Genomic DNA, 72,089 nt, shown 5'->3' with positions numbered 1-72,089 from the left:
GAATGCAAGTTAATTTTGGTGAAAAATATTGAGAAACACAAAGTTGAATCAGGCTGTTGTTGGCCTTGTGATAGTTCTGTGCATTGCCATATGGAGGACCTGAGCTCACAGCTCAATTCCCTGGTCAGCTTGGTCAAGTCGTCCATTCTTAAGGCCAGCCAGTACTGGGATTGTTGCAGAGGCAGTGTTCACAGTTTATAAGGAAAAGGAAACCCAGTCATTATGCAATAGATTTAAGGTTATGATTGCAGGTTTCCAGAATGAGCTCTGGTACACAGGGATGTACCATATATAGTGCATAGTGGTTCCAGACACCACCAACTAAGAAAAGAGGTGCGCCATGCACCACCAACTTTCCCTGAGCCCAACCCAAAACCCAACCCAAGACATCCTTGAGTCTTCCTCAGGCTTGATGACAAACTGGTATCGTACTCAATGCCATCCTCCTAGACCAAGATATTGAGAGAAGTCATTAATGTAAATTGCAGAAAATAAGTCATCTTGCATCTAATTGTAACCAACATTCTATTGGTTAGTAAAATATAGGGGTACTGTTGAGAGCAGTAAGACCACTAGCGCCTTATACTCCACTGACAGTGGTGAAACAAAAGTCATTCAAGGCCCTAAGATTTGTGGTATGTCTTCTGGTATTTCCCAGTACAAAAAAACAAAAAAAAAAACAAAACAAAACACACATGTGTGACCAAACAAAGTTGGTGGTGTTCCAAAATAAATCAGTTGACTGTGGTACTTGATGCAAATGAACAATTTAGTTGATGGTACATTTTTGTCTAGTGCAATCCATACAGAAATCAGAAAATCCAAACATTTAATAACACAGACTCAGAAATCTGTTTTGCAATGGACTCCTTTCCTGAAAACTCCCTCACAGTGTGCTGTTTAGAAATTCCCCCAGCCCAATGACTTTCTCTGTATTAATACCTGCTCTACATGGTGCAGATCTCCACCTTCTGGCAGATGAAACTGGAAAATTCTTCTGAACAATTATAGCTGAGCTCCTGCTCGTTCTCTTTAAGCAGCCACACTGTAGTACATTTTCCAGCCTGGCAGTCCTTCCTTTGATTTCAGACAGAAAATCCACTTCTTAGAATAAACTGGGTAATCTAAATTAAAAAAAAAACTAAAAACCTGGTTGTTCCTACAGGCCTACCCACATGCACCTCCCTCCCCATGAAGAAGACCCTACAACAGGAGGTTGTAGGGTCGCTGACATGCACCTCTCTCCCCATGAAGAAGACCCTACAACAGGCTATCGATCGGATATCCACTTGCATCTGACTCCCACCCCCCTCTATTGACTTCTGTTACTCCCTTAACCTCAATGGCCACCTTCTTGTAGCTCATGCCTCACCCCTCTCTCTTACTCCTCTGTATGCTTTTCCTCTGTATTTCTCCCACACCGTCCTTTGTATTTTTCTCTCACCCTCTTATACCTCTGTTATGCTTTCTTCCTCCCCGACCCACCCTTTTTGAATCCTTGATATATGCAACTCCCCACCTCTTATGTTTTACCCTTTCTCATGGCAACACATTAAGAATTACTGTAGGAACGTATTTCGGTAATACATTGTATAGTTTCATGTTCTTGCTTTGCTCGTATCATGATCCCCTGTATAATAATTTTTCTCTTTAAGATATAATTGCTAATATAGCTGTCTAAGAAACCCCTTTTGATACTCCCTGTTCTTATATACATATATATCTCTTGTATTTTTTGCATATATCTCTTGATTTACATATATATTTTTTGCATATATTTTTTGCATATATCTCTTAATTTACATATATATCTCTTGTATATTGTTTTCACATCTTGCTATTGTTCTTTGTAAGGGCTAGCCCACAAGTTATCAGTTGTATATAAACCGATACGATGTGCAAACGGCTATCGGTATATAAGAAACTCCAAATAAATAAATAAAAATAAATAAATAATCTTCAGTGCAGACAAAGGAATGTGTAAGTATCTTCCATTCACCACTAAACATCCCTGGTCCTCTTACTTTCAGGATCTTCCTGAACCCTAAGAAGACTTCTAAAACCTGGAGATATGGGAACGCCACCTTTGAGTCTCAGCCTATCCTTTTTAGGATAGGACATGGAAGGGAAGAACAGGAACCAAACTGGGCTCATGAGTTTTACGGAAACAGAGTCTTTGTGAGATACCTTCCATAGGGGAGTTTCTGATAACCATTACCCTTTCTTCACTACATCATACTTCAATGTCTGTGAAGACACCGATGCAATTAGCAACAGCCATTTTTGGAACTCCCTTACATAAGCCATTGAATCTTACTTCAGAGTGCACCAGAAAGGGTGGAAGCCTCACAAAGTATGTGTTAAAACATGTTTAATGTGCTTGTTAGCTTTTAGGAATATACAAACGTTCCCTAATACAATGTGGTCCCTAACATTGACTGTGGTAAAAATAACATGATCATATTAAATTGTAACGTCAATGTATGTGAATTATACAAATATTATGGTAATTATCTCATTAGAAATGATCATCATATTTATGAAGGAGCATTAATTTACCTCAGATGTGCTTCTGAAGTAAATGCAACAAACACCTCCTGTGCTATTTGTTATATATGCTATGTTAATTTATATTTTCTGAACCATCTTCTTTGTCCTAAAGTACTGTACAGCCTAACACATTTTAAAAAGAAAATAATAATACAATAAACATACATCAATACATCATTTTCTAAAACATCAATAAAATAAATTAATATAAAACAGAATGTTGCAGTCTGGTCCTCGAGGCTCGTGAGCTGGCCCTTACCTCGAGGGTCTTTTCCAGCGGGGAATGAAGCGGAGTCAGAACCTGGGCATCCCCGCGGAGGAGACGCCATTGCTAGCCTGCCTTTAGGCGCGCGTGCGTGGCCGCCCCGCGCTTTTCTAGGCAGTTTCCCGCCTGAGGGTGGCTCCGCCCCTGGTCTGACGTCAGATGCTGCGGCCTACTTAGGGTCACCGCGGACACCTGTTCAGCACCTTGCAACAGGGTTCCCTCGGTTACCCGTTGCCCTGTGCCCCGGAGTCTGCCAGTGCTCTGGCTACTCCGTTCCTGCCTGCCTGCCTGCCGTACTGGTACTTGCCTTGCTCTCTTGTACAGGTTCCTGCCTGCCTACAGCCCAAGCTGGGTTCCTGCCTGTCTACAGCCCAAGCCGGGTTCTTGCCTGCCTCGTCCAAGCCTGGTACTCGCCTGCTTCCACTCCATTGGCTGTCATTCCTATCCTAGGTTCAGCTCTGAGCCTCGCCTAAGTTCCAGCGGTTGGGCCCCTACGGGCTCCGACTTCCAGGGTGAATCTCCTAAGTCCCAACGGCTGGACTCCCAAGGGCTCCTCCCGGGGGAGAACCAGCTTCCAGGGTGAAACCCTCTCCACCTGTCCGCCAGAGGTCTGCCTCCCAGCCTGTTCAGTCGAGACCAGTGAAGTCCTTCCCAAGTCTCCTGTAGGTCAGCCCAAGGGTCCACTAGTCCATTGATCACAACACAGAATGCATAAAAAATGCATCAATGTTTTTCCAAGGTTTTTTTTTTACCTTATGATATTGATAAAATGTTTGGTCCAACACACAAATAGGAGGAATGCTGCTCTCCAATTATTATCCACAAAGAAAGAAAGAGAGCAGAAAGAATCATACAGTCCAAAGATTCCTTGCTTTTATTTTTTCATAAGCGGCTACTCCAAAAGCTCAATGCGATATACCTTAGTTTTCAACCAAGGGGGACCTGGTTGAAAACTTATGAAAAACTTCTGAAAAAACTTATGAAAAATAAAAGCAAGGAATTCAATTTCCTATTTTGCAACACTATGAATCTTTGGACTGTATGATTCTTTCTGCTCTCTTTCTTTGTGTATAATTGATAAAATGTTTCCCACAAATTTGGGTAGAGTTGAGCCATTGAATAAGAGTCTGAGTATTTCAGAAATTTTAGAAGAGTGTCACTGTATTATTCATGACAGAGCTACTTCATTAGTGACATTTAATTCTGAAGCTGATAAAGGTATGACATTTAGACTTTTCTATAGATTAAAAAATAACTTGTTTCTTAGGACATAAAATTGCCATATTTCCTGATGCTGTAAGATAGAGCCAGCAAAAATGTAGACTATTTCTTTTGAAGAAGCAGCGTGTGCTTGCCCTGGGGGCAGCGTTTCTTTTGAAGTTTCCCTGTAATTGTTTTATTAAGCTCCAAGGGAATAAATATGTTGTTTTTTTTTGTGATCCTGTGCAGCTAGAAAATTTTTTTGCAGAGTAAGGAAAATCAGCTTATTGTATTCTGACTTGTACCATCAGAAGGTCTATAATCTCTAGATTGCCGCTAAATTTCTGTTTACTTTTATATTCTTCTCCTCTTGATGTGATCTGTATTACAACTTTGGTTCTTTTGTATATTAGACCTTAGATTGTATTCTTTCTTCAAACAAAGTTATTTCTTTGGTGTACATTTATAAGCCTATAAAATGCATCAATATATCAAAATAAAACAGCTTAAACCAAACCTGCTCTTGCTAGTAGTTAATTTCCAGCAAACCAACTGGGTTAGCATGATTAGAGGAAACTACACAGGGTGAAGATATCCTGGGCGTCCTTTCGGACAGAAATCCCCGTAGCACAGACGGCCTCCCACACACCTTCCTACCCCCTCATGCAGCGAGTTTCCTGGTAGAGTTTGTTGCCTCCATCCTCAGCACTGACCACTTCCCAGGCAGATCACTCGTACCCATTGATGCAAACTCCACTTCCCTCCACGATCCCTCGCAGGACCAACAAGGCAGCAGAAAGTGAAAAGCAGCCTACCTGCATCCTGCTGCAGTGGTTCCCCACCCTGTCCTGGAGGACCCCCCCCCCCCCCCCCCAACCAGTCAGGTTTTCAGAACCTCTGTCCCACTGCTTTGCTGCTCTATTTCCAAAAGGTGGTATTGCCACCTCGCACAGTAAACCCACAAACATGACTTTGACAGGTTAGCAATAGGGGAAAATGTTAACCAAAGTAAATGACTGACAGAGAGCCATTGCTGCTAAAAGGATCACAGTCACTTTAGTGAGGCCAGTTTAGTGCAGCCGCATTCTCCATATCAGTTAAAAAATGTCCAATGTATTAAGCATGTTAACATGCCTATTTATATCAGCAAGTGATTGTAAAGCCGATTAGTACATGAACTCTGTGCTGCATATGATATTTAGGACTGGATCTGCAAAGCATGGTCCTCTTAGACTCAAAAGGGGTGAAACCTCTTCGCACCTCTGGCCCCTTAGCATATTACATTGCAGAAAACTCCCAATCTCATTGCTCAGGTTTGCTGGAGCGTGGCTCAGGAAGATTCACATGCAACTCACTGGTCTGTTGCAGGAGAGGCAGGGAAAATTACTGGCTTATCACATTTAGTTACATTTCAACAAAAATAACTGCTGTGGGTTTTGTTAGAGTCAATTGTAATCATCTAATACAATCATGTAAACATCTGAAATGAGTCATTTTAATTATCTCTGCCTTTTCCCAGCAAGAATTCAGAAAAATACAATTAAAGCAGATTAATATTTATGTAAAGCAGTTAGATAGCAACAACATTCTTAACATCCAAAATAATTGGAGTCATCTCAAAGTGACTAATGACTATTCATAGTCTTCTCTGCCATTGGTGGTAGTGTTAAACAAGCCAGTCAGTTTTCTTAGTGACAAAACAAAATGTTTGTAAATAATTTACTCTGCGGTTTAAGAGAAAAGAATAATTAAGGTTGCTAATTTTGTTTCATCGTTCTGTTTAATTTATGGAGAGAAAAGTTCCTTCGACTTTGTCACACTCATTGTTAATGAATCTATGCTAATTGGGGCACTGCTATTCTGAGTCAGGATTCCTCTATACATAAAATATGAATTAATCGCAAGTAGATCCTACTTCTATAGCGTGTCTCCACCACCACATATAGCACTGAGATTCACAAGTTAGTTGTGCATGGTGGGTTTGATTCACCAGTTTGGGGGATTTAGGAAAATTTACCAGAGAGGCATCCTATGATCAACCAGATCCAGCAGATGAGTGGGCTCTGCCTCATGACTTTATACCTGACTCTTTTGTATTCGGGTCCTGCCTGTGAGAAGTTGGTGAAATTGCCCATGACTGTACAGCCAAGACTTGTGGCTTCCAAAGAAAGTAGACAGCAAGCAATTCTGAAAGCTAGAAATAAGCTCGTTACACAGATGAAACAGACATGGTTATGAACTGCTACCAACTTGATGCAGGAAAGTGCACGCTACATCTCATTACCACCATCTTTCCACCTTCCAAACTGAGTGCACCTGATATATCTTACAAGCCTGATCCTGAAAGAAACCCAGAGTGGCATGGCTTTGACCACTGGGCAGCTGAGAGTTATTTGGAAGATGTGAAAGGTATTCAGGCTGGTCTGCATGCTAATACTGCTAGGATGAGCTGAAAACCGCTTAGGCAGTGCTATCTTTCTGGAATAAAAATTGCCACTAATCGCAAGCAGGATGCATGTTTTTTTTTATTTGTGGGACCACAGGGCAAATCAAGTGTTGCTTCGGAGGTGAACCCTTGGGCTGAGATGGGGTTGACGCAACCCGTAGGAGAGGTCCTACAGGTCCCCACCATCAGGAGGTGGAGTGGGCTGAAAGGCAGAGGCCGCTGGAGCTTCACTTATACCAGCCCTCGTTCCCCACAGGTTGAGCCTTTGGGTGCCGGGGCCGGCAGGACTTAGGTGGGCCTCTGTGTATAGTTGCAGGAGAAGTGGGTTCAGCCCAGAGACAGCAGGTGAGGAATGGTACAGTTCTACTTTGGACTGGATAATGTCCTGGAAACTCGGGCGCCAATGGAACGAAGGCAGACAGAGGGCGCACGAGCAAAGGTAGGCTGAAGCCTGATGAATCCATGTCCAAGACGTAGACAGAAGAGGTGTCCAATGATAGGCTTGAGTCAGAGCTGGCGGCAATCTAGAGGCAATGGCAAGCAAGGCTGAGATCTGATCACGGAGATAGTCAATAGCATAGTCAAGTAAAGCTGAGGTCTGATCACGGAGGTAGTCAATAGAGTAGTCAAGCAAAGCTGAGGTCTGATCACAGAGATAGTCAATAGCGTAGTCAGATGAAGCAAAGGTCAGGGTCTGGAGATAGGCTGGAACATAGTCGGGCAAAGCAGCGGTCTGGGAGTGGAGATAGGCTGTAGCGTAGTTGGGCGAAGCAAAGGTCTGGGTCTGGAGATAGGCTAGAACGGAGTCAGGCGAAGCAGAGGTCTGGGACTGGAGATAGGCTGGACCTGGGACTGGAGATAGGCTGGAGCATAGTCAGGCAAAGCAAAGTCGAAGTCCGTGTAGTCAATCTGAAGCATAAGCAGAACAGGAACAAGGAAACAGGAACCAGGAACAACAAGGAACAGGAACGCAGGGAAGAGACGAATCTCTTAGCAGCAACAAGTACTTGACCAGCGAGGAGACCTGTTGCAAAGGCAACGCTATGGAGCGGTGCTTGAGCTTAAATACTATGAATAGTTTGACGTCCTCATCTGGTGCTGCGGCTAGGTTCCCACCGCAGTCCCTACATAAGTATCAGTGATGCGTGTGCGCCTAGGGAGGGGCACGGCGTGAGTGGTGGCATCTCTCCATGGGCCTGACAAGTAATGGCATCAGGACCGGGAACACCAGAGATTGTAGCAAAGCTGGAGGCACTGGGGGAGGCCCGAGGATCAAGCTGGCGGCCCACTGCCGCCAGCGAGGAGGAACCCAAGGCTGGAGACCTTGTGGAAAGGTGAGAGGGCCGTGCTGCGGGTCTGCTGCAGATGGCACGCATAACATAAAGCAAGTAGAGGAAAAAGATGCCAGCACTCAGTACCAGTAAGCATCCACTGGAAAAAAACAGAACATAAACCTGCGCTTAGGTGACCTGCCGAAAGAGGTCAATGAACATTATAAAATTTTTAAGTACATATTTTTCAAAACTAATGATATGGAGAATTCACTCCAGGTTGTCTAATAAAAGAATTATAAAACTTTCAGAGGGAATGGAACAAGCTGAGTTGCCCGAATTACAAAAGGGACAGTTTGCAGACTCTCAGGTAACCTGAACTCTCCTGTAGGAGCCAAACATGTATGAGGAGCCAGGGAATCTTTTGTGCTTAGTGCAGAATGAGGATACCTACCTGTGTTGCATTGTCAGTCATGGCTATGGTAAGGCTGGAAGCTGGCTGTCCCATGGTGTTTGTTGTCTCTGTGTGGCATTCTAGAATGACACGGATTCAGCTTTTATATATTATATGTTAATTCTTGTGACTCTGTTTATGAGAATGTGTGTGTGCACATGCATGTGTGTTCTGTGTTACTGTTTAAATTCTGTGCTTTGAGTGTGGTTCCAAGGATGCTCTTTTAGAGGAAAGGAAGTTTGAGAATAGGACAGACATGGGACAGACACGGGAACAAATGTTAGAAAATATGTTGCATGGAAAGGGTGGTGGATACCTGGAATTGCCTCTCAGTAGAGGTAGTGGAGGCAAAAACAGTAACAGAATTCAGTAAAGTATGGGATAAAAACAGAGGATAAGTGGTGTGTTTTGGTTTGTGTAGGTAGGGAGGGTGGGTTGGGTGGAGGGAAGGAACAAAAAAAAAAAAGTAAAATGGATCTTAGGGAATGCAATATGTTTCATCCTAGTATATTGATATTAATGTTCATATTTTATACCAAGTGTTGTTCTATTGGTTGTTTACTACACCTATCTTCATTCTCCCTTTGCTTCCAATAAAAGATATATTAAAAAAAAAAACCAGAGGATCCTTATTTGCAAAGAAATGAAGAGAAAGACATAGATTATGTAAAGTCTATGGCATTGTGAGGTAATGTAAATTAGAAAGAAAAGATGAACTTTACAATCCTTATCTACCATCATATTTTATAATTCAATGTTCTATGTTACATGCAGAGGAAAGATACATGCTGATTGGGAATGGCATTTCCTTTCTTTTGTAATCTTCGTATTCTAAATCTCCATTTTCCATCAAAGATCATTTTTAAACTGTTTTCACCTTCTAATTTCTCATTTACAGTCTTGTTCTGTATTTTTATGTTTAGTATAGGCCCTGAGTCTGCTCATCTATTTTTCCCATCATTACATTCATGCTCTTAGAGCGGCCCTTTTATGAGTGAATCCATAGGTGTCGCCTACTGACTTGTGTTGCATTTCCTGAGCTCTTTTTTACCTGTGGAGAAACGTTTTAAATATTTGTCTGTGTTAGCTCAACCATGATGTGATCTTGCTCCAACTCCAGGAAGAGCTGGAGAAGGGAGAAGAAACCAGAATGGGGAAGAAGTAAAGCACCCCCTTCCTACCTCTGAGTGCTCTGCAGAAGTGGGCTTGTTCAGTTGATAATTTGGCAGTCTGGGACTAGCTGAGGAGGTACTCCTTCTTGCCCAATTTTATAAGCACTTCACTTTCTAAAATTCTGTTTGACGTGAATTTGAAATAAGTCAGGGATGTGCATGCATTTTTAACAAATGCATATCTTAAGAACATAAGAAATTGCCATGCTGGGTCAGACCAAGGGTCCATCAAGCCCAGAATTGGAGTGTGCCTGAACAAAAAACCAACATGGAGAAAGGAAAATGCCCCAGAATCCTCTGTTTTCATAGCCTGCCTTTGCTTTATGAACTCTAAGTGACTTATTGAGAATGATTTGCAGAATTCCCAAGACATCTGGACAGGCAAGCTGGCTCCATAAGGTGATGCCTAATCATAAGGTCACACAAAGTAGAAGCCAATGCCGGGAACTTCAGGCTATCCTGTCACGATAGAGGCACTCTTTCTCAGGGGTTTCTATAAACACAGCCACAGATGTGTTAATTACCCTGACCAGCAAGTTTCTAACAGAACAAAAGACTATCCAAAGAGTGATGGTAAATGGGCCCCACCTTGGAGAAATATTCAGGGGTAGCTAGGGATGATCTTATCATGCTGTTGATATGACAACCTATGTAAATTATCCTCGAGGTAGTCACACACTCTAGAATCTTCCACAATATTGTATGTTATCTATAAAAGAAGGATCACTTCCTATATACGATGAGATGCTGGTAGTCAGTTTGTCAGAGAAATGGCATCAGCATCTGACAAGAATACTTATATTAATAAATAAAAAATTATGCTTTCTACCAAAATCTAAGTGTTCTTGTATCCCTGGACATAAGCATCATAAAGAATGGCCTGGCACTTAAGAGTATCCTGTTTCCAACAGAGGCCAAACCAGGCCACAAGAACCTGGCAATTACACAAACACCAAGAAGATCCTATGCTACTGATGCAATTAATAGTAGTGGCTATTCCCTAAGTAAACTTGATTAATAGCATTATAACTGAGTGAAGCAAAACTTGACTTAGCTGAAAATATTCTAAAATTTTGGGAAACTTTCTGAAGAGTGACTTTCCCAGCCCCTACTTTCCTCTTCTGTAGGGTCTTCAATAAAGAATAATGCAGAAGATCCTCCTGCCCTGCCAACTTCTGCTGAATAGCCTCAAAGAAAGTTATCCAGGTATACATGGTCGGTTAACTTTGTAACCTTCTATTACAACTACTTATCATTTCTATAGTACTACTCAACACACAATTAAGCTCTGGAATTTGTTGCCAGAGGATGTGGTTAGTGCAGTTAGTGTAGCTGGGTTCAAAAAAGGTTTGGATAAGTTCTTGGAGGAGAAGTCCATTAACTGTTATTAATCAAGTTTACATAGGGAATAGCCACTAGGGGTGTGCATTCGTTTTGAACGCATATGTAAAACGCAACGTAATTTTTTTTTTTAACTTAAAAAAGTGATGAGGCGAAAACGATCGGATTTCCAACTTATTCAACATAGCTATGTTGAATACGTTGGAAATCGCGATTGTTGATCCTAAATAAAAATTTAAACCCCTCACCCTCCTTAATCCCCCCCCAAGACTTACCAAAACTCCCTGGTGGTCGAGCGGGGAGTCAGGACGCCATTTCTGTATTCCTTTGCGAGGAGCACGTGACGTTGGCGTCACGTCGGAGTGACGCGGACGTCACGTGATTCCCCGCGCGTTCGCTCCGGGACCCTCGTTGGACACAACCGGAACTTTTGGCCAGTTTGGGGGGGTCAGGAGGAATCGGTGCACGTATGGACATAGACTCAACTTATAGAATTCTACATATGTCCATATTGACCGAAATTGACCCCCCCTTTCGACTTATGGACTTATGAACATAAACTTTTTGTCTGCACATCCCTAATAGCCACTGCTATTAATTGCATCAGTAGCATGGGCTCTTCTTGGTGTTTGGGTAATTGCCAGGTTCTTATGGCCTGGTTTGGCCTCTGTTGGAAACAGGATGCTGGGCTTGATGGTCTGACCCAGCATGGCAATTTCTTATGTTCTTATGTTCTTAACGGATGCAGTGCTGTACAAAAACACATAAAAGAAGGATTCTGCTCAGTAGAACTTAAGTCTAATCTATTTGCATATCACCAGTTAGCTTTCAAAGTTATTCGGGCATGGGTGCCTGGATAACTTTAAGCTTAATCTGATATATTCAAAGATGAGGTGTCATCACCACTTAATCAGGCTTATCAACTTGATTCCCTACTCCCCTATCCCAGTATCATTAATGTCAGGCCTGGTGCCTACCCCACGCTTCAGGCTCTCCCAAAAATAATTTAAAAGTTTATGGCTTGTATTATAGAGGTCTATAAAATCATAAGTGGAATGGAATTAGTAAACGTTATTCAATTGATTACTCTTTCGAAAAGTACAAAGACCAAGGAACATACAAAGAAGTTACTGGGTAGTACATTTAAAAATAATAAGAGAAAATGTTTTTTTTACTCAATGCCTAATTAAGCTCTGGAATTTGTTGCCAGAGGATTTGGTGAAAGATATTAGTGTAGCTACATTTAAAAAAGGTTTGGACAAGTTCCTGGAGGAAAAGTCCATTAACCATATTTAAGGTAGAGTTGCAGAAATCCACTGCTTATTCTTGGGATAAGCAGCATGGAATCTAACTTAGGATCCTTCCAAGTACTTGTGACCTGGATTGGCCACTGTTGGAAACAGGATACTGGGCTTGATGGACCCTTGGTCTGACCCAGTATGGCAAGCCTTATATTTTTATGGCAAGCCTTATTCTGGGTTCAGACTGTGCTTACTGGCATTCTGCCAAGGAGATCTAACCCAGGGGCTAATCTCACTGGGGTGTACAGAGGAAATTTCCTGAGGGGCTTGTTACCTGCATGCACACAGGACTGCATCAGGGGTTTATCCCATGTAAACACACACAATTCCTGGGATTATACCTGGGGGACTTAAACCCAGGAGTTTCACCCCCACGCAAATAGTCACCCCCACACACTCTGATTCAGTACATCATGATTTCAGGTATTTTGGGTAGATTTATTTAAGCAATAGGAGGGTAGAATGAATGAAATCAGATTATGAAGACGAGTTAGATGCAGAAAATAACAATTACTCTCTCTATATATAAAGCTTACATTTTTCCAAGACATTAGTCTGTGCTGTCACGTCCAAGAGGTGATCACTCACTCTCTCTCTGTTATTTCTTCTTATACACTAAACACTAGCAAATGATTGGAAGAAAGCAATGTATCTTCCATTGTTGCCTATTCTTATCAATTCCAAGCGCAGCTATGTGGACTTCACTCTCTAAAACAGGGATGGCAACTTTTAAATTGGCACAATGGTGCACATCTGCCCATGTCCAGGGCCACAGCGATTTTATAACATATGAGTGTATATATACACATGTTATAAAATAGTCTGGCCATGCAAATGTGTGCTCAGTTTTGGGCTTGTATCTGTGCATACAAATCTCAATTCTACTGTGTAAAGAAGGATTTTAAATGTGACGCACACTGATGACATTGCCACTAAAACCAGTTCATTCCCAGTTTGCCCAGTTAAGGGATAGATCTTCCAAACCCCCCTAATTTAATAGCCTTCCTTCCCCCTAATTAGCCCCAACATAGAAACATGGAAACATAGAAATGACGGCAGAAAAGGACCAAATGGTCCATCCAGTCTGCCTAGCAAGCTTATGGTAGCATCAGCCGTGCCATGCAGGTCTCCCCTATAATGATACCATCAGGGGGTGGCATCTGTCGCGCCATACAAGTCACCACCATACTTAGTTTCCAAAACTGTTAAAGTCAGGGCCCTTGTTGATTACTGTCTGAGTCCAATTCCTCATTATCTTATCTCTTGCCATTGAAGAGGAGAGCAATGTTGGAGTTACATCACAAGTTTAAGGCTTATTGGTTAAGGGTAGTAACAGCTACATCAACAAGTTATCTCCATGCTTATTTGTTTTCCCAGAACACAAAATTTAATGTCCTTGTTGGTTGCTGTCTTAAACTAATTCCTCTTTTCCTCTTTTCTCCCTGCCATTAAAGCAGAAAGCAATAATGAAGTTGCATCAACACTATGAAAGTTTGTTGGTTAAGGGTGGCAATCGCCATACCAGCAAGTTACCCCCATGCATCCTTTTCCTCGTTTCCATCCTCTAGCCTTTAGAGATCCATAGTGTTTATCCCATGCATGCCCCGCATGCCCCGCAGATCTGCCTAGTTTTATTTTATCACCTACACATTGTTACATACGGGCCTCGAAAGGCCTTGCATTCTGTTGTGTAATGTGTGTTTTTAGTGTGCCCATGGGCCTCAGTGCGACCCCAGACAGATCCAGGACCGAACCGAGGGTAGACGGCGTGTTCCACCATGGCTAACGGTCTTACCCTTTGCCAGGCCTGCAAGCTCCCAAGGCCAACAACAGGATGATGTTGGAAAGTGAATGGTCCTCCGACCATTCCAAGCCCTTTCGGACCTGCTGCATGGAACAGCATGGAGCAGCAGGCCTGGCCTGAGGTCGAGGGCAGATGGGCCTTGACACAAAGACATGACAGCAGGATCGATGCAACGGCATCGCGGACGAAGACTGATGCGAAGACATCCCGGACCAATGGTCGATGCGATGGCATCCCGGACCAGGGTCAATGCGACGGCATCAGGAACAAGACATGATACCAAGAGTGATACAACGGCATCCAGGATGAGATGAGAAGCTGGGTGGAAGGACATTGGCACTGTCTCTCAGGGCGCCCTACACAGCCTGAGGAGGCTTGTCATGGACCACACTGAGAATGGGACAAGTGCAGGGAAGGATCCAGTCAAAGCAGAACTCCAACAACGGAGCCGATGTCGTCCGAAGCTCCACCAACGGCTGGCAGGACATGACGACTCAGGAGCACCAACGGCTGGCAGGACATGATGGCTCAGGAGCACAGGATACCAGTCCACCTGCAGGCTAGTCCCCACTCGGGAAAGACGTCATCCGAGGGACTACCGGCCTACAGGACCAAAAGGCTCAGGATCGTTGATGAAACAGCAAAGGGCAGAACATCAAGGAACCTGGGACATCAGGAACAGAACAACAAGACAAGACATCAGGACAGCTGGACAGGGACCTCAGGCAATGAAAACATGGCAAGACTTGACAAGAAGAGACAAAGAACTCCATGGAGAAGATAGAAGACCTGGTGGAGTTCTGGCAGGCAGCAGCCTCCAGAGTGAAGCAACTCCGATGCAAGGCAAAGACTGACTGACGGAGCAGCCCTTTTATAGGGCTGGTACAGGAAGTCCCATTAAAGGTGGGGCCAGCACACTTCCTGTGTCTGGCCCTTTAAATTTTGAAGAGAGGCACGCACCGGCACCTAAGAGAGAGCAGAAAGCTGTGCAGGACCATGGACAGTGGCCTGCACTGATGCACAACGTCAGAGACGCAGGGCTGGGCCTTAGGAGCAGGCCCGATGTCGGCAGCAGCTCCAGCTGCTGCAGGAAGCCCCGGGGGCGGCTCCAGCCGCCACTCCGGCCTGGGGATGTAGCCTTCATGCCGCAAAGATGAAGAGACATCGGCGGTGGCTTCCAGCCACGATGGAGAGGCAGAAAGTCCACGGCTCCGGCCGCGGTGAAGAGGACGAGTCCGGGCGGCCTCCGGGCCACATGTGCAAGGCGAGACCACGGTTCCAGCTGCGTTGAGGGCCCGACGTCGGCGTCCATGCCGCGTTGGGTGAAGAAGCAGCGTGGGTGAGTTAGCCTGCTCATGGGGGGACCCGCGGGCAGCGTTCATAACACACATCATCCATAGCAGAATTAAAATTACATGACAGGGGTCTTTGGTGCACACTGGGTCGCATAAGTATCTACATTCACATTTTAGGCCCCCACCCTAAAATGCCCATGTCCTGCCCAGACCACAATCATGCCCCATCCCTTTTTGAAAACGTCTGAGATGTGCAGTTTTCAGTATTTACATGCATACCTGACTGGCTTTTAAAATCCACTTGGCACACGTGAGCCCAACATATTTGCACATCCCCTAATTTCAGCGCGCATCAGTCTTTTAAAATTTACCTTTAAATTAATTTTTCACTTTCTCACTGTAGAACTACTGGCATAACTATAGTTCACAGATTCTTGCCTGTTCATAAGCATTTCACAGTGCAAAACAGTAAATATGAATTCACTTAGAGGTTGGCCAGTGGCCTTCAAACTAATCTGTGTCTGGGTGAGAACTCAGAATCCATTATGCCTAACCTCTAAATACATTCTTAGAGTAGTCAGAAGTAATTCCATTACAGCTTGAGAAGAGGCCTACTAGTTAGAACAGTGGGCTATGAACCACGGAAGCCAAGGTTCAGATTCCACTGCTGCTCCTTGTTACCTTGGTCAAGTCACTTTACCCTCCATAGCCTCAAGTACAAACTTAGGGGTACATTTACTAAGCCACGATAAGGGTATAACTTGCAAAAAATGTGGCTTCTCTCAGAAAAAGCATGAGCTATTTTAATGAATTTTCAGGAGTTCTAGTTAACCTATTCTATGGACATTGGGATACTAATGCACATCGTGATATCCCTTGGATTCTTCTTAAAGGGTCCTAAAGCCCACTTCTGAATTAAATCTCACTGCAGGTACTGGAAGACCCCTGCCACCCTCAGCCACTTGTAGAAATGGCTGAGCTTTAAAAATATGTATAAAATAGATTTAAAAGTCATAAAATAATGCTTTGCCCCTTCCCAAACCCCCCCTCCCCCATTTAAACAAACCCCCTGTATCAGCTCCTCAGCAAAGAACATATTACCTGAGTAATGAACCCTATGGTCACGTTACCTGCAAGTCCTGGATAAATACTTTTATAAAGCTAGAGATAGGCAGTTAGAGGGAATATTTAGGGGAGGATGTTGGGATGGATATCCCCTTCTGTGAGTTTATAAGCAGATTTCTACAGAAAGCTTGTGGGGGCCAGTATTAGTTTAGATTTCTGGAGGAGGATGGAGAGTTTTCTCTAAATTACAATTTTTTTGGCCTACCTGGGCTCCATATTGCCTGGGACTTTTGGGTCAAGTCTGGAACTCCACCTCTATATCCCACTCTAGTTGCAGGGTGATTGTCTTGGAATATTTGGGGAGATTTTCTATTAAGAGGACTCTGATACCCCAGGGAGTTGCTCGGAGACAGGTCACGGGGAAACCTCTTTCTGGGGGGCCCTGGGTAGGGAGGACCTGCCTGACTGTGACCTGCCCAGGAAGTGGAGGTATCATGATGACCCTCTGCAGTGGCCTCCAGAGAATGTCCTGAGTTGGGGAAGATTGATTTTGGTTGCTGGCCAGGAGGAAGATCTTTGCCCCTTTCCTACCTGAGACTTGGTGATCTGAACTGTCTGCTCTCAGAAGGTTCCCTCCTATCTGAGAGCTGGAGAAAAGAAAGAGATACATGAATGAATATCTACTAACTGTGAGTAAGACCAAGTTTGAGAGGCTGGAAGTCCTCCATCTGGAATCTGCATAATCCTGGGGCGAGAGAGAGAGTTGGACTCTGTGTGCAGTGACTGTTTTGCCAATTTTACCAGTTTTGGAAAGGTTTTTCTCCTTTTCCACCATGAATCACCCTGCCTACATATGGGTCCCACTCATCCAAGCCCTGTAGGTTGAGAGTCCGCTTACCTGGTATTAGATACCTGTGCAGAGATTGAGGGAAGAGACTATAACTGAAATGCCACTGTTGTACTGAGGATTCTGTTAATTCAATTGTGACATTTACCAAGTATACTTCACCTTCAGTAAAGAATTCAATTTTGGGACACAACTAAAACGTCTCCAGTGTTTTATTCAGTAATCCAGACCACAGTGTGCAGAAGGAAAAGAGTACCTCTCTTCCAGGGACAGAGATTAAAAAGGGAGGCACCTCCAGCACTCCAGGCCTTGAAAAGAAAGCCTTTCCCCCACCCAAAAAAAAAAAAAAAAAAGATCCTTGCCCTGGAAATAAGAGACAGTGTTCATGCTAGCCAGGTGAAGTTCCAGTTCCAAAGAGCCCCACCAGAGTGTAGCCAGCTCCTGAAGGAGGGGGTATACCTGATAGTCTAATAGCCTCACTTTGATCTACTTTAGATAGAAGTGATACCCTGGTGGTCTAAGGACCTCCCACCCCCTGGAGCCCCCCTTTATGTTTAATATAACACCCAGGGTGCTCCAGTGGTGGCTTAGAATGCACCCCAGCCTTTATGATGGTCAATCATATTTTCCAAAATGGCACCAACTGGTTTTTGACCTTTATCTCATGATAGGAGCAAAGGATGTCTGGCACCATTTTGGAAAATGATGTCAACTGGCCAGAGCATAGGTGGTGTTACAAGTAGCTACTGAACCACCAAGGTGTTGTCTTTTAGGTAAAAAGGGGTTCGGGATAGTAGTGGTCCCTAAACCAACAGGGTGACACTTTTATCTAAGGGGGTGGACGTCGGGCCATTAGGCTTCCAGAGATTATATTATATAGTGGGGGAAGGGGGTAGGGGAGATAATACTGGGCTGTGGGGGGGTTGGTTTGAATGGGGAGTATCTGGGTTGGGGGCTATACGTAACAAAGCAGAGGGGTGTTGCATGTCCCATCTGCGCTCGGCCCGCGTCCGGGCCTGCTCACCTCTCCAGCTCTTTCAAGGGTCCCGGGTCGTCCTATCCTGCAGTGGTGGCAAGCACAGCTAGGCCTCAGCGTCCTGCGGCTGCGGTTGCCGGGCATTCGTCCTCCAGCCAGGCCTCACAGCAGGGCTCAGCATCCTCCATGGCATTGGCCCTGACCCTAGGCATGTGCGCGTGGACTGCCCGGCACCTTAAAGGGCCAGGGGCAGATCCCAGCTCCACAGCGTGCCCTTATTGATCATACTATAACAGGAAGCTTCTACCCTCACTTCCTTGCCTTGGCAATCGGGTCGATCACCTAGTGATTTCTAGTTTGCCCATATGTTCCAGTCTGTGTTCCAATCTCATTCCAGCCTTGTTCCAGTTTTGGCCCAGTCCTGTTCCAGCGTCCTTCTGTCTCCTCGTCTCCCAGGTAGTACCTCTCGGACTGTCTTCTTGGTACTGACCTCTGCTTGTTCCTGACTACGATTGACCGCTGCCTGCCCCTGACCTTCTGCCTGATTCTACGACCACGTCTGCATGCTGCCTGGAACTGACCTCTGCCTGATTACCGACCAACTCTGCACGCTGCCTGGAATTGACCTCTGCCTGAACTCGACCACGTCTGACTGTCTTCTGAAACCTGACCTCTGCTTTGGCAGACTACCCTTGGACTGACCACTGGTATTTGACCCTTGCTTTGCCTGACTATCCTCGGACTGATTACTGGCTCTGACCCTCGCATTGGCTGACCACACTTCCTTGAATCTGGCCTTGATCCTTGCTATACATTCAGAGATTCTCTTCTGGCCTTCCCAGACATCCCAGACATCCGGCCTGAATATCGACCACGCATCCTTGATCATGGTGGGCACACCTCTGAACTTTCTATCTAGGAGATCCTGCGAGGCCCACCTAAGACCAGGCGGCCTGTGTACTCAAGGGCTCAACCTGTGGTTGCTAGTGGCGAAGCTCCACCTAGCCTTTGTCTCCTATTGTGCTCCGCCTCCTGGTGGCAGGCGATCTCTGGGTCTGACCAGGCAGCCTACCAATCCTGCATTAGGCCAAGGGTCCACCTCCTGCCACAACAAGAGGTTCATGATTGGGAGAGAGTTTTGGGGTGTTTTGGGTCATGTGGCCCTTTAACATGATGTTGACCCCAGGTGAAATGGGCCATGATGGAGGATTACGTCCTTTTCAATGCAATATTATTTTATTGTGGTGTTTTTTCTGTGATAAAAACATATTATGGCAGAACCTCCTAGATATTTTCATGGGGTCAGGCTAGAATATTGTGAGAACGACCCCCTGTGATATTTTGACCCTCCCACAGCTTGGTAAATGACCCCCTTAGATTGTAGGGACTCTGGTGATAGGGAAATACCTACAGTACTTGAATATGGTCCACTTTGAATTACCAAAAATCAGAATATAAATGAAATAAATAAATGGTCCAATTGCTGCCCCTAACCACTGCGGTTTCTCAAAATAACTCTTTCCCAGGCCCCCTCTCCCTCTGCCACCTCAGTACTAACCCTCCTGCTCCACTCAGCACTCTCTAAAACTCTCCAGGCTGTCAGGATCATGGTATACACAAACTACTCAAGCGTAAGCTACCAACATTTCTGTCCAAATAATAATCTGACAGATATATTAGTAGCTTAAACTTCCAGTGTTGCTGTCCTGTCAAAGCAATGCTGAAAGCTGAGAGGAGAGTTCCATGTGTCCTATGAATCTGGTGGCCATAGGGTTTTGGGTTGTGTTGGTGGGGTGGGAAGGTTTGTTGGGATGGCTGTGGAAGGGGAAGGGGGACTAGGAAGGCATATTTGGGGAATCTTTGAGGGGAAAGGGTAGCTATCAGCTCAATAGGCCATGAACTTTTAAAATATCATCTGGAGGGCTTTGGAGGAGAAAAGGTCAGGTACAAGTCCCTACATTAGTGTTAATGGGGCGGGGGATCAAAGTGTCTGGTCTGCTAGGTTTTTTCAGGGGTTCTTTGCCACTTAAACAACTACATCCTTAGAATATAGCTAGCTCAGATTAAAGTTATCTGGTAACATGTTCCCAGAAAACTATAACCCAGTCAGAGAGGTACATCCAGACTTAGCCAAATAATTTATTTGACTATGGATATTGCAGTTAGTTGGTTAAGAATTTTGCTAACTCCACCCCAGAAAGATGACATTGAGCAATGTGTGGAGAGAAATGAAGAAATGGCAGAAATAGTAAACACATACTTCAGTTCAGTGTTCACTAAGAAGACCCTGGAGATGGACCATTGCTGGTTGACAAGACCAATAATGGAGGTGGGATAGATGAAACTCCATTTGCAGAAGATAATGTATGGAAAAAGCGAGGCAAATTGGAAGTGGAAAAAGCCATGGGGCTGCATGAGATACATCCCAGGATATTGAGGGAGCTCATAATGTGCTTGTAGGTCCGCTTAAGGACCTGTTCAATAGATCAGGAGTGGTGCTACAGGATTGTAAAAGACCAGTGGCGGTCCCACTTCACAAGAGTGGTAACAGAAAACTGGAAACTACAGGCTGGTTAGCATCACCTCGGTGGTGGGAAATTAATGTAGACTCTGCTGAAGGAAAGGATGGTGAACTATCTACAATCTAGTGGGGTTGCTGTACCCGAGGCAGTACGGATTCAGCAGGGAAAGTTCCTGTCAGACAAATCTGATTAATTGTTTGATTCTCAGACTAGAGAATTGGACCGATGAAGAGCACGCAATGTGATCTACTTTGATTTCATCAAAGCTTTTGATATATAGGAGGCTAGTGAATAAAATGAGGCTACATAGAAGGCGAGTGAAATCATTGAGAAGCTTGGGAGTGAGCGCCAAAGTGGTGGCATGGATTACAAACTTGTTGACTGATAGGATATCACATGTAATTGTAAATGGAACCTATTCTAAAGAGAGAACAGTGTTAAGTGGAGTGCTACAGGGTTCAGTGTTGGGACCAGTTCTGTTCAATATCTTTGTGAACGACATTGTGGAAGAGACAGAAGGTAAAAATTTGTCTATTTGCAGATGAGGCTAAGATCTGTACAAGAGTGGACATGCTTGAAGGAGTAGAGACAATGAAAAGTGATTTCAGAAAGCTTGAAGAGTGGTTGAATATTTGGCATCTGGGATTCAATACCACAAAAAGATATAGTGGATCTGTGTGCAGAAAATACAAGAATGAAGGACATCCAAATATACAAATTTTGTGCTGCGTAAATACTCAAAGTTATTGCATTGAAACAAACCAATTTCAGAGAATTAAATAAAGTGGAAATATGTCATTATTCAATCATATGACCTTTTAATCAGAGCAAATGTGTCCATAACAAATATAAATATATTTAGACACAAGTAGTTCAAGCATATATTGTAAGACTTAGTCCCCCAACATGGGACCGTGTTTCGCAACACTGCCTTGAGTGAGACAAATGCAAAATCAATAGAGGTCACAAAAATTCAAATATACAGCAAGTTATTGTTACAATTGTCAGCTGCAGGCTGGTAGCCACTACCTCCTTGTGCAGGGCCTCAACCTCGACCATTCTCTCCTCAGCCACAGTGGGCAACTGCATTCATAGTCCTGCCATTCCTGGGCCTTCCATCACAGCCAGGGTCAGTCCTCCACCATCTTCTGCCACCTCCTGTCCTCAAGCTATCACTGGTGCACAGAATACACCGCCAACGCCGTCTTCCTCAGCCCCTGCTCCTAGGTATGTGTGCGTGCCTCCATTGGGAATTTAAAGGGGCCATGGCGGGAAAAGCTCCCATGGCCCCTAATGATGACCCCTGCAGCTCTGAGTATATAAGGCAAGCTCTGGCAGTCAGAGCTTGCCTTGGCAACAGGTTTCCTTGCTGTCTTCTGCCAGTGTCCCTGAGTTGCTGATCCTGTACCTGCGTTCCTGTGCCTGTACCAGTTTCTAGTTCCTGTTCCTGCTCCTGTTCCAGATTCCCAACTCCAGTTCCTGCATTCCAGTTCTGTTCCTTGCTCCACACCCCTCGGACGGACCTTGGCTCTTGACCCGTATTGCTCCTGACCATGTTTTCTGCCGCCTGCCTCTGACCTCTGGACTGGACATGACTATGTCTTCTATTGCCTGCCTCAGGCTACCGGCTCCTGGTTGCCGCCAGTCTCAACTAGCCATGCTACATGGGACCATCCATGCAGGGGCCCACCTAAGACCATCCTGCCGCGGCACCCAAGTGCTCAACCTGTGGGAAAAGTGGGTTGGTAGTGGCAAATCTCCTGTTGGCCTCTGCTTCCCATCCTGCCTCGCCCTCGATGGTGGGGACCTGTGGGGTTCTCTCCCTCAGGTAGCACCAACACAACCTCAGGCCAAGGGTCCACGCTTGCAACAGGTTGCCAAGGCCATGGACCTGGCTGAGGCATCCGCCCTGCAGGCCATCCTGGGCCTGGCCCTCAAGATCCAGCAGCAGCAGCAGCAGTATCTTGAGGCTTTGGCAGACTGCACTGAGCATCTCAATGCTTGCCTGGAGTTTGGTCCTGCTCCCGCCATCACGCTGGCACTGATGCTCAGTCCATTGGTGCAGTTGGTGCCGGTTAGGTCGTCAGTTTCGCTACAGGCACCTCCTCGATTCAACAGTGACCTGAAGCTATGCAGAAGGTTTATAAACCAGTGCTATATGCACTTCACACTGCAGGCTGCTGCCTTCCTGGATGATATGACCAAGATAACCTTCATCCTCTCGTGACTCAAGGGTAGAGCTCTATCCTAGGCCTCCCTGATCTGGGAGCATTCCGATGCCCTCTTTCAAGCATCCTTCACTTTGTCACAGAATTTAAGAGGATCTTTGATGACCCGGGAAGGTCAGTGAATGCCAGATTCGACCTCCTGCACCTTCGCCAAGGTTGGCGACCTCTCAACGACTATATTATCGAGTTCCGCACACTGGCCACAGAGCTGAGTTGGCAGGAGGATTGCCTCCATCTTATTTTCCTAGCTTACTTGTCTACGCCACTGAAGGACGAGCTCATAGCCCATGACTTGCCAGACTTCCTGGAGGGACTAATCAACCTGGCCGGTCGCAATGATCGCTCTGCCCAAGAGCGCAGTCGGGAACTGCGTCTTCCCCGTCGCCTGCATCCTAAGTCTACTCATCCTCCTCTGGAAGGAAGTCCCCTCTGAGGTCTTTGAGTCCTCATTGCACCAAAGAGCCCATGCAGGTGGGATGAGGCAAACCTTCTTCCGAGGCAATCCTCCGCCATCTCCTTCTGCCTCCTGTCCTGAAGCAGCCGCCACTGCATGGAACACCCTGCCACTGCCGTCTTCCTCGGCTCCTGCTCCTAGATGCGCTTGTGCGCCTCCATCGGGATTTAAAGGGGCCACGATGGGAAAATCTCCCATGGCCCCTAGTGATGACATCTGCAGCTCTGAGTATATAAGGCATGCTCTGGCAATCAGAGCTTGTCTTGACAACAGGTCTACTCGCTGTCTTTTACCAGTGTTCCTGAGTTGCTGATCCTGCTCCTGTTTCTGCATTCCTGTGCCTGCACTAGTTTCTAGTTCCTGTTCGTGCTCCAGATTCCCAGTTCCAGTTTCTGCATTCCAGTTCCTGTTCCTTGCTTCACGCCCCTCAGACAGACCTTGGCTCTTGACCCAGATTGCTCCTGACCACGTCTTCTTCCACCTGCCTCTGACCTCTGGACTGAACCCGACCACGTCTTCTGCTGCCTGCCTCTGACCTCTGGACCGGACCTGACCACATCATCTGCTGCCTGCCTCAGACCACTGGCTCCTGGTTGCCACCCACCTTGTTTGGCCATGCTACACGGGATCATCCACCCAGAGGCCCACCTAAGACCAGCTAGCCTCGTCCCCCAAGGGCTCAACCTGTGGGGAATGTGGGCTAGTAGTCGCAAAGCTTCTGCTGGAAGAGACCCTCTGGAAGGGACCTGTGGGGGTGTCTCCCACAGGTAGCACCAACACCACTTTGGGTCAAGGGACCACGCTCGGAAAAGTTATATAAAAAGACAATAACAGTTCCTTGTTATTTTTCCTCTGTTCCAAATTAGCTTTTTCCTCTGTCCCAAATTAGCTTTTACCTTTAGATGATGCATATGCTTGTTCTTGGAGTGAGTTTGAAGAGACATCAGCTGTTAAAAGTACTCAGGTCATCTCTCACATGAACCCTTCTCGGTGCACTCTAAATCCATATGACCCAGAAATCCTGAAAGGAATTAAAGACACCAGGGGCGGATTGGCCTATCGGGGGATCAGGCATCCCCCGGGGGGCCGATTGCTCCAGTCCCTGTCCCTGATTAGGCGCGTATATATTCACTAGAGTATACAGTGCAGATCCCATTTTAAACTTGAGTATAATTTATTTATTTATTTTATTTAGAGATTTTTTATATACCATGGCACGTTCAGAACATCACCTCGGTTTACAATGAACCATAAGTCAGCAACAAGCTTTACAATAAAATACTTATAGAGCAATCAATGGAACATATGTAACAAGCAAAAACAATATGATAATTATATAATAAACATTTGAATTACATGGGATAAATATATATTAAGTGGGATAAATGCACAATATGTGGACTTGTTCTAATGGGGCAGATGCAGGAGAACGATCATTGAAGCAAGGGCCTCAATATCCCTGAACACGGAGACCACATCTATTATCATATCTTTAGCGAAAAGCACCCCTACCCCTCCATATTTATTATGTTTTGTCGCAGCCGCATAGTATTGCATCGGGTATTGCGGAGACACCATACGTTTCTCATACATTTTGAGATGTGTTTCTTGACATAATAGGATATCAACTGTTGCCCTACTGAGATCCTGAAATAGCATTTTCCGTTTACAGTAAATTTTCAGCCCTTTCACATTCCAGGATAAAATTTTTAAGTCACCCATCCTGTGTGCATAATACCGCTATAGCCATACCACCCTTGTGGAAACCATGTAACATCTGTGTGAGGGAATGTACACTATTCCTAAAGTGAACCTCGGCTTGTAAAAGGAACTCGGAATGACATGCCAACCATCCCATGTATGCATAGTATCTTACCCCCCTTAAGGAGCTAGATTTGTAGGACCCCTCAACCCCATCCCCCCCTTCCCTTCCCCCTTGAATCCATTGCTGGATGTGAGGACTGATGTCACCTTCCATAGTCTGATCACAAGCATGATACTCGTTCCCCCTCCTTTGAACATTACCTTTCGGGTTATAGTACATTTACCCTCTTAACCATTCAAATACCGTAGACAAAACTGAAATGTAGATACCCCTTCCCAGGTACAACAACATCACTTAAACAACTTTAAGCTTACCCCCAGATCCCTGAGTGACCATGCCAGGGATAAAAGAAAACATTTTACCCTATGGGTATTGCTGATAGGACAGTCCAAATTACAGTTCTCAGTCTTTGTCTTTGTTGGTGCAGAGGCTAGAAGGTTCCCCCGAGTGTCTGTGTAGCCTCTTGCCTCCATGCTTGACTTGCTGCCATCTTTGTGCTTTATCTAGCGGTGGTTGATAACTTGTCTGCTTGTTGGTCCCGTCTGGTGTGCTCATCAAGCCAGCTGCACTCAATAAAGTTACGGCCTCATCCACCGTCTGAACCTTAGTGGAGACCCCCTGTACTGTGAGCAGCAGTCCAAATGGAAATAACCACCTATATTTATGATTATTAGCCCGCATCACCTGCAGTACTTCATGAAAGTCCCACCACTGGCGGATAGTAATGGAGGATAGGTCTTGAAAAATCTCTATCTTCTTGCCGTGCCATTGAAAGTCGGGTTTTTTCCTGGCTTGACGCATGATCTGCTTCTTGACTGTATATTTGTGGAAGCACACTACAATATCTCTTGGTAGATTACCTTTAGGTTTGGCCAGGGTTCTGTGTGCCCTGTATAGCAATATCTGGAGTTGTGCCCCGTCCGCAGCAGATTGTGGGTCATGTAGAAGGAGAGTACAAATATCCAATATTATTTTTTCACAGTCTTTATAGGGTTCCCCTTCAGGGATCCACCGAAATCTCAAATTCCCCCTTCTGGACCTGTTTTCTAAGTCCTCTAGCCAATTTTGGTGTTTGTCCACTTTCTTTTGGGTTTTTTTAAGCTCCTGTTGTGTCTCAGCCAGAACATGCTCCTGGTCTCCCACCTGGTTCACTAGGCCATCCACGTGGGCCCCGAGATCTGCATAATCACGCCGCATGTCCGCCGCCAAAGTTTGCAGTTCAGTACGCAGGGCACCCATACCCGCCTTTATTTTACTGAACCAACGCTGGAAATCTGCTTTGGATATAGCGGTATCGTTCGCCAAAACTGGGGATGCAGCGCACTCCTGTCTCCTCAGGGACTCGGGCCTCTGCTTAGCAGCCTCGTGGTCAGAGAGGCTGTCTTGGAATGTCTCCAGTGCGGCCGTGAAGGAGAATTGTTTAAGGTCGACAATTTATTTCCTGAGCGACATGCCTGCCGTGTTCCTGCACCTGATCGCCGCGTTTAGAGCCGGTTTCTGAGCTTGGGGTATACTATTATAGAGGGTTTTTGCAAAGATGAGGAGCGGAGCTCGGCCTTCACGCTGCCATCAGCTTGGTGACGTCACTTCCTCTAATGTTGGCATTTTTGATGATTACCCCTAAGTGCTTAAGTAAACTAAAATGTCTTATTAATCCCAGAGATGACATCAGTTTATATCTCTGACTCAAATTGGCAGAAAAAGAGAAAAAAAGGCCATATGATTCAAGTGATCAGCTTTAACTCCTGTAATGTTTTCAGCTCATGCATTTCTTCTTTGGATGTGTGATTAAATACTCTCTTTTCTCTATCCATCATCAAAAAATATTCTAGGATCCTTTTAGTCCAGATGGAAATTTGGTTAACAAATGCCAATTGACTTGTTTATATATGACTGTTCAGAATAGGAAAATATTAAACCTTTGCTTTAAGTGTATTAACCACCAGTCACAACTTTGCTTGCAATTTACAGACATAGATTTTACTTCAAAAAGAAATGCAAAAAGCAGCAGTTATAATATTCACCTTAAAAGGAGGAGGAGGAAGGGAGAGGTGATTCATATGTATCTTGACTCAGCTTCTGAGTTTCCTGTTACAGATTGTATTGCTGCTAGCCTTTGGACTGATTTGTGTAATGCAATTGTTTCTTGAGTATACAAGCCTCCTGGCAGCAAAATGAATGCCATACACACAACTTTGGATCAATAAGGGAATAAGGAAACATGAAAAGTAACATGACAGCCAAGAATGAATGGGTACAAGAAGACTACAGTAATTGAATAATTCCACCCATCTCAGCATCTAGGGCCTGATTTATTCAGGCTTTTCTCCCATTCTGTATCTATGAGGGGGGAAAAAGTACTTAAGTCAATCAGGCCTTTTGTATCTTTAGCTCCCAAAGAAGGATTTCTGGCTTCTGGCAGTCAACTGTATACAGAATGATGTATGGAGAAGAGCTTGTGAAGAGATGCCTGAGGTTTTCATAGACAAGACAATATTTTTCCACTGAATTCTTATACTGTAAATAAAACAAAAACACTCCGTGGAAAAAAAAAAAAAAGGTACAGGAAAAAGAAAAAAATCTTTAAAATATGGGGAAATCCTTCACAGCTTTCTCTTATGTGCTGAAAGCAGTGCTCACAAAATTCAATAAATAATATAATCATGGCCTTGGATGAAATAACAGGGACATTTGTATAACTTTAATGGAAAGGAGAAACAAAAGTTTGTGCAATGGTTGGTAACTTTCTTTCCTTTCAGTGGGAAATAATGTCTCCGTATGGAGGCAGCTAACAATGACCTACCCCAAAGAAAACAGAATTCTGATGGGAATTAGAAGCTAGAATGGAGAGAAACAGAAGATAGAAAAAAACAATAGGGAGAAAGGTAAGTCAGGGTAATTTTAAAGACTGAAATTGTTAAAAGTCATTAAGGACAATGAGTGAAATAGAAGCCCATATTCAAAAAAGCTGAGCCCCTAAATTTAACTACCAGATTAGGTGCCTAACAGGGTCCTTTATAATTTCTCGATAGGGCCTTAACACATGCATTAATGGGAGGAGTTTGGGCAGAGTTAATAGAAATGAGGGTCATTATCATGAAATGCAATACAGCAATGCACTTTTTAGCGCAGGAAATAACTACTCTGGGGTCAGAGAGAGAGCACTTCTGTATAGAGTCAATCTGACACTATATATTTGTACCACTGTAGAGGAACACTTTGAATTGAGGTTGGTTTTGGAAGGGGGGTTTGGGAGGGCTGCAGAAACATTCTGAGATGTTCTTAGTAAAATTGACATCATTAAAGATTTGTAGTCATTATAGTGGATGAAAAGTATAACTAGAGGAGTAGATTTATACTACACAAGTCCAGTAGGAGCACTGAGAGGAGAGGATCATCTTCCTAGTGGCTGAAAAGAATTGCTAAGTACTACTTGGGGAATTTTTAGCATTTAAAACTTTTGGGGAAAAGTAAATTATTGGGGTATATTCTTTAGTGTTTTTGTATGTCTGTATTAAAAAGCTAGTCAGAGGGCAGGCAAAAAACTGGAGTTTGTGTGCTTTAATTTAAATAGATAGCAAGCAAAAAACAAGAGTGTGTGTGTTTGTTTTTCCTTCTCTCCCACCGCTCTCCCACCCACCCCAGCTCATCCTTTGATTTATAAGCAGCTGACACTTTCACAATAAAAAAAATAGTGAGATTTTTAACTTAAATTCAGAAATTCCCCACACCTTATCAAGAGTTTAATCATTCCCTTGAAGGTCACAACCAGATAAATAGTGAATACACTAATATATTTAAAGGACCCTAATTGTACGCATTCCTAATCCCATATCAATCCCATATCAACCAAAACTTAACTAGGAACTGAACAAATTTAAGATTAAGGCAGCAGACAAGCAGCAAGAGGGGGGCCTCCTAGTCTTTTGCATTAGGCGTTACTTGTATCATTTTTTTTTACTGGCCGGTGGGAGGTTTTTGAGATGGTCGCCGCATCTCAAAAAAGAAATAATTGCGATGGAGAAGGTACAGAGAAGGGCTACCAAAATGATAAGGGGAATGGAACAACTCCCCTATGAGGAAAGACTAAAGAGGTTAGGACTTTTCAGCTTGGAGAAGAGACGACTGATGGGGGATATGATAGAGGTGTTTAAAAATGTGAGAGGTCTAGAACAGGTAAATGTAAATTGGTTATTTACTCTTTCGGATAATAGAAGGACATGGGGACACTCCAAGAACTTTCAAGTTAACATGTAGCACATTTAAACTAATCAGAGAAAATTCTTTTTCACTCAACACACAATTAACTCTGGAATTTGCTGCCAGGGGATGTGTTTAGTGCAGTTAGTGTAGCTGGGTATAAAAAAGGTTTGGATAAGTTCTTGAAGGAGAAGTCCATTACCTGCTATTAATTAAGCTGACTTAGAAAATAGCCATGGCTATTACTAGCATCAGTAGTATGGGATATACTTAGTTTTTGGGTACTTGCCAGGTACTTGTAGCTTGGATTGGCCACTTTTGGAACCAGGATGTTGGGCTTAATGGACCTTGGTCTGACCCAGTATGGCAATTTCTTATGTTCTTATGTTCTTATATGTCTACTCTTTGTCAGCTTCTAAAACAAAAACAATCAAGAGAGTTGCACAAGATCTAATGTAAACCGGAGTGAAGGCATTGTCAGCTGTACCTCGGTATATAAACAAATGCTAAATAAATAAATAAATAAATAATTTCACCTGTGAGTTCTGTAAATGGTCAGTTAAGTATAAACTATCCCTTGTATTATTCACAACACTATAGTTATCAATACCTTCTTTATCCTTGATTTTATCAGGAAGATTAAAAAAAATAACTCTTGAAACAGGTGGAAAAGATTCAATAGGTATTTTTAAAAAATCATAATAAAATCATGTTAATATTTGAAGAGGAGATAAAAAAAAATCAACTTTAGTGAAATTAAGAAATCTTAAATTGAATCTCCTAGAGTGATTGTACAAATTTTCAAATTGGTGATAAGACCATTCCTTGTCCCTATTTAGGGATACTTGATGCTGCTGCAATTCCTCATATTGATTGGACAAAAGCTTACATTTCTTATCATGATCTATACATTTTTGATTTTGGACTGCAACTTGGTCATGTAGAGCTTCATATTTGAATAATGCAGATTCGCTCCTAAAGCGAACTGCCCATTCCCATAGTTGTGGACTATAAAGAGTCCATAATAATTACTGCAAGCCTCATGAGATTAAAGTCAGGGCATATGGCCAAAGATAAAGGGGTAAAGGTAGCAATACTGCCAAAATTGCTTGACCCTTCCTGACCACCCCCCAGGATCCTCCCATCACTGGGAGAGCGATGAGAACCTCATTGGATAACAAACTCCCTCTCCCAACCTGGGGGTATTTGAGGCCCAGGAGGATTTCTAGCCTCCAGGCTAAGGGGGATGGATTCCCTGCTATTGGTAGCACCTGATGTGTTAAGCCTGAAGTCCCAGGATTAATGCACATTACTGGGTATCAGAAATTCAGAAATGGCTGGCTGCGATGTGCAGGGAGGGATAGCAGACCCAGATGGGAAAGGACTAAGAAAATCCCATTCCTTTTTTTTTTTTTTTTTCTATAGGCAGTCAATAAAGAAGTCAGACGAAACGAGGAACAGTAGGGGGTATTCAAACATCAAGGAAAAAAGTTCCATAAGGGGGGTGTGACTTTGGCAATGTGTCACAGGCCCAGGAGGTTTAATGGGCTGGTCAGGCATGGCTCTCTGATGTCACCAGCTGCAGCTCTGGTGGAAGGAAGGCCCCAGACAGCAGCCAATGGAATGAAGCTCCATTTTAATCTCATGTCATTTTAATCTCTGTTTAGCATGAGGTTTATTACAGAAACCTCAGCATCTGGATTTAGAGAACATGATCGCAGGGTCTAGGGAGGAGCCCTGATGCTTCCCTCCTCCCCTCCCCCACCCCAGGTGAGCACTGTTGCTGCAATAATTGAGCTAAAATCAGTAGGTAGAGAGTATAAATATCAGGGGAAAATCTCCAGATAGTTGTGAATAAAAGGTCATGGTGCCAAATTCAGGTACCGAGTTTGATTGAACTTGAAACCTGAAAGAGCAGGAAGGAACTGCCCTGTCCCATCCTCCGAATAAAGACTTTTAAAAATTAAGTGCTGGGAAAAGTACTTCATTATAATACAAGTTGCCTAAGGTGATGGTAATAATTCCCTTACTAGAGGTGATTAGGGTTAGTGACCCCAAAGATTTGTTTGGTATGATATAGATACAGATACATTCTGCCTAGTGATAGAGAAAGAGAGTCTAGAAGACTTTTGAAAAGTCCCTCCAACCCAATATTTCTATGATTTTCTGCTTCTAATTATATCCATATCTTGCATAGTAAAATAGTACATACCAGTAGATAAGAGCCATTTGACTCACTCAGTCTGCACAGTTGCCCTTACCTACACTAATCTAGCTAGCAATATCTGCCAGCTATCAGCTCTTTCAATTAGAAAGATTTACTTCCGTTGTATCTCTATAAGATTTGGGTTCTCACAAATTAATGTAACTTATTAATGTATTGACTTGCTATGAAGGATCTAAATTCTTGATACATTTCTAATTTACACATTTTTATTTCAGTGGTGCATGATAAAGAGGAATATGCCAGAGATTTACATGATGGGTATGCACCAGGATAGCTGGTAAAAAAAAATATGCAGCCAGATAGCAAGCCTAAGGGGGAGAAGTGCTTACAGAACAGCAGCAAGCTTTCAAGTTACAGTTAGAAAGGTCAGCCTTGAGTCCCTTCCTCATCACTGGATATAAGATGGCAATCAATAATGAAAAGAAAGACTATTTTTCTCATGCTGGTGAGTCAGCAGATAATCATTTCAGAGAATTATTTTGCATTGTGAAGGGTTGGTTAAATCCATTTTCACACTTGGCCCTACACATATTAATATGGTCAAAGTGCTATACAATACCCCCTCAGCTAGGTTATTGATCAATAATATGCTATCTAATTCATTTCAACTATATAGAGAGACTAGGCAAGGCTGCTCTCTTCCACTAATACTTTTTAACTTATTTTTAGAACTACTGGATATTAATGATGGCATGTGTTTGAAATGAATGGGGAAAGCCTAACAAATCAGTCTTTCTTTCATTCATGGACCCTTAAATGAATACAAGAGTTCCACAATGAAACAACAATGATTGACTCATTTGTTTATGTTCCCCATTCTAGTCTATGGCACATTAAGTCTATGGCTGTGTACTGCTGAGCAAAAACAAAACAAAACTGGTAACTATAGAAAGCTTTGTCAGAGCAGAGGCAGGACACATTGGCAAGGAGACCAAACAGAGGACAAATCATGGTGCAGCATCTTTTTATCTAGCCTATAGCTATTATTTAGATCAAGTGAAACTAATCTACTCCCGCTGTAAACTCTGAGCATGTACAATAAGCTCTGTATTTTCTCTCTAGCAGTTATGGTGAAGGACATGTGCTGAGAAGCTCTCCCAGAATTTAAAAACAACAAAAACCCAAAAGCTAGAAAAAGTTGGCTTTGGCACTGGAAAAGGGCTGCTTCAGATCTTTTCTGTTGCAATGGTCTTACTCACTGTGCAGAAAACACAGGCAGTGGCACTGCTACTTTTTCTCTTCACTGGAGGAGGGTGAAGGTAAGAATGTAGAGATTGCCGCAGAGTCAATGATGGTTTTGTCTTTGCCTTCTCTGAGTGAGATAGGACAGCAGTCAGGGTAGCATGCTGACAGACTTAAGAAAGGAAGATTCTTACTAGGCTGCTAGTCTTTTTGATTCTGTTTAAAGAAAAACAAAATTCTCTTTGGAAAAGGATTCATTCAGCACTGAATGGATACATAGAACAGCACCAGCAATGGCATAAGAACAAAAGCTTTGCCATACCGAGTCAGATGAAGAGCAATATCCTGTTTCCAGCAGTGGCCAATCCAGGTCAAAAGTACCAGACAGAATCCCAAAAGGTTGATAGATTCCATGCTGCTTCTCCCAGGGATATGCAGTGGATTTCCCCAAGCCCACCTTAATAATGGTTTATAGACTTTTATACCAAGAATTTGCCTAAACATTTTTAAAACCAGCTACAATATCATTTTTCACCAAATGCTCTAGCAACAAATTCAAGAGCTTAATTATGTGTTGAGTAAAAAAAAAGTATTTTCTCCTATTTGCCTTAAATGTATCATCTAGTAACTTCATTAAATATGCCCTGGTCTTTGTACTTCTTGAAAAAGTAAACAGGATGTTGAGGTCTTTGGTTCAAGCAAGAGAACCGCCGAGGGCACCGATTGACCACAGACCCCACGAGTGCAAAATGAGTAGTAGGAGAAGCAGAAGATCTTTCCATTGAAAGTTTCCTTTAATGGCTACACTAGTTCAGTGGCAACACAGACTTGAATATTTAATTTCATGTTATCCTTTTTTGTTGATTGACAAGTTTTCTAATGTTCCTTTTTCATTCAAAGTAATTCTGCTTTGTTGCTATTTGTTTTCTTCTTGTTGTTGATTTAATATATTACTTTATTATATAAGTGAATTTCACATTTGTATTTAGCTAAATGAAAAAATATTCTCTGACATCCTCAACACAGCACTGTAAAACATTATTATTTATGTGTTATATCTCTAATTCTGAGCATCTTTGCATCATGTGTCTTAGGGCTAGGATCTTTGTTTCCATGTAAAGTGTAGGCTGGACCAGAAAAATGTATTAATGCCAAAGACAGAACAAACCATCACTATTGTATTTATAACCTTCAGAAATATTTGATTTGTGCAAAGAAATCAGTGTATGAGGTGCTATCTGGTTTTTGTTGATTTCTTTCTTCCGAGTCACATTTGAAGCTCAGAGATTGTGTATTTCATTTGTGTGTGGCTGGTCTAATAATCTCTTGCATGCAAGAGGAAAAAAAAAAAAAAACAACCTTTGTTCTTTGACAGAAGTAATAAAGCTGTCTGCAAGATTCCTTCCTGCAGAGAGACACAGAATGTTCCCACTTTATTTAATTCATTTGTGCGCATCCCTTCCCAGGTCAACACGGTGCAGATGGAACAGAGAAAGACACCATGCTAAGGCTGAAATTAAAATGCAGACTGAGGAAAACATATAATGAAGCCTGTAAATAATAATAATAATAATAATAATAACAATAATGGCGCTAGATCAAGTAGGCCTTGCTCTCCTTTGTGCCAGGGAAATTGAAGTGCTTCGATTTCTCCCCAGCCAACCTTCGGCTATTCTCCTTGTCCACGCAATGTGAAAATGAAGAGATCGGAATGCCAGCGGGAGGCTGGCTGCCTTCTCTTAGGCATGTCCTGCATCCAGTCACCCGGAACAACTTGTGATCCCTGGACAAAGCCATTCACAACAGGTGGCCATATCAAGAAAATTTCCTCCAGGAATTAGATATTATCCCAGGAATTACTAGTGAGTCAAACATAATGCGCCATCCTGCTGGGTCAAGTAGGATTTCATTTCAATTTCTTTACACAACGATGCTTTTCATCTTGTCTAAGAACAATGGCAGTACTCAGGCATGAAATAAATTGAAGCGCCTTGAAAGGCAGAATTATCCCTTGAACCTGCAGCATTCCCGACCCTTAAATAAGAAAAAAAACAAAACAAAACAAAACCTCCTATGCATTGAAGAGTTAGCTCCAGATAAGCAGGATCTTCAGCAAGTGTTTGTGCTGCTTGGCTTCTTTTAATCATAGTTTCTTTTGTAAAAGGGATTTTCTTGGGAGAAAGATAAATCATTGCTGAGGGGGAAAAAAAAAGTCACTTTCAAAAGGTTGCAAAAGCTTCATATTGTGTAGCTTTTCAAGGTGAAACAGGTAATTCCGTGCAGTGAAAGTCTTTTGTGTTCCATCTCAATTCACACTTCACACCAGGAAGGAAAATAAAATAATGAAATAAGCTTGAATGAAATTCGTTATTTAAAGTGTTACCGTGCATGTGGCTCCTATCCTGTGTTATTATTTATTTATTTTCTGCCGATCTTGCTGTTATTGCTTTTGGTCATAATTGATGTGAAGCTGCTTTTGAAAAAGCAATGCTGATGATGATAAGAGATGGGAAAAAGTTACCAACAGTCATTCGTAGGTTTCTTCTGTTCTCAGCGTATTTCATGGCTACCTGCTTCCCTTCAGGGCTATAAGCATGCATATTTGTAATCTTTAAAAGTAATATTAAAATTGTACACTAACCTCCCAGTCTAAAACAGGAGCAAGCAATCATATAGGATTGATCTCACGGTGTGAATGTATATATCTTGCTAGAGCAATAACTTGTGATGTCATTGGCTATTTAGTCACACAAATACAAAAAAAGAACTCTGTTATCTGGCTTTGGTGCAGCGGCTTTGCAATTGCTATTCTGTATAATCCATACAAACATATTTAGTAACATGTACTTTTTTAGAAAACTGCCTTCAAACAACTTCAAACAATCTTCAAAAAATAATGGTGTCATAGGCTTCCTTGAATATGAACAGCTATAGATTTTAAGAGACACAGAGCACTTACATCACAGTCCAGGGGTTTACAGATATCTAAGATGGCCATCTACCAGATACCACTAGAACTACTAAAATTTATAGAAAATGCCATCACAGTAAACTCCTCCCCTGTATTAGAAAAAAAACAATCACAAACAACAAAAAATATATGGCATAGAGCAGGGGTGGCCAACTCCGGTCCTCGAGAGCCACAAACAGGCCAGATTTTCAGGATATTCACAATGAATATACATGAGGTAGATATGCATGCACTGCCTCCATTGTAGGCAAATCTATCACATGCAAATTCATTGTGGATATCCTGAAAACCTGGCCCTTTTGTGGCTCTCAAGGACAAGAGTTGGCCACTGCTGGCATAGAGGAAAATCACAAAAATGCATGCCATTGGATATCCTGATATAGTCCAAAACAGGGCCAATGTATGCCACTGGAAAATGTGGTGTAGTTCCTGGTGCCATAATAGTTGAGAAATATTGCCTCCTCTTTGGGGCAAATATGTTGGAGCACAAAAAACTTTAAATCATCAACTGAATGTCGCATTTGAAACCAGTGAGCAATTAATGAACTTGTTCTTTCCTATTTTGAATTCAGCTCCAATGCTCAATAATACAGATCTTAATCTGTCTTTTAGTGTGGTCAATATAAATGAGTTGACAGGGGCAAACAATAGTATGTTTCACCTGTATAGTTAAACAATTAAAGTGTACTGTCAAGTAGCAGTCCAATCAAAGATTGGGATAAGTGAATCCCAAAATAGTCATAACAGGGACCATATTCAGTAGAATGTTTAATGGCAAGTTATCCGGCTACTGTTAGCTGAATAACTGGTCCTGGATATTCGATGGGATAAAGGTCTCACTGAATGAATACCCCCAATTAAAGTTATCCGACTAACCATAGCCAAATAACTTTAGACATAACCGGTGATATTCAAAAGAATATCTGGTTTTCTTTAAAGTTATCCGACTATAGTTAGTCCTATAACATGAGACTTGACCAGATATATTCAAAAAAGAATATATCCGGTTAAGTTATGTTCCCTTAAAAAAAAACAAAAAACATCACAGCCTGTCCCCTGCCTCCCTCCTATCCCAGTTGCCAAGGCCCTATGGGACCGAACTAGCCACCCCCCTAAAAAGGCCCGTTTAATGTAAATAGAAATGTATTTGTGCTGGGAATCCCCCTCCCCTCTGCCTGGACCAGCAGTTCTGTGGGTCACTTCTAGGGATGAAGAAGCAAACTCAGAAATGCCGGTCTTGGATCGCGGGAGCAGGCTGCCACAATCCTGGAAATAACTGTACATGGAATGGGGGGAAGGGGAGAAGGGTAAAGGTTGGGATGGGCATTGGGAGGAATCTTCAGGCCATGAATTTTACCATTTCCACATATAAGGGGAAGTCTGAGCAGGGGATGGGGGAGGGGAGTGGGGATTCCTGGCACAAATACATTTGTATTTACATTAAATGGGTCATTTTTTTGGAGGGTGGCTAGTTTGGTCCCATAGGGCCTTTGCAACTGGGATGGGAGGGAGGCAGGGAACAGGTCATGCTGGATTTTTGTTGGGTTTTTTTTTAAGGACAATAACTTAACCAGATATATTCATTTTTGAATATAACCCGTCAAGTCTAAAGTTATCCGGCCCCACGAGGCCAGATAACGTTAGATCTGCTTCCGAGCAGGGCCTTTTCGCGTGCGATAGGATGCAAATAAGTTGGAGGGGAGGAGTTGGAGCGGGGAGGGGGAGGAGTCGGCCATGGCACTGCTGCCGGCGATAATGTGAGGGACATTATCGCCGGCATTAGCACGGCGAATAGCACCACCTTTTACGGTGGCGCTAATTGTGCGAAAGGCTGCAGCCGGCCGCACTGTGGCCGGCGAAATCGCACCATCACGGTGCAAACAGCTGCGGCCTTTCACAGGCCTGCTCCCCCCCCCCTTCGGCCCCCTCACCCCCTTTTTTGCGGGATGATGAATGATGATGAATAATGAACCCAGCCCTTAGCTGGATATACCTGATATTTGGCTGAGTTAGCCGGATAATAGGACCCCCTCCCCAGAACTCCCCACAAAATCTCCCTTTTATAAGATATCCATCTAAATGTCTAATTTATGAGATATCCATCTAAATGTCTTTTGAATATCTACCCAAACATGTTTGCAGATTGAGCATAAGCCGCATTGAAGCTGGCCCTTTAAACTTCCATCCATAGTAGCATTAAGTAGCGAGGAAATTAACTTATCCTTAAGATTTTAACCTTTCTTATAAGCTACAATTGATGGATCTTTAAAAAGTAAATGTGTTGATAAGATGTTCCAGTGGCAAGGAATAATATTTTTTTACTGCACTTGCCCAAGGTGAGTAAGGGATTGTGTTAACTAAACACTGTGTAGAACTCTTCTGATTGTTTTGCAGAAGGAGAGTTTGATCAGAAAAAAAATAGCTCGTTTATAGGGTTTATTAATTACAGATGAGAAGTATCCCCACTGAAGCAAACTTGTGCGCATAGAGGTAGATGGAATAAAATATTCCTGTTTAGATGAACATAAAGTCTTTTCTCTTTTTTTTCAGATATTGTTTGAAGTTCTTTGAATGCAGTATTCTGAATAATGGCACGTTGCTAAATATGTTTGGATGAACTATACAGAATAGTGATTACAAAATCGCTGCACCAAAGCCAGATAATAGAGATATTTTTTTGTATATTTTGTGATTTACTTTTCTTTTGGAATCTCTTATTTTATAAGATTCCACTGTTTGCTGCCTTATCAGCTCTTCCGAGTCATCTTGATAGTATAATAAGCTCAATTATGATGTATTAAGCTATCTTTTTATTTTACATGCCATGTTTTCTATTATTCTGCACTTCACTCTGAGTACTCCAGTAGGAGAGCAAGAAACAAATCTTTACCTAAATAAACTATCTTTCTTCTAAATTAGAGAACTGTTTACATATTCTTGCATAGACAACCATGGCATTGTTGAGAGGAGATTCTAAGCATCAATTTGTCTTTTAATCCATTGTAAATAATGTCTAGGATATACCAAATCAATAAAATTGGAGCATTCCATAAAAATGTGTTTTTCTCATTGACACAGAAGGGGGAAAAATTTAGTTTTGTTTTTTTTTCTGAATAAGGCCCCTGTATAGAATGTGATAGACAGGGAAGCTGACAAATGATCACTTGGCAGATTGATAACCTAAGTTTATTTTTAGAAGCTAGGTGCAGTATGAATAAAAGTGGCAGAAGTAAGGATTCATAGTGTGTATAAAAATGATAATCCACCTTTAACATTTGCATAATGCAATTATAAACATATCACTACAGACCAATGGATCTGTATGGATATCTTTAGACAAACCCAGAGCAGGTAAGTTCTATAACAACAAAAAAAAAATTGGAGAGTTAGGGTAGGTTTAGGGGTCGAGGAGGAAAGGGGAAAAGGGAGGAAGGATAGGTAGGGGATAGGGAAGAACCCTCCCAGTCTGCTCAAGGCAGGCGTAACTTTGTGCGTGCCGGGCCGGCTGCCGCGCGCCATGTTTCGGTCCGGGGGCTGGTCCTGAAGCCACAGCCATGCCCCTGGAACGCCTCCAGATGACGTGCCGGCCACATCACCCCCCCCCCCCCGACACGCCCCCGATGATGCGCCGGTCTCGACACGCGCGTCCCAGGGCTTTGCACACGCCGGAAGCCTATGCAGGATAGGCTCGGCGCATGCAGGGGGGTTTGGGGTAGGTTTTCGGGGGTTACACGCTGCAACAAATATCTGTCAAAGTCCCCTCCCCGAGCAAAAGGCTTAGGCTGCTCAATTACAGCAAATCTCAAATCCTCAAAAACATGTCGCTGATCTAAACAGTGCTGTACCAGGGGGGCCTCTAAACGATTCCTAGAAATAGCACTGCGATGCTCGACCATACATGTACGCAAACACCTTTTAGTTTTTCCCAGCGTGAACTTAGATGGATTCATTGGTTTGACACTGTAGCACCCAAGGGGCTGAATAAAGATTTGGATTGGTCAGTGTTTTGATTGGTTAAAGGTGGCATTTGATTGACAGCAGTGATGATGTGTAACTTCCGGTGGTATTGGGTTGTAAATAGGAAAAGAAAGGCTGGGCGGTATTGAGCGTTTTGGCGCCATTGTTAAAACCGTGTTGGTAAGAATACCCTGTTTTTTGAGAACAGCGTTGTTTCATAGACGGTAAGAATGCGTTGGTTCTCATGGTTAATGAGATGTTGGTCTGTTCCATAGTGATTGAGATGTTTGGGTGATATAAGCTTACTTGCTTGTGATTGTTTGACTATGCGATTGTGATTTTAAAATTTATTTTATTGGTTGTCTTAGGGAGTGGAAATATGAAGAGTTTGCGGCATGCTGATAATGTTTGAATAAAAGAAAAATCCCCTGATGAAGGCTAATTTAGCCGAAACATAGTCCGTGTTGGGAACAACTTATGATTTATTGAAATGATACAGCATCAGCAAAATATTATATCGATACACCAGTGTGTTAGCTCCGCCGGCCACGGCAAGCTGCGACCGGGGCCGGGTGTAATAGCTTTGCCGGCCGTGGCGGACCGCGACTGAGGCCGGGCTGGCGGGTGCCGGGAAAATAGTTACCTGGGGCTTCGGACGGCATTCGGGGCTCCTGCGTGGCGGGCAGCCCTTCTGCTTTCTTCCTACGGCCGCTGCCACGTTTGGCTTGGTTGGCTGGCTCCTCGGGGTTCGGCTCCGCCCCCATTACTTCCCCTAGGGCCGTGCGCGCGGCTGAAGATTGTTTTTAAAGGAGCCATGACAGGAAGTTGTCATGGCTCCTCCTCCCCTGGCTTCTTGTACTTAAGGCAAGGTCTGAGCATTCAGACCTTGCCTTGGTATTGAGGTTCCTGCCTGAGTTTGCTCTGGTGTTCTCTGTTCCTGGTTCTTAGTCCCGCTCTGCTTCCCTGCTCTGTGGATTGATTCTTGACTTCTGACTTCTGGACTGGTGGACGTGTCTTCTCCTGGCTTGATTCTGGTATGGCGTTGGACCCTTCTCCTGGCTTGATCCTGGTACGGCTTTGGACCATTCTCCTGCTTAGACCCTGGACTGGATTCTGACCTCGTCTGTGTACCGAACCCCCGGACCGGCTTTGGACTTTTCTACGACTCTGTCCTCAGACTGCCACGACCTGCTGGAGGCGCCAGCCGTCTGGAACCCACGACCTGCAGGAGGCGCCTGCATCCAGACCTTTCGTCAGTCTTCAGAGGATTCTCCTAAGTCCCAGCGGCCGGATCCCTACAGGCTCCTCCTGGGGGGGGGGGTTACGTGCTTCCAGGGTAAAGTCTTCAATCAACTTCCTCCTGTACAGTGGCCTCGCCCTTCGACGGTAGCTGACTACCTCGAAACAGGGGTCCACTTTCATAACACAGTGATTGAGCTAAGTACTTTCTGAACCTAGATATTAATGGTTAAAATTGAGATATATCTATAGTACTGTTGTTTTAGAGATTTGATAAATAAAGTAATTACAGATAAAATTTAAAAACATATATATGTATAAGAGAGTGGGTATGTGATTATAATTTGTGGTGCCATAAGAGCTGATACCGTCTGAGGCCCTGTAAGGGCGGGAGACGGTGGATTGACACCAATAGGCACTTTAATTTTATGATACCTTTCTCTTCATTTACATATATTGAATAAGTATTTTAATATTTTTGGGAATATATATTTTCCCTCTCCATATTAGATTGCTATATATTGGAAGAGGAGTTCGACTTCTGTGGTGTGATTTATAGACCTTCATACCATCCCGCAGGGTTTTGAGCATCTCTGCTCTTTGTTTAAGCCGCTTGTGGGATCATCTTTAATCATAGGTCTTTTTTACACCCATATCCAAATTTTTCTTTTTGTTTTTTCATTTTTTTTTCAAGCAATTTTCGTTTATATAAAATATGCTGTAAGCTATTTCAAAAAAATATCATATAGTGACATACAATATGTTATAAATCTTTATTTATTTTTTTCTGAGATATTATAGAAATAACCTCCTTAAAAATCTTCTAAATTTCAAATAGACTAAACGAATACCAAGATAAAAAAATTTTCAACTCCTACTGCAAACCATTCATACTTCCATTCACACATATCTTATCTCAAAAGCAGAAATACATTCTTTATGCTGTAGAATTTTTTATCACTACCGACGATCACAATCTCTTCTCATGTGAATTCTTGTAATATTTTTATACTCTCTTCATCCACCCAACATGTTTCGCCTTTTCACAGGCTTCTTCAGGAGAGCATAAAATATATTCACTGTTGCTCATATATCTTCAATACATTCTTTTTCAAGTATTCCCATGTAAACTTTTCCTACAAAAATTAACATATTTAAATAACAAGATTCACCCAAAAAACATTTTTCAAACAAATCTGTTACCTGTGCATCCAAGAACCATTAGACGCACCTATACAGATACTTTCCTCGACTCCCGGTTCTCGTTACATCAAACCAAGTCCCACAGGGTAACCACGCTTGCGGTATATCACTTCCTCTCATTTTACCTACAACAAATTAAATCAAACACAGCCCATATTTCTCAACTTGTAAGTTCCCAAACAGATTTCTATCTAAGCAAAATTGCATGTGAAGTTGAAAGAAACTTACCACACCAATTTCAAGAAAGGACGCTCCCACAGCTCCAGGGTCCTACCGCCATCTTTTTCAAATGGGTTAAAGGGATAAACAAACTCCACCCCTTATGCCTCTTTTTAAAGCCCATCAGAACCAATCCCAAAAGCACAATCATGTTCACATCTCACTGCCATATTTCTTTAGCGGTTTTAAAGGAATAAAGAAAAGCTCCACCCCCTTTCATTTCTTAAAAAAAGAACATCAGAGCGTCTAAAAAAATGCCAACAGATTTCTCAATCTACATATTTAGAAACACGCCACCCAGTCAATTTTATCATTTAATCCAGTTGGCCACAGAGTCCTCAATGAAAAAATCCACCTCTGCATCTCCCGCACCGCGATGTCGCGGTGCATCTCCCGCACCATGATGACGCAATGCATACGTTCGCAATTTAAAGAACTAAAATGCAACCAAGAATATCCCATTAACAATGGAGAGTTAACCTGCTATCGGAGAAGTTCCTGAGGCAGCTTTGGATGTGAAATGTGATCACGTCAAACTGTACTCTGTTACCACCGAAAGAAAAGTACCTTGAACTTACCACTTTAAAAGTGAAATGATAAGAGGATCTCAATAGCTTGTTTTGAAATAGCTTACAGCATATTTTATATAAACGAAAATTGCTTGAAAAAAAATGAAAAAACAAAAAGAAAAATTTGGATACGGGTGAAAAAAGACCTATGATTAAAGATGATCCCACAAGCGGCTTAAACAAAGAGCAGAGTTGCTCAAAAGACCGCGGGATGGTATGAAGGTCTATAAACCATTTGCACCCAATGAATAAATAATGGGATCTTGTTTAATGAAATTTTGAAATATTTGAACAATCAATTGTTGACTCAGTGTTTACATTTATTTTGAAATAATCGTTGACTTTGAAAAAAGAAAGAGTAATCACAGTATATACAAAGTTAAGCATACCATCTTTCTGCAATTTTTAATGCAAAATTGTTAGGTGAAGACAATTCAGTGGTTGAACAATGATGACCCTTCTTACCTCTCAGTTTGTGATTGCTTTTCTGTCTACATTCAACAACCATAGACTTCTCTAGGCAGCAGTCATATAAGCATTAGAAAATGAAGATAATTCATTCTTACAAAGCAGGGGAAGGCTATAAAAATCTCTAAATGCTTCCAGCTGGCAATGTTAACTGTCAGAAACATTCCTAAGTAACATGGAATTGTTGAGGTCAAGGTAAGATCTGGAAGACTAAGATAAATCTTTGATAAAACAACCCAAAAACTGGTCAGATCTACAAAATAGAACCCACAGATCACTGCAAATAACCTGCTGAAAAGTTTAGCTGCTACTGGAGTAGTTGTTCACATGTCCACAGTACAGTATCATTTACCCAACAAAGGTCTATATGGGAGTTGTTAGATGGAAACTTTTTCAATGACCTCATCATAAAAGTAATTGTCTAAAGTACACATTTTTGTTTTGCATACTTTAGATGATGAATTTTCTGATGAGTTCATAGAAAATGTTCTATCTGATAATTCTCCAGTGCAGAAGGACTAGACAGCACAGTCTTAACAAATTTCTCCTTTGCTAGCTCTCAATTACTTTCATAGGATGCGCTCAGTCACTAGTACAGTCCCAAACAAGTAAGCATCATGTGCCTTTTCAGGCTTTTCTAACCCCCTACCCCCCACCTCTCAGCCACGCAGCCCTGCTCCTAAACACAAAAAAAGATACTTGCTTTACAGAGAACTTACAAACAGCACCCCTGCAATACACAATACAATACAACCCATTGGGTTTTCCTTTATTTGTTCTCCTTTGCACCATTTGCATTCTGCTTTCTTCTCCTCGGCTCCTTCTTTTACATCACTGGAAAAGGTGTGGATTATGTCTCAGCCCACTCTTCTTCTCCTTAGGGATCCTCCTCCGCCTCCCCATTACAATCTGCTATGCTCTGCTTTCTGGGACTTGTACTCACTCAATTCATTATCATCATCTGGGTGGCTATCAAATCTCCTAAAGGATTATTCTCCCTGGGTTTCTGATACTTCATCCCTGACATCATTCTGTATGGAGTATGCAATCCATCACAGTGATATGTTTTATTTGCAGAAGTCATTGGATAACTTTTGGCTGTATATTTTTTTCTACATTCCGAATTTACCATTAAAAAGGACAAGATCCAGATCACACAACATTTACCTTATATTATGAATACTTGTTACCGATAAATATTATGGCACATTGTTAGTAAGAATTTCACCAAATATATATTTACGTGCCTCATTGTAAACTGTTGTGATGGTGCTTTACTAAACGACGGTATAGAAAAGATTTAAATAAATAAATAAAATAAATTTGTGTGAATTGACCCGCTTTGCAAATTGTGTTCTACCAGCACTTGTGCCATGCATGTGAAAATTCAACTACAGATGTGACTGTTTCCAGAACTTTTCTTACTCTGTAAATGTCTTATTTCTCATCTTTTGTTCAGAAGATGGTGGTTTTGCTTTAATTGTTTTTTAGAAATGAGTTGGAATATGCACAGCATGTAGGTCTTTACTAATTCAGTACATGCCTCTAGTGTTTTTCTATGGCCATTTATTTTAAATTGGCATTTCTTCATAAACTATGTGGAAAGATAACCAAGCTGTTGGTTATATAATCAGTTTTCTTACTTTAAAAATAATTGGAAAATATTGTCACATTTTATTACCCTTATTTCGAAGCAATAATAGTTTGTTTTTATTTTTTTTTTTTACTGTCTCACCATCATCAAACTATATAACCACACACAAACCACTATCTATTTATTTATCTACATATGCTAGGGAACATGCCCCTGCTCTCTTCACTCACACACCATGCCAGTACACTCTCCCCTCTGAACTGAATATTCCTCCCTAGGCATAAAATTCAAGGAATGGCTGGGTGGGGTGACTGACTGATAACTTACTGAGGGAATGCTTGCTGACCCAATGAATGGAGGGTGGGGAGAGAGCTATGGTATTCCTGACATCACCCCTCCTTTTTTTCCCTTGAGCAAGTCTATATGTTAAGGGAAATCCAGAAAAAAAGAGTACTTTACAATTGCATACTAACTTGAAAGAGCATGTATTATGACTTCATGATTTGCATGTGACAGGCGATAGCTAAAGCCAGAAGAATGCTGGACTGCTTAGAGAGAGGAATAACCAGTAAGAAAAAGGAGGTGATAATTCCCTTGGTCAGGTCCTTGGTGAGGCCTCACCTAGAGTACTGTGTTCAGTTTTGGAGCTCGTATCTCAAAAGGGACAAGACGGGATGGAGGCAGTCCAGAGAAGGGCAAACAAAATGGTGGGGGTCCCCTTCAAATGACTTATGAGGTGAGGCTGAAGGACCTAAATATGTATACCCTGGAAGAGAAGAAGTGCAAGGAGATATGATACAGACCTTCAGATACCTGAAAGGTTTTAATGCTGCACAATAGACAAATATTTTCCGTTGGAAAGAAATCAGTAGAACTAGGGGCCATTTATTTATTTATTTATTTAAAACATTTCTATACCGACATTCATGGGAATATCACATCGGTTTACATTAAACGAGGGTAACCAATAACTTTGGAAAAAAGAAGTGACAATTAACATAAGGAAGCTCAACTGGGGAGAAAGGGCCATGGGTCATGAAATGAAACTCCAGGGAGGCAACTCAAAACTAACGTCAGGAAATATTTCTTCAAGAAGAGGGTAGTGGATGCCTGGAATGCCCTTCCAGAAGAGGTGGAGAAGACAATAACAGTGAAAAAATTCAAAGGGGCATGGGATAAACACTGTGGATCTCTAAAGGGTAACTTGCTGGTGCAGAGGTTACTTAACCAATAAGCCTTCATACTGTTAATTTAACTCCATCATTGCTCTCTGTTTCAATGGCAGGGGAAAAAGAGAAAAAGCAGAATTGGATTTAGACAGCAACCAACAACAATCCAAACTTTTATGGTCTGGGGAAACAAACAAGCATGGGGATAACTTGCTGATGCAGCTCTTACCACCCTTAACCAATAAGCCTGATACTTTTGATGCAACTCCAACATTGCTCTCTGCTTCAATGGCAAGAGAAAATGGGAATTGGATTCAAACATCAACCAATGAGGGCTCTGACTTTTATGACCTGAGAAACTGATAAATATGGGGATAACCTGTACGGCACAGCAGATACTACCATAAGCTTGCTGGGCAGACTGGATGGACCATTTGCTCCTCTTCTTCCATAATTTCTATGTTTCTCTGCATATGTGTTATTGACGTTCCAGGTGTGTGTGTGTGTGTGTGTGTGGTGTAGTTGATCTGTGCAGATGAAGGAATGGGCCAAATGTATGTGTGTGTGGGCCTGAGCGGGAAAGTGTGGCAGGGTGAGGATCAATAGGCTTGCAGCACTGAAGGGTGTATGGTTGGGTGGGTGGGGACACTCTTTCTCCCTTGTACTCTTTCTCCCCATCTCCCTCTCCTCCCCCTATGTGTGTGGGGATGGCAGTGGTTTAGGTGAGGTGCATATGCAGAGTTATAGTAGCATAAGTGGAGTGTGGGAGTGTATGGGGTGTGAGGGGGCAGTGAAGATGACTGTGGAAAGTGAAGGGGATATGTGTGATGGTATTGTGGGGGGTTCTGCATTTTTAAAAGAATAGTGGAGTGATGGATGTACAGGTATGGGGGATTGAGGTTGGAGTATATGTACTCTCTCCCCCTTGCACTCTCCTATCCTTGTTGCGTCCGTCGGTCTCAGACGGCTTCGACCCTTGTGCCTCAACTTTTTCTCTGCTCTCCCTGCTAGCCTTGGGAAGATGGCTGCCACCGCGTCTGCAAGCCACGTCCTCCAGCGTCCCCAGAATGACTGTGGCAAAGCCTCACGCCATGTTTCTCCTAAGGGCCTCCAAGGGTGCGCGCGCACTCCACCCACGTCTTTATCCACGTGATGGCGGGAACCTCAGGGGCGTCCCCCTCAAGTGATGTCACGCCATCCGGGTATGGCATTACACTTGTTTGCTAGCTTATTGCAAGGATTGGATACGTCCTGTCTATGCTACTCTGCCGCTTCTTTGCTGCCGCTGGAAGTCCTCTCTACCCTTCGGGGTATACTCTAACCTGGGTCCCCGGTCCTCAGGGGCCCTCTGCTTTCTTTTCAGGTGCCTTACTGGGATCAGGTACTCACTCCTCGAGGGCCTGCTCTCCCTGCATCAGTGCCTGTTACCAGCTACTTCTGCCTGGTGGAATCATCAACCTTACAGCTACCATCTAGTGAGTAATCTAATTCTCAGTCTGTCTCATCTACAGCTCTGGGAAACCTACACCTGGATATCCATATACCATCTTGGTGAGACAGGTTCCCTCTGCTGAGGGTCCCTGGACCCAAGAATCCACTCAAACACCTCAAAACCATAAAAGATTGCTAACTCCATGGATTCGGCTCAGCTCACCGCATTGCAGGCCATCCCAGACTTGGCCCAGCTAATCTCCGAAGAGCAGAACGGGCTGGAGAATTTGACTGCTGCATTTAACCAGCTGCACGCACAGATGAATTCACCAACCACCACAGGTAAAGAAGTCACACTGCCAGAAGTGACGGTCAAGACCATTGTTCCTCTATCTGCTCCAATTCGTTTCTCAGGGGAAGTTTGGAAATGTAGGGGATTTATCAATCAATGTTGCATGCACTTTTCCCTGCAACCTAATCATTTTCCTAGAACCTTTGCCAAGACCACCTACAATTTGTCTTATCTGGATGGAAGAGCGTTGACTTGGGCCTCTTCACTGTGGGAGCATGATGATCTTATTCTACATGATCTTGCCAGGTTCATTGAACTGTTCAGATCAGTTTTTGATGACCCTGTCCGGCATACTACTACAGGATCTTCGTTGGTTCACCTGAAGCAAGTTAGTAAATCTTTATCAGACTTCGCCATAGAATTCAAAACACTGGCATCTGAATTACATTGGGACCCTAAATGCCTGAGGACCCTCTTCTTTGAGGGATTGAACTCTCATTTGAAAGATGAGCTAGCAGCTCGTGAATTGCCTGAGACCTTGGCTGAACTGGTGAAGTTGGCAACAAGGATTGATCGCCGACTTCGAGACAAGCTTTAAGAGACTAAGACTCCCAGAAGACCCCTTCCAGGTGAAACGAGTTAATATGTCTGCTTTGAATATTAGTGTAACGTGCATATTTGTTTGACAAACTTATACATGATGTTACAAAATTGTTCCCAGTAATGTGCAGCTGAATGTTCTAGGCAGCAAGACTGTCATTTACAAGTAGATGTGCCACTTCACTTCAGTCATGTTCGTTTTTGTGTACTTATTACAATGCAGCCACATTCTGCATATCATTAGCTATGTAATATCAAATTTAATTACTGTGTAATGCAAGCAGTACATAGGCCTTCACATTATGTAAACCCCTGTCACATGGCTTTTTAGACAGGTGCCTGCTCGGAATAGTATACTATAATATTAGCTTCATTATTTTATGCACAACCTTCATTATTTCTTTCTTGGTATACAAAGTCACTCCAGCCAAGGCAGACAATGATGGACACACATGCTGAAAAGCATGAAGCACTCTGTGACCACCCTTTATTACAGTCCTTTATCCCATTAGCTGCGTTAACTGAGATGACTGGTGCAAAATGGATACGGTCCAATTAAATACCTCTACTGTGCTGTTCTTGTCGTAATAAGAAGGCTTCTCAAGATGCTCCTGTCAACTGATTTCTTTTATTGCCTGGCTGAAGAGATGACATCATCAGGATTCAGGACTGCTAAATCCTTGTAGCAAAGGCAGGTACTAGAGCTGCATTCACAGATGAACACTATCACATGCAGGAGGTAGCCTGGCTAATCTTCCTCTCCCATCTCAGTAGGTACTTTTTAGTTTTATTCAGACTACCAACTTGGTAACTTCAGACCTGTATTCAATATCCCTTTTCTAGGAAAGGCAATAGAACAGGCAGTGGCCTTATAATTACAGATACTGTTAGGCAATTTTTTTCAGTCTGGGTTCAGACGTGGTTAAGGTACTGAAACAACTTTAGTTGCCTTGATAGAAATCTTGCCTCTTGAATTGGATAAGAAAAAATATTTCTTGCAGATCTTGTTAGATCAAACTGCAGCCTTTGAAACTATTGATCACTAGATTCTATTAAACTACTTAAAGGGCCGGGGTAGTTTAAGTAGATGCAAACCAAAGCTGCCTGCTTTGGTCTGCATCATTTGTGAATAGGAGATGAAAGAAGGAATATTTAGGATAACAGTTGAACCATTCTCTCTCCTTTGTTTTTAAACATTTACATTTGGAATACAGTGTCATCTGTATGCAGACACCATGAAGCTCTACCCTGTTTTAGGTCAGAAGCACACAGACAATGTGTAGAGTGCATTAGTGTTTAAGGGCCATTATAGATTGGATGGCGTAAATAAATTAAAGTGAACCCCATAAGAGTTATGGGTAGACAAATCTAAAGCTCAGGATGGTTTTGCCTCTGAAATCACAAGTGTGCAGTCTTGGAGTCATTACTGACTTGACCTTACAAATGGAAGCACAAATTATGGCTGAGGTTTGCTAAACTTATCTTAGGCAAGTATAACAACTCTGTCCTTATCTGGAACAGTCTGACTTAGCTATGATTATCTACTCACTAATTGTTGCTCGTCTGGTTTATTTGAAGAACATTCAGAAATCCCTGTAATGGAGAATGCAGCTGACAAATGTTGTCTGGCACTAAATAGATTGAGCATACTATGCTAGTTTTGAAAAAGTTACCTTTGCTTCTGCTCAAATTCTGTGCACAATTTAAAATATTAATGCTTGTTAGGGATGAACATTCATTTAAAACAAATAAGAAATCCAGACTGAATCGGGCAAAAAAAAAAAAAAATGAATGGACAGTGTCCCCAAAAATTAATGAAAATTATTATTTGGGTTCACTTTCATTTCCTATAAAAGCATAAAGGGCAATCAAAACTGCATTTTTTTCTCAAGCTTCTATACTAAACAACCAGAACATGAAAGTAAGTGTTTGGGGGTTCTGGGCAAGGGGGGGGGGGGGGGGGGGGGGACGACCAAAAGGGAGCCTGAGGTGGTTCCGTATATTTTTGGAATGGGGCGAGGTTTCTGGATGAGCTGGGGTGAGGTTTCTGGGCACTTTTAAAAAAAAATTGGAACATTTGGCTGCTTCACATGGAAAAGAGGTAGGAAGGAGTGTCTCACTAGATACCATTGGGTTTTGCACCCTGCTAATGGTAGAACTCTGAGGCCACACCAGTTGCATTTAAAGATGGCAGCCTCTGGTTTGGGGCTACTTAGTCATGGTATTTTTCCCAACGGTATTTTAACACTGGAAAAAATTCTGCTAGATTCTCTAATCTGAAGTACTTGGCTCCACAGGTTAGTGAACCACATGACATTTTCCTCTCCAGCTAATATAATGCAGTGTAGTAAATAGATCCCTTAATACTTGATTCACTAAGGGTTTTTTTTTCCAGAGACAGAAAATGAGAGAAAAGCCTTAATGAATCAGTCCCTTAGACTGTTTAAAAGTAATTTTGAATATTTGGATAAATCTGTGGATATGTTACAATATTCACCTGAGAAAGCTTCAGACGTTTTGCCAGTTTGTTGTCTTTTGTCCAGACTGCATCATTGGATTGGACCTGAAATGGTTCTATTACTTTGAAAATTACTTGAAATTTTCTCGCTTGTAATTACACTGAAATTGTCTCTCTTGTAATTACACTGTATACAAATTTTTAGAAGTCATCTGCTTCAGCAATAAAATGTGCCATTTATTATTGATATTTATATGCTGAATTCAAAAATAACAATTCAACCAGCTGATTGGCCACTGTTTCCATGATATTTAAGTTTCTATATTTTAAGTCTGTCTATTGCATAGATAGCAGAGTTTTAATCATAAATTCTAAACTTAAGTCTTTTCGTGCATTTATAGTTGCACAATATTTCACCTTTCCTACTTATGTAATACTTTAAACATTAAGGGGTAGATTTTAAAAGCAGCGCACATGGCGAACATGTGTGCATGCTGCCCGGCACACACACATGTACACCTGATTTTATAACTTGCGCATGTAGGCGCGCGCAAGTTATAAAATCAGGGGTCGGTGCACGCAAGGGGGTCTACAATTGTGTACCTTGTATGTGCCGAGCCGCGCTGCCTTCCTCCATTCCCTTCCTTCTAACCTAATCTTACCACCCCTTCCCCTAACCTTTATGCCCCCAGACCTACTCTAACCCCCCTAAAATTGTTATCTTACCTTTTGTGCCTGCCTCTGGGCAGGCGCAAGTTGCATGTGCTCTGGCACATGATCCTTCAACACAGCGGCAATTACCGCTGTGTCGGAGACCTCTGACCCTGCGCCCCACCCATGGACCTCCCCGCCCCACCCCTGGACCACCCCTTTAGTAAAGCCCTGGGACTTACACGCATCTGTTAAGGTTATGAGGTTTAGGAGTAGATTCTTGGGTACTGCGGAGATGGCCACTCCCATGGGGAGGAGCCCCATGAGGAACCGCAGTACTAGGCTAGACTCTATTCTCGCAGATACAGAGAAGTTGTATTTATTGTACAGCTCAATGGTACTGCCCGGGGAGCAGGCAGCAGTGAAGGTAACCCAGTGAAGTAGTCCAGGGGTCCTCAGCAGAAGAGACCAGTCTCACACTCGAGTAGGCGATAGACAGTGCGGTGTAGCAGGGACAGGTCCCAGATGTAGACACAGAGCGCTGAAGCTGAAGGTGAGATAGACTGAAAGGGTTAGTACTCACTGAAACAGAAGCTGTATTGTAGAAGGTCCTGGCAGGCAGAAGTTGTTCAGTGGCAGGCACCAGATTAGGGAGAGCAGGCCCTAGAGGAGCGAGTACCCAGTATCTCAAGATTGGTACCTGAAATAGAGCAGAAGGGCCTCCAAGGAACGGATACCCAGTTTAGTGAAGAAATACCCCGAAGGGCAGAGAAAGCTTCCTGTGGCAGCTGGTAAGCGACAGAGCAGCTTAGACCGGAGGCAATCCAATCCTTGCTAACTCTGTTAGCAAACGAAGGGCAGGCTAAATACCAGGATGCGATGATATCACTCAGAGGGGACGCCCCCAAGGTTCCCGCCATGATGTGGATAAAGACATGGGTGGCGTGCGTGCGCACACCCTAGGAGGCCCTCAGGAAAATCATGGCGAACACCGTCGCCGTTGCCAATCCGGGGACAATGGAGAGAGTGGCATGAAGAAGCGGCAGCAGCCATCTTCGCAAGGCTTGAGGAGAGAGAAGAAGAAAGGTGAGGCACAGAGGTTTAAGCCATCTGAGAGCGATGGACGCAACAGTACCCCCCTTCAAAGGGCCCCCTCTAGACCCCCTATCTGTTCTAGGTTTTTGAGGATGTGATCGATGAAATTGATGAAGCATCTCTTTGTCCATGATATTAGCCAATGGTTCCCAAGAGTTTTCTTCTGGTCCGTATCCCTCCCATGACAGCCTCTCTTTCTTACATCAAGGATGGCATCAACCTTATATTCGATTTCTTCTGCATCAACTGGGATAGGTTCAGGTGTCTTGGTGGAAAACTCACTAAGAACAAGCGGTTTCAGCAGTGAAACATGGAAAACATTGTAAATCCTCATAGCTGGAGGGAGTCTCAGACTATAGGTGAGTGAGCCCAACCATCAGAGAATAAGAAAGGGTCCGACAAAGCGTGGAGCAAATCGAGCAGATGGAAGCTTAAGTCCCAGATGTTTAGTAGAAAGCCAAACTTTATCTCCAGGCTGGAATTCAGGAACCTTGCTTCGGTGAGCGTCATAGCCTTTCTTTGCTCTTTGTCCTGCTTTTTGGAGCATTTCTTTAGTCTTTCTCCAGAGCTGCTGTATATTTTTGGCAGTAGATTGAGCTGCCGGGGATGACACAGAAAATGGAAGTGGTAAAGGTGGTAAAGGTTGTTGTCCGTAGACCACTTCAAATGGAGTAGATCCAGTAGATGACGCTGGATGTGAATTGATGGCAAATTCAGCCCAGGGCAACAGTTCAGCCCAGTCATTCTGTCTGGCATAATTGGAACAGGAGGCTACATAAGCTAGAGTGTCTTCTTCCATGGTGGGCCACCATTAGTACTTTTGTAGCTTGGCCAGTTTTCGCCATTGACCAGGGTGTCCGGCTAGTTTTGAATCATGAGCCCATCTTAGCAACTTCTTTCTTAGATTGCAGGGTACAATGGTCTTGCCCGAGGGTACCAGATGTTTAGCTGTGAGAACCACTCTCTTCGGGTCAATAATATGCTGGGGTTCATCAGGTACATTCTCTGAGAGGAAAGAGTGAGATAATGTGTCACCTCTGACATTCTTGTCAACAGGACGATATTTCAGCAAAATGTCAAATCTGTTGAAGAACAGGGACCCCCTCGCCTGTCTATGGTTGAGATGTTGAGCATGACGGAGATACTCCAGATTTTTGTGATCAGTGTAAACAGTAATCTGATGTTGTGCACCCTCAAGCCAGGGGTGTTATGCTCAGGCTTGTGAACCCTTGGGCCGATGGGAGGATGGTATACCTTAGGAGGAAGATCTGTAGATTCTCCTGTCGGATGGCGAGGCAGGAACAGAAGACGTGACCAGCTGACCCTTGGCACTGGAGACTGAGGTGACTGTGGAGGCAGACAAAGAGTCGTGATGTTAAGGAAAGGAACTGTGTCTTCGCCACTGGAAGCCTGCGGTCCCCCCAGGAGGAGCCCATAGGGACCTGGCCCGCTGGGACTTAGGTAGACCTTTGAGAGGTCAAGCGTTCGGTGCAAGGGCTGACTGGAGCTTCACCCCTGGAAGCCTGCGGGCCCCCTGGGAGGAGCCCATATGGACCCGGGCCACTGGGACTTAGGTGGGCCCTTGGACGCGATGGTCAAGAAGAAGTCCAAGGTCAAGTGCCAGAGGGTCGTTGCTTACCAGTCTGAGGTCACACACCAAGGGATCGTCGCTTGCCAGTCCAAAGTCACACACCAGGAATCACCGCTAGCCAATCCGAAGTCAGGAACCAGGAACACCAAGACAAGACAGGAACAAGGATCTGAAGTAGAAGAACTCACCGAAACAAGCAGACCTGACTAACTCAAAAGTTGCTAAGTCAAAGAATGAGCAGAGGAAGCCTCCTTTTACACTTCCTCTGCTCTGGCTCATAGGAAACAGCTATGGATAGTTTAAAGGGATCAGGTCCCTTTAAATCTGATGAGGAGGCGTGGCCTCATGCCTAAAGATGGTGGTGGCCATCTTGGATTTCCTCTGCAGAGGAAACGCTGCTGGCCATCATGAGGGAGGAGCAGGGACGGCTCCCGCACCCAGCAACCATCACTGGGGCCTGTGCCAGAGCAACGGGCACTGGATTAGGGACTTCTCCCGGAGCTGCCACGGCAGGTCGCTGCCGCGGGTGAGGTAGGGGGCCACATCCGTGGACGGCCATGGGCGCGGAACACAAATGCCATTTTGTGTTCCGCCCATGGATGCCATTCTTCAAATGTGTTCCGCCACGGGCGCCATTCTTCAAATGCCATTTTTATTGCCAATAGTTCTTTATCCCCAATGCCATAGTTCTTCTCCGCTGGCGAGAAGCATCAGGAAAAGAATGAACAGGGTTGCAAGATCTTTGAATCACCGGTCTGGCTTAGCATGGCCCCTACACCTACATCAGAGGCATCAACTTCCACAGTGAAGGGTCGAGTAGGGTCCAGATGGCGGAGACATGGTTTGCTTTGAAAGGCATCTTTTAACTTCTGGAACACAGTCACAGCTTCCATAGACCAAGTAGCAGCGTTGGCTCCCTTCTTAGTCATTGCTGTTAATGGAACAGTCACTGAAGAGTAATTTTCAATAAAGGTCCGGTAGTAATTGGTAAATCCCAAAAATCATCTTAGAGCTTTTAGGCCCGTGGGTTGTGGCCATTTTTGAATACTCTCAAGCTTCTGAGGGTCCATTTGGAAACCATTGTTTGAGACAATGTAACCTAAGAAGGGCACAGATTCTTTATGAAATTCACATTTAGATAATTTGGCATACAAGCGGATCTAGTGAAGTCTCTGCAGAACTCTTTTGACATCTTCCTGATGGGATTGCAGGTCCTGAGAAAATATCAAGATGTTGTCTAAGTAGACAATAACACATTGGTAGAATAAATCATGCAGAATATCATTCATCATGTTTTGGAAGACAGCCGGGGCATTGTACAAGCCGAAGGGCATCACCAGGTATTCAAAGTGTCCAACCTGGGTATTAAAAGCCGTCTTCCATTCATCTCCAGATCGGATGCGAACTAAATTATACGCTCCTTTGAGGTCAAGCTTGGAGAATATCTTGGCTCCCTGTAACCTATCAAATAGCTCCGAGATGAGAGGTAAAGGGTAGCGGTCCTTTATGGTGATTTCATTCAGACCTCTGTAGTCAATGCATGGACGTAACGTTCCGTCCTTTTTCCCCACGAAGAAAAATCCTGCACCGGCAGGAGACTTAGAAGGTCTTATGAAGCCTTTCTGGAGATTCTCCTGGATGTACACCAACATCACCTTGTTCTCCACTATGGAGAGGGGGTAGACCCTTCCTTTGGGTGGTTCCGTTTTTCGCTTCAAATTAATTGCGCAATCGTATGATCTGTGTGGAGGTAACACATCAGCAGCTTCTTTTGAGAATACATCTTGATAAGATGCATATTGAGGCGGCAACCCAGGCAAAAACAACGGGGTAGTTGGCATCAATGGTATCGGAGAGACTTCCATTAAGCATTTGCCATGACAGTCTGGACCCCAATGTGAAAGCTCCAAAGTGGTCCAGTTGAATTGTGGCATGTGTTTCTGCAGCCACGGTACCCCAAGTACCAAAGGGTGCATGGCCTACTCTAGCACAAAGAAGGAAATAGTCTCTGTATGAAGAGCACTGGTACGCAAGCTCACTGGTTCTGTAAGCAGAGTTACTTCACCCGGTAAGTGCTCTCCATGAATAGAGGACAATAGTAATGGAGGCGTCGTAGTAGTGGTAGGGATCCGCGGATCCGCAAATGTTCCACTAGACATTACAAAATGAAATTTCCCCCTGCCCCAGATTCTACTAAGGCAAGGTTCTGATATTCCAAAGGCCCACAGATTAAAGATACTGGAAGAGAGAGTGGAGGAGAGGGTGCAGTTAGACCTAAGGAGTCTTCCCACAGGACTTAGGTCTGCCGGTTTCCCAGACATATAGGGCATGTTTGTACAGCATGACCAGCTTGTCCACAATACATGCATAGTCCCAACCTCTTTCGGAATCGTCTCTCTTTAGAAGTCAAATAACTGCGGCCCTATTGCATTGGTTCTTCTTCACCAGCAGTAGGCCCTGGGAGTGTAGGCCTGGGTACAGACTTGACACAAATTTCTCCCTGGAGTGGTCTTCTGGGACTCTTGACCTCTTGAACTTTGTTGCAAATTCAGAGATCAATCTTTGCTGCCAACTTCATAAGTTCCGCTATAGTCTTGGGCATCTCACGAGTCACCAGTTCATCTTTTAACCAGGAGTTCAGGCCTTCAAAAAATAGGGTTTTCAGGCACCTAGGGTCCCAATGTAATTCAGAAGCCAATGTCTTGAATTAAATGGCGAAGTCTAGAAAAGGTTTGTTACCTTGTTTTAGATGAACCAAAGCTGATCCTGTTATCGAGTACCGGGCAGGGTCATCAAATACTGACTTAAACAGTTCAAGAAACCCAGCAAGATCATTCAGGATAGGGTCATTGTGCTCCCAAAGCGGTGAGGCCCAAGCCAGCGCTCTTACGTCCAGATACGAAAGGATGTAGGTGGTCTTGGCATACGCTGTAGGGAAATGGTTAGGTTGCAGAGAAAAGTGCATGCAACATTGAATAATAAATCCTCTACACTTCCAAACTTCACCCGCGAAGCATGTCGGAGCAGATAGAGGCACTGTAGACTTGACCGTCACTTCTGGTGGTGTAACTTCTAGGGATGTGAATCGTTTTAGGACGATTAAAATTATCGTCCGATAATTTTAATATCGTCTTAAACCGTTATGGAACACAATACAATAGAGATTCTAACGATTTATCGTTATAAATCGTTAGAATCGTGAGCCGGCACACTAAAACCCGCTAAAACCCACCCCGACCCTTTAAATTAAATCCCCCACCCTCCCGAACCCCCCCCCAAATAACTTAAACATTTCCTTGCCAAATCCTACCTCCTTCAATCCCCCACCCTCCCGAACCCCCCCCCAAATGACTTAAATTACCTGGGGGTCCGGAACGGCAGCGGTCCGGAACGGGCTCCTGCTACTGAATCTTGTTGCCTTCGGCCGGCGCTATTTTCCAAAATGGCGCTGAAAAATGGCGGCGGCCATAGACCAACAGGATTCGACGGCAGGAGGTCCTTCCGGACCCCCGCTGGACTTTTGGCAAGTCTTGTGGAGGTCAGGAGGCCCCCCCCCAAGCTGGCCAAAAGTTCCTGGAGGTCCAGCGGGGGTCAGGGAGCGATTTCCCGCCGCAAATCGTTTTCCGTACGGAAAATGGCGCCGGCAGGAGATCGACTGCAGGAGGTCGCTCAGCGAGGCACCGGAACCCTCGCTGAACGACCTCCTGCAGTCGATCTCCTGCCGGCGCCATTTTCCGTACGGAAAACGATTCGCAGCGGGAAATCGCTCCCTGACCCCTGCTGGACCTCCAGGAACTTTTGGCCAGCTTGGGGGGGGCCTCCTGACCCCCACAAGACTTGCCAAAAGTCCAGCGGGGGTCCGGAAGGACCTCCTGCCGTCGAATCCTGTTGGTCTATGGCCGCCGCCATTTTTCGGCGCCATTTTGGAAAATGGCGCCGGCCGAAGACAACAAGATTCAGTAGCAGGAGCCCATTCCGGACCGCTGCCGTTCCGGACCGCCGCTGGATCACCAGATAATTTAAGTCATTTGGGGGGGGGGGGGGTTCGGGAGGGTGGGGGATTTAATTTAAAGGGTCGGGGGTGGGTTTTACCGGGTTTTAACGATTTTAACGATATATCACGATATTTTACCCCCCCAAACGGCAACAATACGATTCCCTCCCCCTCCCAGCCGAAATCGATCGTTAAGACGATCGAGGACACGATTCACATCTCTAGTAACTTCTTTACCTGCGGCAGCCGGTGCATTCATCTGTGCATATAGCTGATTAAAGGCAACAGTCAAGTTGTCTAACGAATTCTGTTCTTCGGAGATTCACTGGGCCAGGCACAGAATAGCCTGCAAAGCGGTGAGCCGGGCCAAATCCATGGAGTTAGCAATCTGTTATGATGATGAGGAATTTGAGAGGATTCTTGGGTACTGCGGTGATGGCCACTCCCACAGGGAGGAGCCCTGTGAGGAACCACAGTACTAGGCTAGACTCTATACACGCAGACACAGAGAAGTTGTATTTATTTTACAGCTCGATGGTACTGCCCAGGGAGCGGGCAAAAATAAAGGTAACCCAGCAGAAGTTGTCCAGGGGTCCTCAGCATAGAAGACCAGCATCACACTGGAGTAGGTGATAGACAGCGCAGCGTAGCAGGGACAGGTCCCGAATGTAGACACAGAGCACTGAAGCTGAAGGTGAGACAGACTGAAAGGGTTAGTACTCACTGAAGCAGAAGCTGTATTGTAGAAGGTCCTGGCAGGCAGAAGTTGTTCAGTGGCAGGCACCAGAGTAGAGAGAGCAGACCCTAGAGGAGCGAGTACCCAGTATCCCAAGATAGGTACCTGAAATAGAGCAGAAGGGCCCCCGAGGAGTGGGTACCCAGGCTAGTGAAGAAATACCCCGAAGGGCAGAGAAAGCTTCCTGCAGCAGCTGGGAAGCGATAGAGCAGCTTAGACCGGAGGCAATCCAATCCTTGCTAACTCAGTTTGTTAGCAAACGAAGGGCAGGCTAAATACCAGGATGTGATGACGTTACTCGGAGGGGACGATCCCTGAGGTTCCCGCCATGACGTGGATAAAGATGTGGATGGCGTGTGCGTGCACACCCTAAGAGACCCTCAGGAAAATCATGGTGAACACCATCGCCGTTGCCGATCCTGGGACACGGGAGAGAGTGGTATGAAGACGCGACAGTAGCCATCTTCCCAAGGTTTGAGGAGAGAGAAGGAAGAAAGGTGAGGCATAGAGGTCAAAGCCATCTGAGACCAATGGACGCAACAGCGTCCCAGGGCTTTACACGCGTCTCCGGGCCTTTTTAAAATAGGCCCGGCGCGCGTAAGGCCATTTACACGCGTAACCTTTTGAAAATCCGGCCCTAACTGCATCATTCTTCAAAATTTGTTATGGCATCAATGCATGCGTTAAGACATTTTTGCATGCGTAAAATGCCTTAATGCATGCAATAAGCACCATAATGCATGGCATGATACAAATTTTTAAAAGGGGAGGGGAGGAGTCAGGACGGGAATTTCTGCAAAAATGGGATGGCTTCGCAAAGTACAAAGCCATAACGCACGGTTTTAATGACGAAAATAACTACACCTTTTTCAATAGAGTTAAGCTGTGTGATGTTCCCATAATGCAATTTGTGATTTTTTTTGCAAATTCCATTTTGGGTATTTTTAGGCTGGGGAAGGGCCTGAGATGGGTGGGGAGGGGGGGAGAGAGTGAGAGAGAGAGAGAGAGAGCCTCTGGGGTGGCACCTTAGTAAGCAGCTATTTATGCTATTATAGTAGGCCCATCTAGTAACTCGAGGTGAGGTTTAGGTAGTAGTGTAGGGGTCAGGGGACATTTTTACATTCAGAGTAAGACATACGAACAGAACAGTACACTCTTGTAAAAATTTCATATCCTTCGGAGTGAGGAAAATCACACAAAGATGAGATTTGTACAATGTTCTCTCAACCTAGCTTGATGTTACCCAGGTGGAGACTTCATCAAGCTAGACTGAGAGAACTTTGTACAAATCTCATCTTTGTGTGAGCTTCCTCAGACCGAAGGACATCAAATCTTCACAAGACTATACTATTCTGTTCGTATGTCTCACACTGCATGTAAAAGTGGCCCCTAACCCCTACACTACTTCCTAATTGAGATGTGAATTGGGTGCCGGAATCAGTTCTGGTTTCGGTATCGTAAACCCTCGAGAAATTCCGTTATCCCCGGTCCGAACGGGGTTTTTTTTCGGCTGTCCCGAGCCAAAAAAAAAACCAACCCACCCTGACCCTTTAAATCTAATTATTTACAATCCCCCACCCTCCTGACCCCCCAAAAAAAAACTTTTCTAAAGTACCTGGTAGTCCAGCAGGGGTCCCGGGAGCAATCTCCCGCTCTCAGGCTGTCGGCTGCCAGTAAACAAAATGACGCCATGGCCCTTTGCCCTTACCATGTTACAGTGGCTATTGATGCCATTGGCTGGCCCCTATTCATGGTAGGAGCAACGGATGGCCAGCGCCATCTTAAAAAATGGTGCGAGCCATCCTTTGCTCCTACCATGTGTCAGGAGTCCCCCCCAAGACTTGCCAAAAGTCCCTGGTGGTCCAGCGGGGGTCCTGGAGCGATCTCCTGCACGCGGGTCGTCAGCTGCCAGTATTCAGATAGCCTTTGCCCTTACTATGTCACAGGGGCTTTTGGTGACATTTTGAATACCGGCAGCCAACAGCCCGAGTGCAGGAAATCGCTTCAGGAACCCCGTTGGACCACCAGGTACTTTTGGCAAGTCTTGGGGGGGGGGGGTGTCAGGAGGGGGGGGGGTTGTAGATAAATAACTTTAAAGGGTTGGGATGGGGTTTTTGGGGGGGAAAAATGTATTTTTGACATATGAACAGATCAGGGGCCCCTGAGAATGGATGCAACAGATTTGGGCCCCTACAAATCCGAATCTCAAATGGGACAAATCCGTCCCTGCTGCACATCCCTAATAGAAATAAAATGTACTTTGAAACAAATGGCCAAAAGCTATTTTCTCTATATATTAGGGATGTGCATTCATTTATGGCGAAATAGGAAATACAGATGATATTTCCTATTTCATCGCAGTTTGAGGGGGGGTCCCCGAAACGATAAGAAAACCCACAAAATTTCATGTGGTTTTCTTATCATTTTTGGGGGGGGAGAAAGGGCATATATAAAAAAAAGAAACCTACCCCAACCCTTCAGATTTAATTAATTACAATCCCCCACTCTCCTGACCCCCTCAAAAACTTGCCTAAAGTCCCTGCCCTTACCATGTGACAGGGGCTATCGGTGCCATTGGCCAGTTCCTGTCACATGGTAGGAGCAATGGATGGCCCGCACCATTTTTTAAGATGTGCCAGGCATCCATTGCTCCTACCATGTGACAGAGGCCGGTCAATGGCACCGATAGCCCCTGTCACATGATAAGTGCAAAGGGGCACCGGCACCATTTTGTTTACTGGCAGCCAACGGCCCGAGAGTGGGAGATTGTTTCCGGGACTCCTGCTGGACCACCAGGGACTTTAGGCAAGTTTTGGGGGGGTCGGTAGGGAGGGGGCTTGTAATTAATTAAATCTGAATTGTTGGGGTGGGGGGTTTTTTTCGGTTTGGGACAGCCGAAAAACAATTGGTCCGAACTGTGGAAAATGAAATTTCCAGCAGCGGGCCGATAATGAAGGCCAAACCGAAAAGTTTGGCCGAATCACATCTCTAGTATATATATGTATATAGTTTATAGGGGTGTGCATTCGTTTTGAACTTAAATGGAAAACACAACTTTTTTTTTTTTTTTAACTTAAAAAAATGATGAGGCGTAAACGATCGGATTTCCAACTTATTCAACATAGCTATGTTGAATACGTTGGAAATCGCGATTGTTGATCTAAATAAAAATTTAAACCCCTCACCCTCCTTAATCCCCCCCCCAAGACTTACCAAAACTCCCCAAGCTGGCCAAAAGTTCCGTGAGGGTCCGGGAGCGGACGCGTGGGGAATCACGTGACGTCCGCGTCACTCCGACGTGACGCCGACGTCATGTGGTCCATCGCGGTTCCACTCCCGGACCCCTCGTTGGACCCAAACGGCACTTTTGGCCAGCTTGGAGGGGCCTCCTGACCCCCCCCAAGCTGGCCAAAAGTGCCTTTTGAGCCCAACGAGGGGTCCCAGAGCGAACCCGAGGGGAATCACGTGACACCGCGTCACTCCGACGTCACGCCGACGTCACGTGATTCCCCTCGGGTTCGCTCCCGGAACCCTCGTTGGGCCCAAAAGGCACTTTTGGCCAGCTTGGGGGGGTCAGGAGGCCCCTCCAAGCTGGCCAAAAGTTCCTTTTGGGCCCAACGAGGGGTCCGGGAGCGAACCCGAGGGGAATCACGTGACGCCGCGTCACTCCGACGTGACGCCGACGTCATGTGCTCCTTGCAAAGGAGTTCAGGAATGGCGTCCTGACCCCGCTGGACCACCAGGGAGTTTTGGTAAGTCTTGGGGGGTGGGGGCGGGATTAAGGTGGGTGAGGGGTTTAAATTTTTATTTGTACATATGGACATAGACTCAACTTATGGAATTCTCCATATGTCCATATTGACCGCAAATGGGACCCCCTTTCGACTTATGGACTTATGAACTTAAACTTTTGGTCTGCACATCCCTAATAGTTTACTACTTATTCAGTGGCTACTCAGCTCTTCTTGGCTTGACTCTTATATTCATCAAAAGGAACATCTCTTATACTCTCCAGCAATAGTTTGCAAGCATTGATTGGCTCCATTTGCTCTGATGCCTTTTTTTCCATTGCTGCAATGTCCTAGTGAAATCACTTGTCTTGCCCATCGTTCACTGTCCACAGTTTGGTGGAATAAAACCTAGAAGAGAATGCAACATATGTACCTTTTCGAGACATTTGCAGCCAAGGCTTTTGTATGCATTAAGGAGGTTTTCCACCAACTTCTTGTAGTTGTCTGCCTTGTTGCATCTGAGAACATTTGTTACCACTACTAGAAGGCTTTCCACACTGCCTTAGGCTTGCCATACAATGCATCATTAAATGCATCATCTCGAAGAAGTTCACAAATCTGAAGGCAGACACCTTCCTTTATTTTAGCTTTACTTAACCTTGAAAATTTACCACCAAGGTACTTGAAGACTACTTTAGTTTTGTCCATGGCCTTGACAAAGTTCACCATTAGACCCTGGAGATCTGTAAGGGTGGTAAAAAATTGTCCTTGATTCTCAAAGTGCTGAATGTTGAACACTTTTCATCTCATGTATGATGCAATATGAGCTTCACATTGCATAATTCATTGTTGTGCTCAAAAAGCAAGTACTGTCCAAATCCAGTCATAGATTTATTCATATATTCAGTCAAAGATTATTAAATAGAGATGTGCGAAGCCTGAACTTATAGGTTTGGGCTTCGGTTTCGGCCCGCTGCGTTAGTACGCACTAATGTTTAAATGTTAGTGCACGCTAACAAGAGTTAGCGTGCACTAACTCCTGTTAGTGTGCGCTAACCCGAAAAACAAAAAATTACGTTCATTTTTCTGGTTTCACGAAACAGGACGAATTAGGCAGATAAGTAGCTTGCAACAGCTATACTCATTTCCATATGTCTTAATGGTAATCTCACCAGAAGGGCATTATAATAATCTAAATATGAAATAATTTAACTTTGTTCCACCTTCCTAAAACTGTTTTCATCCAAAATAGGATTCAATTATTGACCCACTCACAATTTCCCATACACTTCCTGAACCATCACCTCTTCTTCCAAGCTAGATTTCAGAATAACCCCTAAATTCTTTACCTTATGTTTGGACTCCAACAACTGATACTCCATCTTAACCATCAACAAAGTGGGGATCGCTCCATCCCTATCCACCTTAAGCACCTGAATCTTAGCAAAATTTAACACAATCCTATTAAACCATAATCAACTAGCAATAATTTCCAACTTATCACTAATTTGCTGCACTGAACTTTACACATCATCTATTAAAGGAAAAATGAGTTGGCTATCATCTGCATAAAAAAAAAACTATGAATAAGAGCCCCTAGAGGCTACAAAAAATGTAAAAAAAAAAAAAAAGTGGTGAAAGAGGACAACCCTGTAGGACTCCACATTAAAACTACATTTTAGTGGATACAACTTTATACACTTTGCCCTTCAAAAATGAAGACAACTACTCTTAAACCCTATCCTTAATTCCCAAGTCAAAACATCTCTGCATTAGCCAAGAATGATCCACCAAATCAAATGCTGATGTTACTTCTATAAGAACTTAATCCATCCCAATACCCTTGTCCAATATGCATAAAATATCATCCAATACAGATTAAAATAGTTTGCATGCTATGTTCTTTCTGAAAGCTATGCTGACACATATCGTATTTCCCAACCTATTCTAAAAAAAATCAAACAGTTGTAAAGTCACAGAGGTCTATAATTAGCCCAACTCATTATATCTATCCCAACTTTCTTGAACAATGGGCTCATAATCATTCTGCACAAATTGTTGGGAACTGTACCCTCAGTCAATGCTGCATTAACAATCTCTAATAAATACTGTGGTCCTTTATCTGGCAAAGATTTAACCAAGGTGGACGAACATGGATCTAAGCTACAAAATGTCGACCACAATTGAGCAAGCAACTTATTAAAATGTCACCATACACAAAACTTCAAACTGGACTAATGCTTTCCTTGAATTATCACTCCCCAAAATATCTACCTGAGCATCCTTAGTATTCCCCAAAGATCAACCTATGATGTGGAGAAATTTCATAAAAACTGGCAGGAGAGTAATAAAAGTTTTAATCTCGGTGCTAGTGATGTTACAAGAAATGAGAACATGGGATAGAGTTCTTGCAAGAACCTAGGATAAAATAACTCTCCATAAAGAGATCTGGGTACTTGAAAAGAGTAACACCTTAAACACCTTCAACCTTAAACAAGAATAGAAAGAAGCTGGAGAAAGTCTGAAGTAAAGTAAGAATATTTAAATTGCTTAAAAAGGTATAAAATACTGCTACAGAAAGGCTTATTTTTCAAAACAAATTAGGTTATCTCTGAAACAGCCAAGTGAACTGTTTTATTCACTGAAAAATCTCTTGCTCTCTCTTTCAGAGGCAGGTTTGATAAGTTAACTTGCTTGGGATTCTTTGAAAAAAAAAATCAGACATTTGTAGCTTTTTTAATTCAGTAGGCAAGAATACCTTTCTTTAAAGTTAAGGGGATAATTGCCTATCCTTTCTTCTTCTTTTCCCCCTGCAGTACATAATCACTGTCTGTCACACTTTGATGTCATAATCATCTTCTAAAGCTCCGTTACTGAAAAGTAAATCTGCTTAACTCACAAAATAAAAAGGATAAAATAAGGAAAACTGCACAGAACAGCTACAATTTTAAACTCACCTTCTACTGGTGCAGTTTCAAATTTTTCTTTCAATGTACCTTAATCAATTGAACATGCGCATGGTAATGTTTTGTTTTTTTTCTACACGAGTTGTTTTACACTTCATGGTCACTGAATCCAGATCATTGCAAGGAATGTTACAAGCAGTCAGTGGGAAAAGGTTTGCAACTTGGAACGTTATCCTCTGTTAATAATTTCCCTTATTATAAGGAGGCTCATTTTCAAAAGTATTTCTTCAGGAAAAGAATAGTGTTTTTCCTGCAGAAATATCATTTGTAAAACTGCCTACCAAATATGTAGGTAAGCTTATGCATGGAGGTCCTGCTCACATGAAAGTTTACTCTGCCTGAGGGGGTCATTTTCTAAAGGGATCGCACGCCAAAAGAGACTTCACATGCGATACCTAGATCGGGGCAGGTTCTGGGCGTCCGCACCGGAAGGAGAGGAGGCAGGGAGGTACCAGGGTGAACACCGCAAAGACATCGCTGGTGGCGAAAAGGTAAGGAGCCTTATCGCCATCAGTGATGCGGCCAATAGCACCACCTTTCACGGTGGCGCTATTGGTTTGTGAAAGCTGGCAGCGATGGCACCGCGGTGGTGCCATCGCTGCCAGCTTTCGCAGCCCCCCCCCCCCCCCCCCCCGTTACCACCAGATTTTCTAAGGTCTGTGACCTTAGAAAATACAGGCCTGAGTGGAGTTCCTCATAGAGGGAGAGGGGTTTGCATTTTCATGCATATTTTTGGATTTTTCCAAAGCATGCATGCACATTTTCCTGAAGTTTTTCTAAGTACATTTTATTGCAGGAGTTATTCTGTGTGAATAAATTTGAAGCAATAACTGTCAAAGTGGACTTACGAACATAAGTCTGCTCTGGAAATTGGTGTAACTTATATACACACAGTTGCCAGCTAATTTATGGATGATGTTACAGAAATGCCTTCTAAATAGAAAAGGAAACACTTGTTCTAGTGTATGTAATTACACTCCATACTATGAAGGAACAACAGTATGTTGTCGATCATTGATTTTCATCCAAATGATTATTTTGTCTAGTGCTTCATTATCTTTCCCAAGTCAGTCATGAATAGAGTTTGTTGACTGCCTGGCAAGGCAAAGCACAGTCGACTTGCAGCAGAGAACAGATAATATATGACTCTGGTGTTGAGAAGCAAGCAGAAAACTCTGAACAAACCAACAGTCTACAACCAATACATTTCTCCCGAAAGAAGAATGAATGAAGCAGCCTTGTCAGCCTGCAAAAAAATTAAACATCCCTTTATTATAGGGATGTGCATTCACGTGAAAGAAAAAATGGAAAAGTCGTCATTTCCTATTTTATTTCATTTCATTGTCAAAATAGAATGAAAAGCAAAAAATATCATTTGTTTTCCCCCTTGTTTTGAATATTCACTGCCAACATTAAAAAAAAAAAAGATCTGATGCTGTTTGCTGTCCTGCTCCCCCCACTCACCAAACCCACTTCATTAAAGGCTTCCCCAAGCCCCAGACCCCTCTGATTTCCAACCCAGCAAAGCCCTTAACCCATCACAGTCTCAGATCTTCTGGGACAGAAGCAAGCCTCAGTAATTCCTGCCTGCCCTGCTGCTCTGGTTTTCCAAATAGCTACCAGCCAAGTCAAGGCTGGTGCCATTATGTTTTTTGACCCAAATGATTTACCAGCTAAAACATATTCACTGTGAGGGATGAGAAATTGAAAACTTGGGGTTTATCAGCTAATCTTTGAATGTGGACCTCTAAGAGTTAAACTCATAAAATTCAGACTATTTCTTGGTTGGAAGCCAAACAGCCAACTAGCACTTTGTTGGGTACTTATCCAGTCAGGAAAGACATAGCACACAACTGGTTCTCATGCAGCAGTGGTCCTCATCCAATCAGGAGTAAGATAGCATAGCAATGTTCTGGAGAAAAAAAATATGGAGAAAAAGGGACGGCATATTAGAAGAAAGTCTGGAGAAACAGCACCTTTTTGAGTACTCAGGGGTAAAAACAATTTTTAAAAGCTGTGTAATTCACTGTTCCCCCCCCCCCCCCCTCACACACACACATACACCCCTTTCTTTATTAGCATTGTTACGAGCGTGACCTCCTGCAGTGGTTACACTCCGAGGCACAAAGGCGCGGTCGTCTCTCAAACAGGGATGTGAGCCCTTGGGCCACAGCATGACCCAGGGAGGAGCCCCAAGCCACACCACGGGAGGTGAGCTGATGCGAGCATGGGTAAAGAAAGCAGGACAAGGCTTGAAGCAAGGACTAAGTTACAAGGCCTGACCCTCAACCGGACCTGCACACTTCCAGAGCCAACAAAGGAATGTTGGTATATGAACAGTCCTCCGACCATTCCCAGCCCTTTCAGACCTGCCACATGGATCAGCATTAAGCAGCAGGCCGGACTGAGGATGAGGGCAGATGGAGGCCTTGTGACACAAAAGACTCGAGACATGAAGACACTGGACGTGGATGAGAGTCTTGGAAGACTCTCAACAAGACGAGGAGCTTGGAAGACTCTTAGACAAGATGAGGAGCTTGGAAGAGTTTAGATGAGGAGCTTGGAAGACTCTTAGATGAGATGAGGAGCTTCGAAGACTCTTAGATGAGATGAGGAGCTGGGAAGGTTAGACATTGGCACTGTCTCTCAGGGCACCCTACACAGTCCACCCGCGGGACTGGTCATGGACCACCCTGTCCCACTGCACACCATACACAGCCTGAGGAGGCTGGTCACGGACCACACAGGGAGTGGAACGAGCGCAGGAAGGAAGCCAGCCAAAGTGAGCCTCCAATGACAAAGCCGGTGTCACTCGGAGAACAGCAAGAGCTGGTAGGTCATGAAGGCTCAGGAGCGCAGAAAACGAATCCAACTGCAGGCCGCTCCAATGATGGAGAAATGTCACCCGGAGAACCAAGGAGCCGGCAGAAAAAAAAGGCTCAAGAGCACAGGAAACAAATCCATCTGCTGGCAACTCTACTGACTGGGAAGTGTCACCCAGAGAACAACGGAGCTGGTGAGTCAAGAGAACTTGAAGACACGGGAGCAAAACATCAGGAAGAGCTGTAACATCAGGAAGCAAGACATTGGGAAGCGAGACTTCAGGAAGCGAGACATCTGGAAGCCTGGGCGAGAGATCTCAGGAGAAGAGGACATGGACCACAGGAAACATCAGGACAACAGAAGACCAGAACATCAGGTACCAGAAACTCGAAGACATCTGAAGACAGGGACGGCGGACGTCAGGAACCTGAAGACACTGAAGACCTGGACGAAGAACATCTGGAACATGGAGACAGCTGAAGATAAGGACATCTGGATCAGGAACAGAACAGACATGAAGCCATCAATTCAAGGAGACCACGGAGGACCTGGATCAACGAAGGAGCACAGACAACTGTGAGACTCAATCCGAAGGCTCTGAGAGACTGAAGAGCTGAAGCAAGAAGTGCAGGAGGTTGCTCCCGGACCCCCGCTGGACTTTTGGCAAGTCTTGTGGGGGTCAGGAGGGTACCCCAAGACTTGCCAAAAGCCCCTGGTGGTCCAGTGGGGGTCCGGGAGCAATCTCCTGCACTCGGGCCATCGGCTGCCAGTAATTAAAATGGCGCCGATAGCCTTTACCCTTACTATGTCACAGGGGCTACCGGTGCCATTGGTCAGCCCCTGTCACATGGTAGGAGCACAAGATGGCGCCGGCCATCCAGTGCTCCTACAATGTGACAGAGTCCGGCCAATGGCACGGATACCCTGTCACATGGTAAGGGCAAAGGGCCATCGGCGCCATTTTGATTAGTGGCAGCCGATGGCCCGGGAGCGGGAGATCGATCCAGGGACCCCCACTGGATCACCAGGTACCTGTAAAAAGTTTTTTGGAGGGTCGGGAGGGTGGGGGAAGAAAAGGGATTAGTTTTAAAGGGTCGGGGTGGGTTTTTTGTTTTTCGGCTCGGGCGCAGCCGATAAACAAAACCACGATCGGGCCCGATGAAAAAAAAACCACATGTGAATCGGAACCGGAATCCGAACCGATTCCGGTTCCGATTCACATCTCTAATTTCTACCACTCAGCCTTGCTGCCATATCCAGATTCTATACCTTGAGGTGTTGTTGCCTTTTTGTGGGGAGAGGGGGGAAGTTGCTTTGCACCTCTTATGGTGCCTTAGTGTCTTGATGCCACTCTTTGTGCTACTTCATCCCTATATCTGTACTTTGGGATTTTTCATGTTTTTCTGCTTTGTTCCCCCTTCATGATGCCATAGGATGTTGATGCCACACTCTGTGGTACTTTGCCACTCTTGCTGCCTTTGAGGGTTCATGTCACTGTTGTTGGTGACCTTTTTTGAAGCCTTGATGCGCTTTTCCCCCTCTTGCTGCCTCTTTCCTCCTCTGACAATGCCCTGGAGATCGATCTGTTGCCACTGTGTGTACTCCTTTGCCCCTTTACAGAGCTTTAGGCTATTCATGTCACTTATGTTGCCAAAGTGACATAGACTTGAGGTGTTTGCATGCCTTCACCATTGTGATGATATTTATCACCAGTTGTATTAGAACTGATGAGAAAAACCCAATTGTGTAGCCCAAAATAGGCTTCAGTGCTTCCTCCACAGACTTTAATAATGAATGAATGAATGAATGAATGAGTGAATGAACGAATAAAATGAATAAACAATTTTCATTTTGTTTTATACTAATGAACCAAATGATGGTGCCCTACAAAATGAATGAATGAACCAAAACAACAATGTTTCCTCTGCAAAGCCCTAGTTTCCATCTTCTCTGATGGATTCATAAGGCATTTTCCAGAAAAGGTTAAGAAAATGTGTGCAAACTTTACTTCTAATATTATTAAACCAGAAGTCCCATCATTCTCTATGGAATCTAGTTGGGTGAAATTCTCAGTGGCATCAATATTTGAATATCCCACGGCTCTCCCCTAAAACATCAGTCCTACTGTAATTTTAAAGACTTTTATGTGAATTTTCAAAAGTTGTGCACATAAAAATTAGCAGTTATGTGTACAAAATAGTATATACGCTATTTTGAAACAACATACATGCAGAAATCAGGGTCTGTGAAGAAATTTATGCATGCAAAAAAGTGGTGGGCCAAGGCTGTCCTGTGGTGGGGCCAACATTTATATAAGTTGCTATTTTTCAAGCTATTTACGCATGCAAATTTCACAGCTTATTCACGTATTTTTGCGCTCCTGCTTGCGGGCCTAGCCACGAACAGGTGCTTACCTCCATGGCGGGAGCTGCCGACATCATTGCCACTCCGCGGCCTGGAGGGGCCTTCATCCCCAGTCTCGCCATGGCAGGGAGCAATCCCCAGCTGTTTTCCCATGGCTCAGACACCGCCTCCAGTGTTGGGGCCTGTCCTACGGCCCAGCTCCTGCTCTCCTCAAGTGGCAGGATGCCGCTGTCCTGGGTCCTGCTTCCTGTTCCTGCCCTTCCTAAGGCACGAGGCTCTACCTCTCTTCGGTTCTTAAAGGACCAGTGCAGGTGTGGCCCTCCTTGGACTCCTTCCTGGGCGTTCCTGCAGAGCCCTACAAAAGGGCTCAGACCTCATTCCTTCTTTGCCTTGGCATGGAGCTAGTCCTCCTGGAAGCTTCTCCACCTTTGGACTTCTCGGCATCCTGCTCCTGCCTGGCATCTTCGTTCCTGATCACCTGATTTCCGAGTCCTGATGTCCAAGTCCTGATGTTCCAGATCCTGAGCAACCTGTACCTCTGGAGGTTCCTTGTTTTTAAAGCCTGAGTTCTGGATTCCAAGTTCCATGTTTTAATTCAGAGACTGTTCCTGTACTGACTCCGGAGGATCCAAAGGGTACACCTCGTTCCTGGCCTGTGTTGAGTCCAGTGCTTGCCCGCTCCTCTCGTGGTCCGCAACCAGCCATCCAGCTATGTAGGGCGTGTGGAGGACAGTGTGGTCCGTAACCAGCCTACGTGCTGTGTAGGGTGCCTGAGGGACTTTGCTCGCCATGACTTGTCTTCTCATCTTCAGTTCCATTCTCTCCTAGATGAGGTTCCATCTCACTACAAGGGCACACCCCACTCGTTCCACAATGGGGAGCATCCTTCAGATTCAGAACAGTTTGCCAAGGCCATGTCCCCGGTGGGACTGACCTTGTCCTGGGTCTTGTCCTGGATTTTGTGTTTGACCCAAGAACCTTTTTGGGGGCAATTTTTTTGTTTTCTTTCTATGTCCCACTGGAGGTGCCAGCATTCCTGGAGAATCTTCTTGACCAGCTGTCTGGACTCCATGACCTGCAGGAGGCACCTGCATCCAGACTTTCTTCTCCTCAGTGTTGCCAAGTTGGGTTCCACAACCTGCAGGAGGCGTCTGCACCCTATCCTGGCTTTACCAAGATCTACCTTTGCCGACACAAGATGATCCCACCCCGGATTCCCTCCCGGGGTCTTATGGATGTCCCAGCACTCTCTGGATGCCCCAGCTCTCTCTGGATGTTCTAGCACTCTCTGGATGTTCTAGCGCTCTCTTGATGTTCCAACACTCGTTGATGCTCCAGTGCTC

Source organism: Rhinatrema bivittatum, chromosome 3, assembly GCF_901001135.1.
Source record: "Rhinatrema bivittatum chromosome 3, aRhiBiv1.1, whole genome shotgun sequence".
Lineage (NCBI taxonomy): Eukaryota > Metazoa > Chordata > Amphibia > Gymnophiona > Rhinatrematidae > Rhinatrema > Rhinatrema bivittatum.
Note: the sequence above shows the minus strand (reverse complement) of the source record.